The 54,296-nt window shown below is 47.8% G+C and overlaps 1 protein-coding gene across 2 annotated transcripts; it reads right to left on the bottom strand.

Annotated features, from left to right (window-relative positions):
- Positions 1 to 3,226: 3,226 nt before the first annotated feature.
- On the bottom strand, positions 3,227 to 53,677 carry ELOVL2 (ELOVL fatty acid elongase 2). Of its 2 annotated transcripts, XM_061146218.1 has the most exons (8): positions 53,627 to 53,677; positions 26,534 to 26,597; positions 17,323 to 17,510; positions 13,239 to 13,316; positions 10,620 to 10,791; positions 8,024 to 8,148; positions 7,436 to 7,570; positions 3,227 to 5,664 (listed from the first exon to the last, which is right to left on the bottom strand). In XM_061146218.1, the coding sequence occupies exons 1-8, from the start codon at positions 53,627 to 53,629 to the stop codon at positions 5,545 to 5,547; spliced, it is 885 nt and encodes a 294-aa protein (XP_061002201.1). In that variant the 5' UTR covers positions 53,630 to 53,677; the 3' UTR covers positions 3,227 to 5,544. The 2 variants fall into 2 exon arrangements, with proteins under 2 accessions (XP_061002201.1, XP_061002202.1); XM_061146219.1 differs by lacking the exon at positions 53,627 to 53,677 and having other exon boundaries at positions 10,620 to 10,787; positions 26,534 to 26,583.
- Positions 53,678 to 54,296: the final 619 nt, after the last annotated feature.

Here is a 54,296-nt window from a genome sequence, read left to right as displayed (position 1 = left end):
TGGTTTCTGCTATACATCAGCATGAATCAGCCATAGATATATACATATGTCCCCTCCCTCTTCAACCTCCCATCTTCCACCCAGAACCTGAGCTCTTTGAGCAGAAACCCTGTTTGATCTCTTCACTATTTTATTCCAAAGCCCTGGTACGATGCCAGCCACATGGAGGGCACTGGAGAGGTGCCTCCTCATGGTGGAAGGATGGTGAGTCCTGGTAGAATCCTAGGTGTTTAACCTCTGGGATTTGCTGGGACAAAGTTCCCTCCCTGTCTCTTTGGAACATTTCTCACCCATCAAAACTAAGCCCAAATACTGTCTCCTTTGGAAAAGTTTTCTTGGTAAGCTGTTTTCCATATTTCTGTTATTTTATATTTAAATGTTCCTCCATCTGCTTTCCAGGACTGTGAACTTGTACGGGCAAATATTTCATCTGGGTCACTTCTGTATCACCAGTATAACATACGGCACTGGGAAGGTAGATTTGATGAATTTTGCAATTGAGTGTGACTATTTCCAGAGTTTATCAAGGCTCATAGGATTAAACTGGACTTAAGAAATAAAGGCTAGCTCTGTACACGGACCATCTTTGGGACAGTGCCTAAATCTTTCAGAGAAATTTGCAACTTGTGATATTTATCATTAGGGTCACAGTCAACAGGAAAGTGAAGTTTATCTCCCTTGAAATGTGTGAACTCAGTCTAGGCAAAACTGTGCGCAAGAATTTTTCCTTTTGTTCTTCAGGGCTCAGGTGTCACAAATTCACATGCCTTCAGGGGTCAGCTGGGTTAACAAGCCGAGTGCAAAAGGATAAGTGGTGCTAACAGGTCACACGAGAGCGCAGCCCCCTTCTCAGGGTCAGACTGGTCTGTGCAGACGCCAAGGCACGTGCCCGGGCCCGAGGGCGGCTGTGTCTGCCGCATCCTGGCTGGGCTGTCAGATGGGCTCGTAATGGGGCTTCCCAGGTGGCTCAGGAGTAAAGAAGCTGCCTGCCAATGCAGGAGACGTGGGTTCGATCCCCTGCAGGAGGGAATGTCAACCCACTGCGGTGCTCTTGCCTGGAGAATCCGATGGACAGAGGAGCCTGGCAGGCTGCCATCCATGGGGTTACATGGACGTGACTTAGCAACTGAGGACACACACACACAGGGTTGTAATGGGCTCCCAGTGGGCTGCTTCTAAGAGCCAAACTGACTGCATTTACGAAGTGCTCATTGAGGGTATGACTTTCACATTTACTCCTGGTGTCATCCCAGTGTTCCCTCAGCGCTGCCTCTCAAGCCAGAAAAATGACCTGCAAATCGATAGCTTTTGCTCCCCTCCCCGCTTGACTAAAAGTTATGTGTTACCAAAGGTCAAGGGATATTTTAGGTGAGTGTAGTTTAGGTGTTGTAAGAGTGATGATTATTTTTTTAACCTGCCCTGGAGTAGAACCTTTATTTTTAGAATTCTTCTTTAATGTGGATATAATTTGATTTTGAAGAAAGCGTAAGTGGTAATGATACACTGAATAACAAAAACACATTGAATTTTTCTTTATACTGAGAAACTTGAAACTTATTTAGGTGAACATTTGTCATGTACAAGCAGCTTTTAATTTGCAACAAGTTATTAGGCTTTCATGAACTGGTTGCACCCACTGTTTAAGATAAGGAAAGCCCAGGAGGTGATGGGGAGGTCTGTGGCCCCTGCTCGGGGAGGTGAGGTGAAGTTTCCTCTCTCCACAGCCACCTCCCTCTCTCCCAATCTCCTGCTCTTCAGTACATTCTGCCCCATCCTTGTTGCTGTCCAGGAATAAGCCACTTCCTACGCAGACTTGGAGCTCTCTCTTGTACCATTCTGTGTTCTGCTGTCAACATCACATTAAACCTCTACTTCCTACATCGACACTATGCCAGCCTGTGATCTGCCCCACGACCTTGAGTCTGTCTCAGGCTTCACCCTGGTTGTCCCGGCTCACAGACCCGCTCCTGAGCTGCTGCAGCGGCCTCCTGTCTGCCTGAGTCTGCAGAGCGCGCCCAGGGCTGCAGAGCGTGGCCGCACGTTGCTTGTGCCCAGTCCAGCCTCTCCAGCCAGTCCTGCGCTCTCCCCTGGGTCACTCTGCGTAGCTGTTTTTGTTCTCACCTTTCTGTCCTCTGCTTGCTGTGCGGTACGCTAAGTCGCTCCAGTTGTGTCCGACTCTTTGTGATCCATGACTGGAGCCCGCCGGGTTCCTCTGTCCATGCAATTTTCCAGGCAAGAATACTGGAGTGGGTTGCCATGTTCTTTTCCAGGGGATCTTCCTGACCCAGGGGTTGAACCTGTATCTCTTACGTCTTCTGCATTGGCAGGTAGACTCTTTACCACTACCGCCGCCATATCCTCTCTGCTAGTCTGCTCTTAACTTTTCCTTATGAATGACCATTTTCTGAAAGAGTTTAACTCAGTATATGAATACTGCATAAAGGTGACATTGTTATATAAAAGCCCACTGCTTACTGAAATGAATTACACCTCCAAAATTAACTGCTAAAATTTCACTTTGTTGTTAAAAAAAAAAAAAATTCCTGAGTAACAGGTCATTTGGAATAGCATGCAGAACACATTTTAACTTCTTTGAACCAAATAAAAGGAATCATGACTTACTTTAGTGTAAAAATCAACAAGTTTATTATACAACAATCATACAGATGCTTTTTATCTACAAAGGAAAAATGGCTTCTCCTGCCTCCCTGGCCACCTCAGTCATGATACTATGTTCTCAAAATATAAGTGTTTTCCAAGGAAAATCAAAAAAGTGCTATCCTTATTTTCCAAATAAGGAAGTCCCCAGAAACATAAAATAATATGGAAATACTGGAAAGAACTAGACTGGTTTCTTACACAAGAAGTGAAGTTCTGTCCATCATAGTAACCTTTTGCCTTAAAAATACTTCTCCAATGTCAGGGGGGACTTTCCCCTCAATATGTCTAAATAGTTTGGTATGTAATTTTGATGGGTTGAGATTTCTGTATTTAATTCCAGTAAGTGAACATTCTTTTGTTTGAAAAATTGGAATAAACATATGCTCACCGTATTCATATAACTGTTTTCATTCCTGTGAGTGAGGAGAAATTTATTTGGGGGAAAAACATTTCCCTTTTTTTTCTAACATATCATACAGATCTTTTTTTTTTTTTTTTTTTAACAGCTTTGCTTTAGGAAAATCACATTAAAAGTAAGCATTTTGTTTAAAGTTGTAACACTTAATAACAGGTGAAGATAGTTACCTGATTCAGTTTTTGTGACTAAGACTACATAACTGTATTTTTTTTTTTTAACCAGCCCTTGAATGGTTTAAGGCTATAAAGTGTTTCATGAAGCTTCCCTAGGATTACAGATCAAGTGGAAATAAGCATCCTGAAGCCTCTATCCAAATCGAGCCGGAGAGTGGAAGCTAACGGAGCTTCCCCTCTGATCAGCAGTTTCCAGCCGTCTGGGCGGTCTGCTCGGCTGAAGGACGCCTCTGTCCTTGCCTTGCGGGGATGGAGCCCAGCGGAGCGTCCGGAACCGCAGCTGCAAGGCTGAGTGCGGAGCCGGGCCTGATGACAGGGGAAGCTGGACCCGTGACCTCTGCCTTCTGAGCCTCATTTTCACCTGCGGTGAGTGCCTTTTGATAACATTTTAGCTCCCGTCCGAGACCTAAAACTGCACCAGTGTCTAGCTCCTCCGAGGGGCTTCCTCCCCAGTCCGCCGTGGACTTTGTTACGGGAGCAGGAAGAGTCATACTCAAGGCAAGCCCTTGTTTTAAAGTGAGTTTCTGGGAGGGCACGGTACTTACAGCCGTGCATGATGTGATGGAAGGAGGGGGGTGAGCACCCGCGAACAAGTCAGCTTTAGGAGACTAGAGAGACCCAAGAGAAAGCGGGCATCAGACGGAAGATGTCTGTTCCAGAGAAATGGGTCCGCTGGCAGAGGAGGGGCTGGACATCACGATGCCCTCGCTGTGAAGGCTGGTGAGGTCAGCCTTTCAGGGCGGCGGAACCCCGAGGGGCATTTACAGGGAACAGACGTTGGCAGTGTCAGGATGCTCAGCGTCAGTGTACACGTCAGTACCGAAGTCAGGGTGTTTTTGTTTTCCCATTAAAAAAATTTTTTTCAAACGGACGCTCAGAAAACAGAAATGGTCCCCAAAGGACAACGTCCTTTTGTGCTGTAATGTGTTGGGGAATTTAAGCCTCTGATGTCAAAGTTACGACCTAAAAACTTCTTAAAGTAAGGTAGGAAAGCAGATAGAGTGTCAGAGTGGGCAAATCTCGTTTTTACAGGGTATGAATTACTTTATAGGGTGTAAATCTGTCTCAGATCTTCAGAAATGCCCTGTTTCCATTCTTGGGACAGTTTAATGGTAGATGACCGCCCTGCCCTTGGGGAGAAAGGAGTGGTCCCTCCCGTCTTCCCCTGTCTGCGTCCTTCTCTGCGGGCTTGGGTGACCCCAGGAGGCCGAGGGTGTGCTGGGTTTGCCAATCGGCGCTTTTTATTGCGGGCAGGGCTGGAACCTTTCCATAGCCCTCTCTCTCTTCCTGTTTTCAAAAACCTAACCTGTAAAGACAAACAGCAGCTATTTGGGGATAATACTCGAAGGTAGGTTCACAAGAAATGGTTGACAGGGTCAGTATCTATTTTGCCCTCGATGCTCTTATTAATTCTAACTTACAGATAGTCCAGTGACAGATCACCCTAACGGCCCAGTGATACAGACTTGTTCAGAGAGCAGACAGGCAGCCAAATTCAGATCCTACTTTTAAAACTGAGCACTGTCTGTTACCCTAACCCAGGGTACCTTAACATAGGATGCTGATGTGAATACATGAATAACTAAGGAAACCCAGTTAAAACAGAAGAACTAGGCCTATCCAGAGCCCCTGCACTATGAGGGTTTGGGAGAAGATTTTTCTTCAAAATAAAGAAAAAGGAACAAAAAACTATCACCATGTCACTAATTTGAGAATTAGAAGTGATTGTGGGAATTTGAGATTCTGGGGACAGACTTGAGAGAGAAAAGTGGCTGCTGGGTTTTCCATCTATGTGACCGCTTTAATATTTTCTGGGGTCGATCCCTAAAGGAACAAATGGACTGACTGTGTACTGACAATTATTGCTGAATATAGATGAGAGCATACCCTGTGTTTAGAAGATAATAACATTTTGTTTTAAACATTTTAATCTGAACAAAACTAACTTGTTTGCAGACTTGCTGTGAGAAGCAGTGGTCCCTGTGTCCTGGCTCTGCAGGTGCGTAAGGCGTGGTGGGGGCCGCGTCCGGGCTGGGGGCTAGGTCGGCAGGAGAGCCGAGAAGGAGCACCAGGTCTGAGCCCTGCAGAGCTCTCGCCTCACTGCTGATGAAAGCATTCAGTTAACAGATCGACCCAACAGCAATATATTAATACGTTTCGGGTACAAATGATTTATAAACTCAAAAGAAATTAGTTTATGCTAAAACATATATAACTTTCAATTCAGTCTTTGCTTTAAAACAAGCGGATCTGTTAGGCTATTATATATGCTTTGTCTTTGAGACGCGACACTTATTGTGCCTTCTTGCTTATCACTCCGTTTGCCGCACTGAAGTAGGCTTTGGAAAAACCATTCTTGACTTCTTTCCCTGCCTCTTCCATGGCTTTCTTCATTGGCTTTTTCCGGTATGTCTGTTGGGATGTGTACATGTTGAAGAGAAAAAGAGAAAGGGATTCTTTAATAGAACCTTGTCTGTAATGAGACTTAGGGTCTAAAACAATGCATGATTTCATTGGTGCTGAACTTTCTAGTAAGAATGCTTATTTGTTAAATGCCGGTTATTAAGCTTCTGATTAAAAACAAGACAAATGCATGAATTCCAATGAAAAGCTGTCTCACTTTACCCACATCAGGTTAGTATTGATATATTATTTTATGGGATTAACATTCAAATTCTGCATTAATTGCTTACATGGAGGGAATGATTTTTTTTTTGAAGTCTTTTTAAAAAATCAAGGTATAAGTGAAATTCAGTGCATTAGTTCAGGTATATAACATGATTTAATGGTTGTAAATGATAGTGCTTGTTAAATGGTCACACTGTGTAGCTTATCATCCCACATATAGGATTTACCATATTTACCATCCCACAAGAATTTTTTTCTTGTGATGAGAACTTTTAAGATCTAGTCTCTTAGCAACTTTCAAGTATGCACTATGACTTACTTAAGGATATAAATTTAAAAAAAAATACAGTTCAAGTGAAAAAGTGCTGTTATTTCAAAAGTACTGGTACCTGAGATTTTGGCTTGATTTGTGTCTTGGCACAGCCTTCCTATTCAGACAAAATATATGATCTCACTTTTTTTTAAAAAAGCGATCGTATCAACTTAGGGTCAGGATTGACCTTGACTGCAGCTTTGAGCACCGTTGCTCCCCATGCTGGACTATGGATTCCTTCAAGTTTCAACACCAAGAGCATTCCCCGAGTCTGCCAGCAACATTCATCATTTTTTTTTTAGGAGAGGGGTGGCTTTGTTTGATTCTATCAATGGTTGCTTCTTTAGAAATTCTGAAAGGAAACTTTTATCTCACAGAAGACAAAGCCTCGCCAGTCCAATTCCAAAACACAAGAGCTGAAAAGCTATCAGAAGTTCTGTTCCCACAGCTGTATTCTGTATAATACCACCATGCATTTGCTCAGAGTCAACCCAAACTAAAGTCAGTAAGCACTTGTTTGTAGGAGAAAATACAGTCAATACAATTTCAGAAGGACTGTTTTGAATAAACTGTATATTCTCGTTTTTCTTATGACACTTTCTATTTCCGCAGCCCACAGAGGAGAGCAGTTTAACATCGACCACCACCTGAGGCCTGTGCTGTTAACCGCTGCCACCAGTTCTGAACAGAGTTGCTCTGAAATTGCATTTTGAAAATCCCTTCCACTTAAATTGTTAAAAAGAAAATGACACTTAGGGAAAAGTCAATGTGACCTTCTCATCCTGATTGACCTCAAAAGAATGTTTTCAAATAAACAGTAAGTCTACAACCTTGCAGTAGCTAATGGAAACAGGTTTTCACTGTTAGGTTTACTTAGTCCATGTTTTCCTCCATTCATAGAGATTTCCTGGATCTGTGTTACTACACACAGTGTTTAACTTTCAGAGGTCAGACTTTGGCAGCCTGGTGCAAATACAGGATTCAAATGCATAGTATTTTTGATAAAGCTTCACAGGCACGCAGTGAAAAACGTTTGGCAGAATGCCCGCCAGACCAGTAGCAGGGTCGTTTCCCTGTGGAGGAGGCTGCAGGGCGGTGAGTCGGGAATGCAGGTCGCACCTCCGTTATCGGAACTGATCAACAAGCCTGCACTCCCGTAACGTTTAACTGGTGAGATTAAAACCGTGACGCAGAGGCGCTCAGTCTCATGTTTTGCTGTTGACTGTTCGCGTTTAAACATACCTGAATGTAGAAGTTTAAGAAGAGGATGACCAGCGTCATCATGTAAGAAGACTGGAAGATGAGGCAGCCGAAGGGGAAGCCGCAGGGCCTGACCACGGCGCTCATGGTGTGGGTGATGGTGAGCAGGAACTGCACCTGTGGGCGGCAAGGGCGGACCGCTCTGCGCTCGGGCAGCTGCCCGCCGGCTCCCGGGGCACACAGGCCCCAGAGCGCCCGAGGGGCCCGCTCTCCTCTCGGGGAATTTTGTCGGAAGTTAGGAAGTGTGTAAAACTGGCCATCATTAATTTTCCCTGGGAGACATCTCAGATCAGGCCATTTAGCTAGGAACGCTTCAGCAGACAATAACTTCAAAAGTATCCGTCTACAGTTCACAGCAAGGAGGGAGCTAGCTGCGTGGTCCGTATGCGTCCATATAGGACGCATTCCGTACACGAAGGACACTTTAACAGGGCTTCACTCTTACAAGCCCGTTTTAGAGAGAGACCGGCAGCCTCATCCCCCACAGCGAAGCCTCCGGCCTCCAGGGCTGGGGCCGAGCCTGGGGCCGAGCCCGCGGCCGCGGCGCGGAGCCGGCCGGGGCGCACGTACCAGCTGGGCCTGCGTCAGGTACTTCTTCCACCAGAGGTGCTTGTGCATGGACGGGAAGACGGACAGCCCGTAGTAGGAGTACATGAGGACGTGGATGAAGCTGTTCAGGGTCGGGCCAAAGAAACCTAGGAGAGCACAGGGGGCGTTACCGCTCTCCTCGTCAAGTCCTGCTCCTCCTGCACGTCATAACTGAGGACAAACAACACGCGCTAACAGAGCTCACCCCGACTCCTGGGCCATTACTGCAGGATTCAGCCAGACACCTGGAGGGAGGGACTCACCGGGGACCGGCTGGGACTCTGAAAACCAAACAGGTTACTCCCCTTTTTGCCAGGGCTATGCTGTCTCTGTCATGACTACCATCTAACCAGGAGGCAGAATTTGAGAGAGGATATGTGTTTGCTTTCGCTAAACCTTCCAGCCATTTGGATTGTAGACAGACTGTATGATTGTAGCCTCCGTACATGGCTGAACAGGGTGCTTAAGAGTCAGGGAAAATGTACTGCCCTTCATAGTTAGGTCAATGGAATCTCCCTGGAAGGGACCTAGAACCAGGAGATGCTGCAGAAGGTGAATTGGGGAAGGTCCTGCAGAATGAGAAGAGGCTGAGGCGGGCTGGGGACCTTCCCAGTGGCCGGGAAGCCCCCTGGACTTCTGGGACAAGGAGTGTCTAACACTTTTGCGTATCTGCTGTGCTGAGCTGTGCTGGGGCACCCCGCCACCCCTGTCCCCTGCCATCCCCTCCATGACAGTGCTGTCATCCTGAGTCATGTTTTAGGAAACCAAGGAGCAAGGGTAAGTTCTGTGTTGGGTCAACTAAGGGTCAAAGGATTGAGCTGCAAGAGGTGAGGAACTGCACAAGCTGAGGAGCTGGCAGCAGGGTGTGGGAACAACGCCAGGGTATGTGAAGCAGGGTACGTGAAGGGCTCCGGACGGGGCGCAACACAAGGTAAGCGCTACGGGTCGGTCTGGGATCCAGGCGGCTGGTCTGTGAGCTGCCAACCCCGGGGAGAGGACACGGGCTGTGCAGCTGGAGGACCACCTAAATAGCCCTGTCCTCTTGCATATATTCCTTTGTAAATTTTGTTTCTCATCTGGAAAACTGATATAAGTAATTACCGCTTAAGGTTGTGATGGGGTTAAATACGATGATACTATATAAACTAAAAGGCACTGTGCATATGTGGGTTAATTAACTTAAATTCTCCTGCCTGGTTTCCCAGTCCTGGACTAGCAATCTGGATAGGTCAATGCAAATCAGTGAATATGACAAGAGGAACACCACCAGGAATCTAGCAAGTCCTTATACACTGGCTGGAATAACTTGTCAGGGCACTGGATTTGTATGAAAGCACAAATATAGTTTCAGAGTACCAGGCAGCACAATATTAGTGACTTTTTTTTTTTTTTTTACCAACCTGAGTTTTCATTTCCATCAATTAATTTAAAAAAGCAGTTGCTGCTTATAATTTTCATAGTATTCTAGATTGAACAGAAACCCATCACACACACAGAATTCCTGTGAATGAAATACAATGTCTTTACACAGTGGTTATTTAAGATCGACTTTTAGATGCTTTAGTGATTTATAAATGAAACTTGATAATCACAAAAAGTACTTAGCCTGGACAAGTGTCCTTTGGTATTGATTTTAGTCTACATATTTATTACATTATCAGTCTACTATATTCTTAATAACTAAACTCAAACCAGAGTATGTCAGTCTAGGAGAGGTGGAAAAGGGTCTCTTCTCTCCACTGCACCTCCAGCAAGTTTACTTCACACTGGAGTTTAAATTTACATCTTCTTAATCAATGTACTGCAGATACCCCTGGGTTTTTTTTTTTTTTTTTTAATACCATCTCTACAAGTTCCTATATCCTAGGACAAAATCATTCTGACCTGAGTTTTACCTGATTTTTCATGGAATACTTTTGAATTCTTGGGTATAAAACAATAAATATCCAATAGAAAAGTACTGTTCTCTCTTGAGTGCTGTGTTTCTCAAACTGCAGGTCAGAACTGACACATCAACTGTGAAAGTCAGTGCAGTGAGAGTTATTAGCTTTTTGAAAAAGTGAGGTCAGTTTTTTTTTTTGTGAATCACACATACACAAAACCAGTGAATCACACAGCGCCAGGCTAAATACTGTTTCACGAAATTTGTTTTATTCAATATGAGTGCCCTGGGTTGTGATATAATGTAATACTTATTGATGTCTCAGTAAAAAAAAAAAAAAAAAAATTGAAAGCCACTGCTCTGGTGGGTCAGAGGGACGTGATTTTAATTTTTCAGAATGGATAAGCAAGCCCCCGAAATTGACATGACTCAATCTGCACCACAGCCAAGTGGTCGTGACTGGAAGGTGCTGTGTTTCTACCGCCCCAGGGCGTGGGGTAACCTGCTCCAGTGGGGGCACGTGCTTCTGCCGTCAGACGTGTGGTGCGTGGAAGAGAAAACACTTTTAAAATTTATCCTAATGCTCAGATTTTGCCAGGATCAAAGATGAGAAACGAAACGGCCACCAGCAAACGTGTGCTCCCCCGTGTGACGGGCAGGAGACCCGTTACACAGAACCGGCAAACGCATACTTACTTTGCCCACAAGGTATCCAGTTCAGGACGCACCACCAGATGTTAAACATGGAGGCGTGATGGTAGACGTGAAGAAAGGTGATCTGGCTGGTTTTTTTCCGCAACACAAAGAAAATTGTGTCCAGGAACTCTATTAATTTGGAGAAGTAGTACCACCACAACACCCTGGCTACCTGTGTGAGAGGCCAAACAGGACGGAGACAGGGTGAGCCGTGACGCCGCCCGGGGCCGCCTGCCCCTGCGGGCGCCGGGCCATGCTTCACCCGCCCAGCCGCCCGGCTCTCAGACCCGCGAGAACCACCTCACCCGGCCTGTCTGCTGCCGGCTGTTCCTTATTCCCAGCAATCCAGCCCCATCTAGGGAAAGGAATTATTGTATCTTTCCAAAATATTGGGGGGGAGGGGACCAAAAAGTCTGTTCCCCTTCTCTGCTCCACTGTTTTCTTTCCTTTTATTTCTTAAACTTGATCAGTTGTATAGAATTCCTAATAGTATGATTTGGGTGGCTTATTTTTCCTAGGGTTGTTTAAACTTATTTCTCTATCCTCCACATTTTCGGTAAAGAGCAGTGACAGAGGCTTAGTTCGGATTCAGGGTTAGGGTTGGGGGAAGATCACAGTTGGCCCTTGAACAGTGGGGCAGCGATGGTCATGGCACTGACCCCTGCACAGTCCAGAGTCTGTGTATGACTTACAGCCAGCCCCCTCTAGCGTGGTTCCTCCGTGTCGGCTTACAGCACTTTAGTACTGAAGAGAGCCTGTGTATTAAGTGGCCCCGTGTGATTCAAACCCACGTGGTTTAGTGGTCAACTGTACTCCAGGCGTGGGTCTGTGTACTTCCTATGGAATCACATCAAGAGGTACCCAACTTCTGGTCGTCCCACTGACACTAAAATCAACAGAGTTCAGGTGTTAACAGCCTGATCTCATCATCGTGACGCTTCCACTCAACTTTCACACGGTAGTTCCATCATTTACAGATGCCTGCTGTCTGGACCCATTACCCTTCACTAGAAGCTGCAAAATGGTGCTTTTCAAATTCTCTTTATACTTATGTGCATGTTTTTGTCTTTATAGAAATAGCTCTTCCTCTTTAGCCATTTGGAAACTTACATAGCAGGGGAGATGTTGTTAGTCACTCAGTTGTGTCCAACTCTATGACCCCATAGACCATAGCCCTCCAGGCTCCTCTGTCCATGGGATTTCCCAAGCAAGAATACTGGAGTGGGTTGCCATGCCCTTCTCCAGGGGATCTTCCTGACCCAGGGGATCGGGTCTCCTACATTGCAGGCAGGTTCTTTATTGTCTGAGCCACCAGGGAAGCTCTTCCTCTTTAGCTATTTGGAAACTTACATATGAATGGCAGGGTAGATGTTTGATTTTTTTTTTTTTTCCTAGAATTACTTGGTGTCCTAGTAACCTTCAAAAGGTAACAAAGAGGTTTTTTTTTTTAGTGTCATTTTAAACTCTTTTAGTTTTTATAAATTTAATGTGTCAGTATTCCTTCTGATACTCACACTGTCCCACTTCAGCCGTGGGGGTCCCTTTAAGCTGGCCCTTACATCTTCTTGTCGTGACCCCAGCTTCCTGTCACATGATGTCCTGGATTCTTCTCATATATGTATTCCCCCCCACTGAACAGGAATCGGTCAACTCCCTAAGAACACTAGACCCTCCTGGTGGACTCTATTTAGAGAGCATGATCTGGGTGTCACAGCTGGTTTCTCAGAGACTAACTAGACCTCACCTGTGAACAGAGCTAAAAAGCACGTTTTAGAAAGAATAATGTTCACTTTTATATTTCCGATTTAAATCTGTGATTACTGAGTCTTGGTTTCTCTTTTCTATGTTTCGAATATTAGTTGTAATTATATTAACATTATTATGTACTTTATCTTAAACATACCTGTAACAGTCCCACAAAAAGCAATACCAATATTTTTATTAATAAGAGCAGCGCTCCCCCCTTCCAAATTACTGACGGCTATTGAGGTCATCTTGCTCAGGGTGTGCAGTCAAAACACTGTTTAAAGGCACATGAAATAATTCCTTGGGTGGTTATGTCAGCAACTTAATATATGGGTAATTATTTTTTATTTCCAAGATGTGGAGTGAGAGGCTGCCTTGCATTCATTTTTAATTTGCTTTATAATTATGTGAAAATACCTACTGTTTCTGAAAATAAGACAAGGGACATTCAGAGAAGTCCAATTTCCACCTCTATCTATTCTGCCCTGGTCCCCCCACCAAAAGGAAACCATCGTGTTTGCTTATGGTTTTAAAAAGAAACAATGGCAGAATAAACTAAAAGCTAAGATACTCATATTCCTATCATTTACCGCACATGAGGTCCTGTACTGTAAGCACAGTCTGTGGGTTGCTGTTTTCACTGAGCTCCATCCTGGAGATGTTTCTGTATCAGGACAGAGGTCATCCTCATTCCACTTTGCAAAGGGATCCACTGCATGGATGTGCCACAGTTCATTCCGTCTGACCCCCAAGTGAGCACTTCTACCAGGAGGGAGACCCCTTCTTATCTAAGCGCAGCCTCCATCCTCATCTCTGGGAGGAGAAAGCTTTCTCTCTTTTTCAGTGAGAAATGGTTACAAATAGCTGACTCACCCGGATGTCGGCCTCCCCTGCACTGGTCAGATCCTGACACTGTAGGTTGTAGCCTCCTTCCCAACTGGACAGAATAAGCTGCCAAAGAAACAAAGGAGAGGAAATAATCAGTGCAAGAATTTGGATGAAAACTCAACTTCCTATTCATGTTTCTGTTTGGCATCTATTCAAGGTTTGAGTTCTTCCCCAGTTTGAGCTTTACTCGATCCTGTTCCCAAATACACATTATCCAAGGACCTAATTTCTTGCTGCTGAACTGTTATCAGTGGTTAAAATCCTTGGTTAACATAGGATTTACTTCTAACCTTCACAGCCACTAAAAACAGAATTAAGCTATCATATGAGTAACAAAATATTTTTTGTAAGCAATTATCTAATCATATGCTCTACAAATATAGAATTAAATGTAAACAAATGTGAAGAAACTACACTAAAATTTTAGTACTTTATTGGCTTACATATAAATATTTGTCATTTGATCATCCCAATCTTATGAATTACGTATTTATTACCATTTTCCATGAGAAAACCGGGGCTCAGAAACATTCTTAAATCATTTTCTTCATTGTATTTATGCTATGTAGTAATCAGTCATTTGTGTGATTATAACTGATATACATCTGTTTTCCCCATTATGCTCAAAAAAGAAAGCTTCATAAAGTCTGTACCTCCTCCTTTGCTCACTTTTGCATCTACAATTGCTTGTCCAATGCCTGGCACAGAGAAAGTCCTCAATGACTATTTGCTTGTGATCACACGACTATAAAGTAGAATGACGACTGGATTCAGGTCTGCTAATTCCTTGTCTAGTGTTCCTTCGACAGCTGAAGGAAATGAACTTTCTTTGTGGGAAATTCTATAAAAGTTTTCTGCCTTCTTTCCCACTGTTACTAAGAAACTTAAAGTTCAAGACTATAAGGTCTTTGGCTTTGATTAATGTACGATATTATATGTGAAAGCCTGTGATTTTCTGTAGCTTATCAAAAAGGTGTAAACGTACCTACTGTCAAGACAGACAAGGCAGGGAGGGAGGGATGTTAATGAACTGAACACCAAGAAAGAAAGAGAAACTCGAACACTGAGAATGTTTCATGAGTCTTCCATATCCTCATCTGCTGCTCTTCTAACAAAATCACCCCAGTTAACATCGTGATAAGTAAAGATTATCAGGATAAATGAATCCAGGGAAAGTGAGAGAGACCAAACCTTCCTGGTGGGTCTATTACAGATCAAGTCACCCCCAGGTCCCCAGAGCTATCCATGCTGGTTCTCAAATGGGAACCAGTGGGAGGCCCCAGGGAATCCAGGAATATCTAGAAGTGTATGTAAATTTTTTCTGCCTTTTTCAAAATAAAGTTACTTAACTTTGTTCAGAAAGATTAATTAAAAACCTCCACGGTCAGGCTGTGGTTCTGCAGCTCGGGGCTCCACCACCTACCGTGCTTACGTAACAGCAACGCCACAGCAGGAAAGAACAGGCCATGCTCTGCCTGGTCAGCTGTACCCGGGCTGTCCCCTCCCCACCACGCCTCTGCAGACTGCAGAACCAGACAGACTGCATGGCAGAGCAAGCAGCCAGGCTGGGGAGGCTCAGAGCGCCTCACCCCAGACCCCTCCTAATGCCCTGGGCGCGCTGGTTTGCAGGAAGCACCCAACCTGCGTGTTGAAGAGGAAACCAGGCTTTCCAACAGGGCTGTCAGCCTTGAGGAGGTGTGGGCCACCTCGCTCCAGAATATGACTAGAATCCACGCCACGTCCCCACTGCCCAAGTCCACGCCACTGGGGTCTGTGACTGTAGCAGCATCAAGTCTCCCAAGCAGACCCTCTGCCTCCATGCTAGTCCCAACTTGCTGAGTCCATTTTCCAGGTAGAAGATCCCATCACTCCTCCACTGACATCCTCCGATGGCTCCTCCTAAGAACAGTCAAGTTCCTGACGGGGCCCTCAGTGACCTGTCCCCGCCCACCTCGTCTCGCATCACCGGTCCTCTGTCCAGGCTGCTGGGTACACTGCTGCTTCTCGTGGTCCTCGAACACCACCCTGAGCCTGCTGCAGCCTCGAGGCCTCCCCAGATCTTTACCCGCCTGGCCTGCTCGCATCACTGGGCGCAGCTCGGCCATCCCCTCCTCAGAGAGGCCTCCCCAACCCCGCCTGGCCCAGTGCTCCCTCTTGCACTTGGGCCAAGGCTGAGCTCCAGAGCCTGGGACTCGGCCAAACACCGTGCAGGGCCTGCAGGGTGTGTCTGCTGGAATAACATTAGTGGTTTCAGGGCAGCTTCCTGGTCTACGCACACATCTGGCCTGGGTGTAACAGTTTAGCAAGGTTAAGGTAAGCTACCCCTTGACTAGTCTACAAACACAGCCTGTAGTGTAAGGGGGGAGACCTTAAGCCCCGAAAGAGGTTACGGTCAGGAGACTAGGAGGCATTCAGCCACCAGCAGTGATTCTGAACTGAGAGATGGAAGAGTCTGAGAAGAGAAACAGGAGGTGAGTGGGAGCTGAAGCTCACCGTGGAGAATGAGCTCTGTGCGGGGTCTCTCCCTAAAAGAGGCAAACCCCGTACACGCACGTGCCGGCCCCAGCACTGACCTGTCGCTCTCGTTCCTGCCGGGGCCCTGCTGTGGGCTTGTCCTGACCCACAGGACTGACCGTCTCCTGCACTCCCGCGTCTCCGAGAACGGAAACCACCTCTGACCGTGGCTGTGGCCCCTGGGCCGCACGGAGCGGGTGCTCGCTGAGTGCCGGCCCAACAGAACTGACGTCCTGACGCTCACGAGGCAGTGAGGCAGGCCGGACGCCGCGTCTCCGTCTTAAGCTAAGCTGCTGAGTGAGTCCCCCAGGGCCGCGGGTCTCGCACCTCCGACCGAGCAACAGGGCCGCGGGTCTCCTGCCTCCGCCGCCTCCAGCGGGGCTCGCACCTCCGACCGAGCGAGCCCGCCAGGCGGGCCCTGCAGACACACTGCCGCGGAGACCCGCCCCAGGAAAAGTGCTTCTCCCTGCTGCACAGGGACGAATAAGCCCGTAAATGACTCTCTCGCAAGCTCATCCAGTGAACTCAAATTGACCCAGGAGGGAAACTAAAAGTTCCCGTTTTAGACTCAGGTGGCGTGATTTTAGAGCTGTCAGTATGGCCTTCCTGATCCCAAGTTCTGCCACCTGCACTCTGATGCCTCCTATCCCATAATTAGCATTTCAGAACAGGCATTTTAGATGATGGTTATTAACCATTATTAGGATGCTGCATATTAGACCAATTAAACACAGATTAAAAACTCTATGGGTGAGAGAGCCTATGTTTTAGACAAGAATTTATTTTCATTCACAATCCAAGGACCCCAGGAAGGCAGCTATGTGTGTACCACTATTAGCCATTTACAATATATATGAATGAGTTTATCCTAATTTTTCTCCAAAAAGATTCTGTTATGTTTTAGTTCTCTCTCTCTCGAGGTTTATTTAACACTTTAAGATGTTTCTCTTGTATTACAGTAAATAAACTTAGGTTGTATAGGCAGGGCCATCATTACTTGTTCTTTTTCTTGTGAAATTACTCAGGCTTGGCAGATTATAAAGGAATAGGGAAGATATGATGCAATGCGGGCAACTATAGCCAAGCTGGGATGTCACCCCAGGCCTCCGGGAGTTGGTACTCAGGACACACAGTGGCCCAGAGATGCCAGGAGCATCCTTTAAGGGATCTTATGTTTGCATTTCAGTCAAACTAACTGTATTTGATGTTTAATTTTAAAAAATACTGTTACTCAATAGCTGTCCATCCTCAGGCAAACCAGTTTAACTTTTCTAAGCCTCAGTATCATAATCTATGAAAGGAGAAAACAATAATACATGATCTTTAAGCCCACTGAGATCTAAATTGTGACTTTAAATTACAACTAAAGACTGAGGACTAAAGAAATAGGTCTAAATTATAATAAGAAAAATTCAAGTTAGAAATAAAGACTTCCACCCATTTGGGAGGAATAATATTAGATGCTGGAACAGCTTCTTGAGATGTTAAAGATCAGTATTGATAGAAACCATGGAAAGTTCTGGAATGCAGACGTAACTGCTTTGTGGACACTTACCTCTGCCAGCATGTACGCGGAGAGAAGTGTGATTCCAAGATTGTACAAGGTGAGGATGCCCCTGAGGGAAAGAGCAGGTCTGTTCCTCATGCATCTGTTGCCCAGCCATATCAACAGCAGGTATAAGACCGTGAGAGAAAAGGTAGGGAGGTAGGAGTCCAGCATGAACCACCCTCTGACTCGAGGATCTGAAAAGAAACACACAGTGAGATCCCCCAGAGCGCCCTGCGTGCTCAGTGAGGAGACGCCGCGGCGTGAGCTGTGTGTCACAGGTACATGGGGACCGCGGGCCGCCGCGTGAGCTGTGTCACACAGGTACACGGGAACCGCAGGGCGTGTCTCGTGAGCTGTGTGCCACACAGGTACACGGGAACCGCGGGCCACCTCGTGAGCGGTGTGTGTCACACAGGTACACGGGAACTGCGGGCCGCGTCTCGTGAGCTGTGTGTCACACAGGTACACGGGAACCGCGGGCCGCGTCTTCGTGAGCTGTGTGTGCCACACAGGTACACGGGAACCGTGGGCCGCGGCGTGAGCTGTGTGTGTCCCACAGGTACACGGGAACCGCGGGCCGCGGCGTGAGCTGTGTCACACAGGTACACGGGAACCGCAGGGCGTGTCTCGTGAGCTGTGTGCCACACAGGTACACGGGAACCGGCCACCTCGTGAGCGGTGTGTGTCACACAGGTACACGGGGAACCGCGGGCTGCGTCTCGTGAGCTGTGTGTGTCACACAGGTACACGGGGAACCGTGGGCCGTGTCTCGTGAGCTGTGTGTCACACTGGTACACAGGGAACCGCGGGCCGCGTCTCGTGAGCTGTGTGTGTCACACAGGTACACGGGGAACCGCGGGCCATGTCTCATGAGCTGTGTGTCACACAGGTACGTGGGAACCGCGGGCCGCACCTCTTGAGCTGTGTGTCACACAGGTACACAGGAACCGCAGGCCGCGGAGTGAGCTGTGTGTGTCACACAGGTACATGGGGAACCGTGGGCCGCGCCTCTTGAGCTGTGTGTCACACAGGTACACAGGAACCATGGGCCGTGCCTCGTGAGCTGTGTGTCACACAGGTACACGGGGAACCGTGGGGCGTGTCTCGTGAGCTGTGTCACACAGGTACACGGGGAACCGCGGGCCGCATCTCGTGAGCTGTGTGTCACACAGGTACACAGGGAACCGTGGGCCGCGTCTCATGAGCTGTGTGTGTCACACAGGTACACGGGGAACCGCGGGCCGCGGCGTGAGCAAGCTGGATTCCGGTTCCGTTCGGAAGAAGCAACCAGTGGGGCTGAAGTAGTTAAGGAAGGTTCCACGGAGCGAACAGGGCTTAGGCCGAACACTAGTGTCAGTGACAAGTGAGAGAGGTGGGAAGCAACAATTCTCAGGTGTCTAACCGGCAGCGTCTGTGTGTACTCTCAGTAAGTAGCCAGCATGTATATGCTGCCAGCCCATTCACACGGCTCAGAGAGCGCCAGCCCCTGCAGGGGGCCACTGGGCAGTCAGCAGCTGAGTCAGGACGTGAATCCACACCCAGCCCCTGGGTCCCCGCACCTTGCTGCTGCCTCCGCGGAGCAGCTCTGGGAGGCGGGACAGAGCACATGTCCATGCTGCGCCCCAGCTCCTAATACCCGCACTCCCTGGAATCAGCTTAGGATCACTGTGTGGAAACCAGCGGTGGTTAGAGTCCAGCTGGTCCAAACGGGGCGGCGGGGTTATAGGAGGGTGTGGGCAAGAGCCTGGGACGAGCCTTGGAGCTGAGGCTTCAGAATGGAGAACAGGAAACAAACCAAGGACCCAAATCTGATCGTGGACCAAGAGGACTCACAGCCAGGAGGCGAGTGTCCCTCACTCTGGAGAGTGAACATGTCAAAACTGAAAGAAGCTTTTCACGAAGATGGCACCGAAGGCAAAGAAGGAAGCCCCTGCCCCTCCTAAAGCCAAAGCCAAAGCAAAGGCTTTGAGGCCAAGAAACATGTGCTGAAAGGCGTCCACAGCCACAAACAAAGACTCGGACGTCACCCACCTTCCAGCGGCCCGGAACACTGGGGCTCAGGAGGCAGCTCAAACATCCTCGAAGAGCGCCCCCAAGAGAAACAAACTGGACCGCTGTGCCAAGATCAAGCTCCCCCTCCCCACCGAGTCAGCGGTGAAGAGGACAGACGACCACACCACACTGGTGTTCACTGTGGATGTCAAGGCCAGCAAGCACCCAATCCAATAGGCTGTGAAGAAGCTCCATGACACTGACGTGGCTAAGGTCAATACCCTGATCAGGCCTGATGGAGAGAAGAAGGCATACGTTCGACGGGCTCCTGACTATGATGCTTGGATATTGCCAAAATTGGGATCATCTAAACTTGAGAGTTGGACCATAAAGAAAGCTGAGTGCCAAAGAATTGACTCTTTTGAACTGTGGTGTTGCAGAAGACTCTTGAGAGTCCCTTGGACTGCAAGGAGATCCAACCAGTCAATTCTAAAGGCAATCAGTCCTGAATATTCATTGGAAGGACTCATGCTAAAGCTGAAGCTCCAAAACTTTGGCCACCTGATGCAAACAACTGACTCATTTGAAAAGACCCTGATGCTGGGAAAGATTGCAGGCAGGAGCAGGGGATGACAGAGGATGAGATGGTTGGATGCTATCACTGACTCAATGGACATGAATTTGAGCAAGCTCCGGGAGTTGGTAAAGGACAGGGAAGCCTGGCATGCTGCAGTCCATGGGGTCACAAAGAGTCAAGACACAGTTGAGCGACTGAACTGCACTGAAACTGAGTCCAGCTGGCTAATTCCAAATATAAAAGTTTTCACTATTAAAAAAAAAAAAAACAACCTAAAGAAAACACACACAATAGAACTATAAAACAGTCAGTAATTAGAAAATAACTGGAGGCACAGAGTGATTTTTGTTCTCTGTTCTGCTCCTTTCTGTTGTTGTCTAGAGAGAGAAAATGGTTCGGCCCAGAGTTATGAGACCTGCATGCCGACTCTGATCTCTGTAAACAGACCTGTCGGAGCTGGATTCTCCCTTTCCGGGACCCCTCTGGCCCCCAGAGCCCCAGTTCCCCTTCTGCTCCCCGCCACCCCACCCACCCCGGGCTCTCCACACCCCGTGCTGCAGAGCAGTTTCTGTGAGCCAAGTGCCGTCTCGAGCGCTGTCTCATCACTGATGCTGTGAGCTTCTCCCATTTGTGACAGAGCTGAAAGGTAAGGGGAGCATTCATGCAACTGACACATGACCTTTCACACAAGGGGCTCATAACCATCTGTCCTGAGGTCTGCACACCGTGCCACTTTCTAATGTCCACCTCCACATCTAAAGCCTGCGTGTCCTTCAAGGCCCACGTCAAGGGCCACTGCTCTTCCATAACTACAGCTCCTCAGTGTAACAAAATAGCAATCACTTTACAGTTTGCGTGTTATCGTGGCGATAGTGTTTGTGCTAGTCTCTCAGGCGTGTCCAGCTCTTCGCGACCCCATGGGCTGTAGCTTGCCAGGATCCTTTGTTCATGGGATTTCCCAGGCAAGAATACTAGAGTGTTCCCTTCTCCAGGGCGTCTTCTTGACCCAGGATCGAACTCAGGTCTCCTGCATTGCAGGCAGATTCTTTACCATCTGAGCCACCAGGGAAGCCCATATGTACTTTTATTACTATTATTATAATGAACATTTGCTGAGCACTGATTCTGTGCCACACACAGTCCTAAAGCCTTTTATGTGTGTTAACTTAAAATTCTCAAAACAATCTAATGATAAAGGTGATCTTCTTTTGAACAGCGGTATAGAGGTGTCACTGATATATATAGAAAACCCTGCACACTTTTCCTGTGTGCAATCTGATGAGTGTGGACATACGCAAACCCCTGTGCTGCCAACACCAGTCAGGGTGATGGATAAATCCATCCTATAGGTGGAATTATCTCTGGTTTACAATAGAGAAAAACTGAGCAAAAACAGTTAAATAACTTGCACTAAACTCTACTCTGCTTTTGCTTATGGTATTATGGGTTAATCAGTGTCCCCCAGAAAGGTGTGTTCAGGTCCAAACTCCTGGTCTCTATAGATGCGGTCTTACTGAGAAATAGGGTCTTTGCAGACATAAACTGGCTAACAAGAGGCTGTACTGGATGAGGTGGGCCCTGCTCAGGGACCTGTGTCCTGATAAGAAGGGGAGGCACAGGAGAAGAAGGCCACGTGGAGACGGAGGCAGAGACAGGGGCGATGGAGCGATGGAGCTCCCGGGCGGGGGTGGCAACCGGAAAGCCCTGAGCGGGAGGCATGGACAGAGCGCTCCTGGAAGCGCAGGGCAGGCAAGGCTCTGCTGACACCGTGTTTCCAGAACAGGGAGAGAATAAACTGCTGTTGTCTTAAGCCACACAGCCTGTGGGATTTTTGCTACAACAGCCCTGGAAACTAACACACGTGGTTGACTTCCGCGCTTTCTGTCTCATCGAGGCTCTGGTTTCACGGTCTGGCCACGAGGTGAGACTACCTTGTATTTCTACTCAGTCTCACTCATACCTTATAGCTGCTCAGTGTGGAGGTGAAGGAAACAGTCATTAAACGCATGCCAGCCGACAGGTCAGGTCAAGCACGCGATACAGTGCTCGGGGCTGTCACCGTCTGTGTCACAGTCCTGTCCACACTGGCCACGGTTGTCAGGGTGGGGCACAGCTGCTCTAACCAAAAGACGGGAGCGAGCACTTAGAGCTCCATCGTCTTCGGGACCTGAGACATGAACTCTGCGGCGGGGTCAGGTGTCTGCCCAGAAGAATCTCTGGATGCTGCCAATATGGCACGGGTACAGTCGGAAAAGGCCTGGGGACGCCTGTCAGCTCCCCAGGGGACCTGCCGCACGGCTTCGGCCCCGCCACCCCTCCAGGGAGAGGAGGCCTGCCGGCCGGGAGGCTCAGCCTCCTGCCACTGCAGACGTCGCCGATCAGCAGTCAGCTGTCAGCCTCACAGTCTCCTTGCGGCAAAGGAGATTTCCATAAAAGTGACCCAAACTGAGCAAACAACTGCAATCCTGTCCTGTACAACTTGCTCCCCGTCTGCGTAACTGCAGGTGACAGTGACCTTCCTGATGCCAAAGCTCAGACACTGCCTGCTGACTCTCTGGTGGAGACGTCAGGTGCCGGCCGGCCACCCAGGAGCCCCGCGTGCCCGCTGGAGGGTCATGCCCCTGACACTGCCTGCTGCAGCAGTACTGCAGACGGCACGTCCTGCAAAGCGGGCTACAACCAACCGGTGTCCCACCCTGCCCGCCCCACGGCATCATCACAAGGAGAAAATGGAGAACAAAACGAAGACCAAAGACAATGTGAATACACAGATGTATATATTTTAAAGCTCTCTACAATCAGAGTATCATCTCACTAACACTACAGAAGTAGTCACTCGCTCAGGATAATTTCCACAGCCTGTGTCTCTGCATGATTCTATTCAGAGATTCTGAGAAACTGGAAAACCTCATTTCCCTCTCCTCCCACCCCCTGATGCTGAGGAGACAACTTGTAGATTCTCTAGCTTTGTGAACCAGCAAGGCTCAAGGGAAACAAAGCATGCTCTTGAGACTTTCCTCATTTATTTGCAAAACATAGCGTCTAATAGGTTCCTAGGACCGTTAAGACACCCTGGAGATACCAGTCATGGGTCCTGTCCTCATGGAAGAAAGAGCTATTAATCAAGTGCATGAAGGAAATAAACAGAAGCTGAAACAGACCATAATGAGAGGTTTAAGGTTCGCTGCTTTCAAGGGCAGGTCTCCGCCGTCCTGGTGAGGGAGAGGCTATATGAGGAGGGGACGGTGAAGCCGACACCCGATGGTGTGAGAAGGAGCTGACCGCGCTGGGGAGCTGCAGCCTAGGGACGCATTTTACGCTCAGAGGAAGGAAAAGATGTCTAGAGCCTGGGGAGAGTGGCCGGCCGGTACAGGGCTACGTGACCCACAAGGAGCTGGGTTTTATCCTGAGGATGCAGGGAAGACCTGATGAGGTTTAAGCCAGAGGGCTGCACAATATGGCTTAGGCTTTTGCAGTCTTATTGCAGCTGCCACTGAGCAGACGATGAGGACGGGAGGAAGGTCAGCCGCCTCAGGAGGCCCCGCGTGGTCTGAGTGGGCGGTGACGGAGAAACCACCGGGACCGCAGGATGGCCGGGAGCTGGGGAGCCCGAACCCTGGCTCCGGGCAGGGAAAGCACGGCGTGTCTAGAGGGAGTTGATCGGACAGGAAGGGGCACAGACACCGCGTGAGAGGTGGGAGGCGGGTGGTGGAAGGGAGGAGGAGAAGCAGGCTCGGAGGGAAAGGACTGCCACCAGGGCAGCCGCAGAGGGACCGGAGGCAGGTGGCACCGCGCTGTGTTCCCGCCCCCAGCAGAGGCTGGAGGGCGAGAGGCGGGGGCCTGTGGGGCGGGGGCGGGGCCCGGGGGAGGGGGCAGGTCTCTGAGGGGAGGTGGGGGCCCCGGGGGGAGGGGGGCAGGTCTCTGAGGGGAGGTGGGGGCCCCGGGGGAGGGGCGGCAGGTCTCTGAGGGGAGGTGGGGGCGGGGCCCGGGGGAGGGGGCAGGTCTCTGAGGGGAGGTGGGGGCCCCGGGGGAGGGGCGGCAGGTCTCTGAGGGGAGGTGGGGGCGGGGCCCGGGGGAGGGGGCAGGTCTCTGAGGGGAGGTGGGGGCCCCGGGGGGAGGGATCAGGTCTCTGAGGGGAGGTGGGGGCCCCGGGGGAGGGGCGGCAGGTCTCTCAGGGGAGGTGGGGCCCCGGGGGAGGGGGGCAGGTCTCTGAGGGGAGGTGGGGGCCCCGGGGGGAGGGGGGCAGGTCTCTGAGGGGAGGTGGGGGCCCCGGGGGAGGGGGGCAGGTCTCTGAGGGGAGGTGGGGGCCCCGGGGGAGCGGGGCAGGTCTCTGAGGGGAGTGGGGCCCCGGGGGGAGGGATCAGGTCTCTGAGGGGAGGTGGGGGCCCCGGGGGAGGGGCGGCAGGTCTCTCAGGGGAGGTGGGGCCCCGGGGGAGGGGGGCAGGTCTCTGAGGGGAGGTGGGGGCCCCGGGGGGAGGGGGGCAGGTCTCTGAGGGGAGGTGGGGGCCCCGGGGGAGGGGGGCAGGTCTCTGAGGGGAGGTGGGGGCCCCGGGGGAGGGGGGCAGGTCTCTGAGGGGAGGTGGGGGCCCCGGGGGAGCGGGGCAGGTCTCTGAGGGGAGGTGGGGGCCCCGGGGGAGGGGGGCAGGTCTCTCAGGGGAGGTGGGGGCCCCGGGGGAGGGGCGGCAGGTCTCTCAGGGGAGGTGGGGCCCCGGGGGAGGGGGGCAGGTCTCTGAGGGGAGGTGGGGGCCCCGGGGGAGGGGGGCAGGTCTCTGAGGGGAGGTGGGGGCCCCGGGGGAGGGGGGGCAGGTCTCTGAGGGGAGGTGGGGGCCCCGGGGGAGGGGGGCAGGTCTCTCAGGGGAGGTGGGGGCCCCGGGGGAGGGGCGGCAGGTCTCTGAGGGGAGGTGGGGCCCCGGGGGAGGGGCGGCAGGTCTCTCAGGGGAGGTGGGGCCCCGGGGGAGGGGGGCAGGTCTCTCAGGGGAGGTGGGGGCCCCGGGGGAGGGGGGCAGGTCTCTGAGGGGAGGTGGGGGCCCCGGGGGAGGGGGGCAGGTCTCTGAGGGGAGGTGGGGGCCCCGGGGGAGGGGCGGCAGGTCTCTCAGGGGAGGTGGGGCCCCGGGGGAGGGGGGCAGGTCTCTGAGGGGAGGTGGGGGCCCCGGGTGGAGGGGGGCAGGTCTCTCAGGGGAGGTGGGGGCCCCGGGGGAGGGGGGCAGGTCTCTCAGGGGAGGTGGGGGCCCCGGGGGAGGGGCGGCAGGTCTCTCAGGGGAGGTGGGGCCCCGGGGGAGGGGGTCAGCGCTCTGAGGGGAGGTAGGGGCCCCGGGGGGAGGGGGGCAGGTCTCTCAGGGGAGGTGGGGGCCCCGGGGGAGGGGCGGCAGGTCTCTCAGGGGAGGTGGGGCCCCGGGGGAGGGGCGGCAGGTCTCTCAGGGGAGGTGGGCAGGTCTCTCAGGGGAGGTGGGGTTCCCGGGGGAGGGGGGCAGGTCTCTGAGGGGAGGTGGGGTTCCCGGGGGAGGGGGGCAGGTCTCTGAGGGGAGGTGGGGGCCCCGGGGGAGGGGGGCAGGTCTCTGAGGGGAGGTGGGGGCGGGGCCCGGGGGAGGGGGGCAGGTCTCTGAGGGGACGTGGGGGCCCCGGGGGGAGGGGCGGCAGATCTCTCAGGGGAGGTGGGCAGGTCTCTCAGGGGAGGTGGGGTTCCCGGGGGAGGGGGGCAGGTCTCTGAGGGGAGGTGGGGTTCCCGGGGGAGGGGGGCAGGTCTCTGAGGGGAGGTGGGGGCCCCGGGGGAGGGGGGCAGGTCTCTGAGGGGAGGTGGGGGCCCCGCGGGAGGGGGGCAGGTCTCTGAGGGGAGGTGGGGGCCCCGGGGGAGGGGCAGGTCTCTCAGGGGAGGTGGGGGTAGGGGCCCCGGGGGAGGGGGGCAGGTCTCTAAGGGGAGGTGGGGGCCCTGGGGGAGGGGGGCAGGTCTCTCAGGGGAGGTGGGGCCCCGGGGGAGGGGGGCAGGTCTCTGAGGGGAGGTGGGGATGGGGGCCCCGGGGGAGGGGGGCAGGTCTCTGAGGGGAGGTGGGGGCCCCGGGGGGAGGGGCGGCAGGTCTCTCAGGGGAGGTGGGCAGGTCTCTGAGGGGAGGTGGGGGCGGGGCCCGCGGGAGGGGGGCAGGTCTCTGAGGGGAGGTGGGGGCCCCGGGGGAGGGGGGCAGGTCTCTGAGGGGAGGTGGGGGCCCCGGGGGAGGGGCGGCAGGTCTCTCAGGGGAGGTGGGGCCCCGGGGGAGGGGCGGCAGGTCTCTCAGGGGAGGTGGGGCCCCGGGGGAGGGGCGGCAGGTCTCTCAGGGGAGGTGGGGCCCCGGGGGAGGGGCGGCAGGTCTCTCAGGGGAGGTGGGGCCCCGGGGGAGGGGCGGCAGGTCTCTCAGGGGAGGTGGGGCCCCGGGGGAGGGGCGGCAGGTCTCTCAGGGGAGGTGGGGCCCCGGGGGAGGGGCGGCAGGTCTCTCAGGGGAGGTGGGCGCCCCGGGGGAGGGGGGCAGGTCTCTGAGGGGAGGTGGGGGCCCCGGGGGAGGGGCAGCAGGTCTCTCAGGGGGAGGCGCCGGACTGTTCACAGGACACTGGGAAGGGCGCCATCCTCTTCTCTAACTAGATGGTGTTCCTTCCATATTGAGTTCTCAAGTTCTCACTCACCCCGAGGTCCAAACATATTGTCCAAAAAAGCATTGACTTCATCATCAAAGGCCTTTAGATGCTCCTGAAAAGACAAAGGAAAAATGATTTAAGCAGAGCTTCTGGAATCTCTCAAAATGTACCACTGCCAACAACGCACGGTTGACAGAATCTCCAAGGGTCCTGGCCTTGGGGACTTTTGACTGCAGAGATTTACGGGAGGTGGACCAGGGATGCGGCCTCACCAACACCAGCCTGTAAGGACTGGGAAGGAAACCATTTCTCTTTCCATTTCTTAGGTAAGAGGAGTCCTGGAGGAAAATTTGGAACCTTCAAACATTAAGGGTGACTGACCGTCCCATCTCCCTTGAAGATGCTTAGAGAGGTAGAAGCTTCTTCACTAACAACTCCTACCGTTGCAGTTCCCGGGCTGTGTGCAAACAACATGGAAGTCTACACCCGCAGGACACACACAATATCTGTGTGCAAGCCACAGGGACAGTCTACACCCGAAGGACAAACATAACGTCTGTATGCAAGCCCAAGGAGAGTCTACACCCGCAGGACGCACATAATGTCTGTGTGCAAGCCACAGGGAGAGTCTACACCTGCAGGACACAGGTAATGTCTGTGTGCAAGCCAGAGAGTCTACACCTGCAGGACACAGGTAATGTCTGTGTCAAGCCACAGGGAAAGTCTACACCTGTAGGATATATGAAATGTCTGTGGGCAAGCCACAGGGAGAGTCTACACCCGCAGGACACAACATAGTATTAAAGAAAAATTCAGCTGAACTGTATTTCACAAAGCTAAATGTAAAACCACAAAGATAACTTGTTTTTCAAGGAAGGAAATTAGGTACTATGGTTTCTTTCCCCATTGTCTTTATGTTTTTTCAAAACATTTTCAGTAAATCATCCATTACACTATTACAGCTGGAGAAGGAAATGGCAACGCACTCCAGTACTCTTGCCTGGAAATTTCCATGGACAGAGAAGCCTGGTAGGCTACAATCGGTGGGGTCAAAAAGAGTTGGACACGACTGAGCGACTTTACTTACTTACTTACTATTACAGTAGATAGTCCCACTGGGGTACCCCAAATTAATTACCGCCACTTTAGTGGGTTCAGGGTGGGCCTGGAGAGTTTCTGCTAAGCATCTGATGGTTGATAAACTGGCTGCTGGCTCCTCTTCACACTGAGTGCCATCATGCCGCTCAGAATACTTGCTCAGGTGTTCCCTTCCCCTTCTGCTAAGGTCTGGGCACCTCCTTCAGGAAAGGTAGGAAGAGATGAACACTGCACAGTATTCCTAGGAAAGGGAACTCTGGCAAGGATTTCAGGCGAGTGGACTGGTCTCTGAAAACAAGTGAGTTTCCTGGATGGTTGTCAGGAAGTTCACACAGAACATTCTCCATAATCAACAGCTAGCGTGCTGTCAAACGCATTTTATTCTCAAAGAAAATGTAAGTGTCAAAGAGAAGAACGGAGTTACTGGCTGGCATCAGAAAAGAAGATGTGCCTGTTGGTGATCAGCACTGACTGCATCTGTCCCCCATTCATGACATTGATTTAGAGGGAACTTCAAGGAAACGGAGGTCTCTGGGAACCTCAGGCAGCTTGGGGAGGAGGATGAGGATGAAAGACGAGCATTTATTAGCACCCACGACTTGCTGACCGGTGAATTAGGATGTTTATTATTTCACCATATCTCTATGGAAAGTATATAGACTAAACTGGGCTTCCCAATCTATAGATTCAATGCAATCCCTATTAAGCTACCAACAGTATTTTTCACAGAACTAGAACAAATAATTTCTCAATTTGTATGGAAATACAAAAAACCTCAAATAGCCAAAGCAATCTTGAGAAAGAAGAATGGAACTGGAGGAATCAACCTGCCGGACTTCAGACTATACTACAAAGCCACAGTCATCAAGACAGTATGGTACTGGCACAAAGACAGAAATATAGATCAATGGAACAGAATAGAAAGCCCAGAGATAAATCCACGAACCTATGGACACCTTATCTTCGACAAAGGAGGCAAGGATATACAATGGAAAAAAGACAACCTCTTTAACAAGTGGTGCTGGGAAAACTGGTCAACCACTTGTAAAAGAATGAAACTAGAACACTTTCTAACACCATACACAAAAATAAACTCAAAATGGATTAAAGATCTAAATGTAAGACCAGAAACTATAAAACTCCTAGAAGAGAACATAGGCAAAACACTCTCTGACATAAATCACAGCAGGATCCTCTATGACCCACCTCCCAGAATATTGGAAATAAAAGCAAAAATAAATAAATGGGACCTAATGAAACCTAAAAGCTTTTGCACAACAAAGGAAACTATAAGCAAGGTGAAAAGACAGCCCTCAGATTGGGAGAAAATAATAGCGAATGAAGCAACAGACAAAGGATTAATCTCAAAAATATACAAGCAACTCCTGCAGCTCAATTCCAGAAAAATAAATGACCCAATCAAAAAATGGGCCAAAGAACTAAACAGACATTTCTCCAAAGAAGACATACAGATGGCTAACAAACACATGAAAAGATGCTCAACATCACTCATTATTAGAGAAATGCAAATCAAAACCACAATGAGGTACCATTATACGCCAGTCAGGATGGCTGCTATCTAAAAGGCTACAAGCAATAAATGCTGGAGAGGGTGTGGAGAAAAGGGAACCCTCTTACACTGTTGGTGGGAATGCAAACTAGTACAGCCACTATGGAGAACAGTGTGGAGATTTCTTAAAAAACTGGAAATAGAACTGCCATATGACCCAGCAATAACACTTCTGGGCATACACACTGAGGAAACCAGATCTGAAAGAGACACGTGCACCCAAATGTTCATCGCAGCACTGTTTATAATAGCCAGGACATGGAAGCAACCTAGATGCCCATCAGCAGATGAATGGATAAGGAAGCTGTGGTACATATACACCATGGAATATTACTCAGCCATTAAAAAGAATTCATTTGAATCAGTTCTAATGAGATGGATGAAACTGGAGCCCATTATACAGAGTGAAGTAAGCCAGAAAGATAAAGACCATTACAGCATACTAACACATATATATGGAATTTAGAAAGATGGTAATGAAAACCCTATATGCAAAACAGAAAAAGAGACACAGATGTACAGAACAGACTTTTGGACTCTGTGGGAGAAGGCGAGGGTGGGATGTTTCAAGAGAACAGCATCAAAACATGTATATTATCTATAGTGAAACAGATCACCAGCCCAGGTTGGATGCATGAGACAAGTGCTCGGGCCTGGTGCACTGGGAAGACCCAGAGGGATTGGGTAGAGAGAGAGGTGGGAGGGGGGATCAGGATGGGGAATACGTGTAAATCCATGGCTGATTCATATCAATGTATGACAAGACCCACTGTGGTATTGTAAAGTGATTAGCCTCCAACTAATAAAAATAAATGAAAAAAAATAAAAATAAAAAAATAAAATGAACTGGGCTTCCCTGGTGGCTCAGTAGGAGAGAGTCCGTCTGCTAATGCAGGAGACGTGGGTTTGATCCCTGGTCCGGAAAGATCCCACATGCTGCGGAGCAACTAAGCCCGTGAGCCACAGCTACTGAGCCCGTGCCCTGAGCCTCGAGCCCCGTGCTCTGCAATGGGAAGACGCCTCAATGAGAAGCCCGTGCGCCACAACTACAGAGTAGCCCCCTCTTGCACCAATGAGAGACAAGCCCGCGCAGCAATGAAGACCCAGCGCAGCCAAAAGTATATAAATAGATAAATTAGGGGGGAAAAAAAAAACCTATCTGAACTAAACCAACTTTGGAAGATTTTAAATAGTGCTTTTATCTTTGGTTTCCATGAGGGACATCCTGGGAGACCTCCAGGTTGGAGAAAGGTCAGTTACCCCAACATCTCGAAGTGAAACGGTTTTATTTGTGCTGCTGTCCGAATAGGGCAGACCTGTCTGGAGGCCTCTCATTCCCAAGCAAAGAACATTAACCTCGCTGATGTACCCACCCTCACGACAAACACAAAATCTTCCCCATTGCCACATCCACCCACAGTGTTTAAACTGTCCCCGTCTGTTTGCTAGCGTTCAAAATCCATCTTCCAACATCAGCAGACCTAACACAATGCCAACAGTCACAAGGCTTGTATTCTATTATCTTTCAGAAATTCAGTCACAGTGGAGGAAAACAGAAACAAAAGAAAAGTTAAGAGGAGAAGATAGGAACAGAAAACAGAATAAAAGATAAATATGAATGAATCCTTTCAGTCATTAACTTCCTGATTTATTAACCAATTTTCTGGACATTACCGTGTATCAGCAGCATGTTAGATGCTGACATATGAAGTCAAATGAGGCATGGCCCTTATCGTCATATAGGATAACAGACAAGTAATCGGTAATTAGGGGTCAGTTTCTTAAGTAGGACAGGAAGGGTTAACAGCAATGTGTTCTAAGAACCATGAGAAAGGAAATACTATCCAGCCATGAAAAAAAAGTCCTTGAGTATATTGTTCATAATTAAATGACTAAAAAAGGAAAGAAGGTTGTTTCCCAAGGGGGGGGAAAAAAAAAAACGTCCTGGGTTTTCCTGGTGGCAAAGAAGGTGGTAAAGAATCCACCTGCCAAGACAGGAGATACGGGTTTGATCTCTGGTCCGGGAAGATCCCACATGCTGCAAAGCAACTAATAAACCCATGGGCCCCAACTACTGAGCCCATGCTCTGGAGCCCGGGAGCCACAACTACTGCAGCCCAGGCGCCCTAGAGCCCACGCTCTGCAACGAGAGAGGCCACCACGGGGAGAAGCCCACACATGCCAACTAGAGAGTCGCCCCCGCTCGCCACGACTAGAGGAAAGCCTGCACAGCCAAATAAATAGACAGTTTTTAAAAAATAAACATACTTAAAAAAAAAAAAAGAAAAATCCCGCCATTTGTGACAACATGCGTGGACGTTGAGGGCATGATGCTGGGTGAACAAATAAGTCAGACAGAGAAAAAAACAAATACCACATGATCTCACTTATGTGTGGAATTTGAAAGAAAACCAAAAAACCAGACTGAGATACAGGGAACAGATCGGTGGTTGCCAGAGGTGGGGGCTGGGAGGTGGGAAGGGGGTCAAAAGGTCAAAAGGGGGTCAAATAACTTTCAGTTATTAAAAAAAACGTAAGTCCCAGCGATGCAAAGCACAGCCTGGTGACTACAGTTAACAATACTGTATTGACACCGCCGTGTGTAAAAGAGACGGCTCGTGGGGAGCCGCCTTACAGCACAGGACGCCCAGCTCAGGGCTCTGTGATGACCTGGATGAGCGGCTGGGGGGAGTGGGAGGGAGGGGAGATGTGTGTACTTATGGCTGGTGGCTGGGCTGCCCCGGTGGCTCAGACGGTAAAGAATCCCCCTGCACTGCAGGAGACACGGGTTCGAGCCCTGGGTCGGGAAGATCCCTGGAGAAGGAAATGGCAAAACCCACTCCAGTAGCCTTGCTGGAGAATCTCGTGGACAGAGGAGCCTGGTGGGCTACAGTCCATTGGGTCGCAGAGAGTCAGACATGACTGAGCCACTGTGGCTGATTCACACGGTTGTAAAACACAAACTAACACAGCACTGTGAAGCAATTACACTCCAATTTAAAAAATAATGACAATACTGTAGTGAATGTTTGCAAGTTGCTAAGAGAGTTGACCTTAAAAATTATCGTCACAAGAAAAAAATGGCAACTGTTCATGTTAACTAGACCTCCTGGGTGTTCATTTTGCAACATGTACGAATACCAAATCATTATACTGTCCACCTGAAACAAAAGAAAAAACACGAAATTCCATTTAAATCTCTTAGAAAGACAGCCTTCCAGGAAGAGCTGCCGCTTTGCTGTGATTTGAAGGATTCCAGGACATCGTCTAGACGAAGAGGAAGGAGCAGCAAGCACCCCGAGACACAACTCACCTGGGAGATGCTTGTGGCCAGGGCCCTTGGCGACCTTTCTGACAGACGGAAGGAAAGCCAGCCCGGGAAGGTCAGAAACCTGGAAACAATTACCTCTTTGGTTCTGGGTTCTTTAAAACAATTATTGAGGATGCAGTCTAAACAGACAAGGATGAAATGGCATCAAAGCACAAATCCGAGTTCCCACCAGGTCAGGAAAAGGTAAGCCAAAGTACAGAGTCGGGGCAGCGTCAGTCACCCAGGACGAACTCTGAGCAAAGGATGAGAGTGGAGCCTGGGTACCGAGTTCGCAGCTGCACTCCAGGTCCTATGCATGGAAACGCAGGCGGATGAATGGATAAATACACTGTGATATAGCCTACAATGAAATACTACTCTGCAACATTAAGGAATGAACTATTGATGCAAACACATGTGGATGAATCTCAAAATTATGATGTTGCGTTAAAGAAGCTAGACCAAAAAAAAAAAAACAACACAGCTTCCATTTACACGAAATTCCAGAAAATAAAAAAATTATCTGTGTGACACAAAATCAGTGGTTGCCCAGGGTGGCAGGAGAGAGGAGCAGAATAGTCTTCAAAAATGAGAGGGAAACAGGAACATTTTCATATATATATGTGAGAGAATTTGTAGCAGCAGAACTATACTCCAAGGTGTGCTAAGGGTGTTGTTCTTTAGGAAAAACAAATCTAGTGAGAAATGTTCCATATGGAAATTAGCATTTACAGAAAAGAATAAAGAGCATCCGAAATGTCTCTACCTGATCACAGAGCCTCAACCCAGAGCCAGCTGACCTCCGCCCACCTGACCACGTGACCTGCCACGCCTCCACCCCCGGAGCAGTGCTGGGGGTCACCCAGATGATGTCCTGCACCCACCCTTGTCCTACTGCCAGGAGGGACACCACCTGGAGGTAGGGACCCTTCAGAGACCACCCATCGATATTACATCATCCTTCATTTTCACTCTACCTGAAGTACTGTATCACTCTTTAAGACGGTATAAAAGGAAGTTTGGGCACATCATCATAGATTTTTTTTTTAAAGCTTTCACTGAACACAACTAAAAATGTTCCATGCTCTAATGATCATGCTCTTGAAATGTGCTTTGATTGTAATCAAGGCTTCCCAGGTGGCGGTAGTGGTAAAGGACCTGCCTGTCAATGCAGGAGACGTAAGAGACGCACGTTGGATCCCTGGGTTGGGAAGGTCCCCTACAGGAGGGCACGGCAACCCACGGGCAAACCCCAGTATTCCTCCCTGGAGAATCTCCATGGACAGAGGAGCCGGGCAGGCATGGGGTCGCGAAGAGTCAGACACGACAGAGGTGACTGAGCAAAACACCAAGTATTTCACTGCATATTCTACTCTATGAAACTCAAACTCGCTGTATACTGTGAGCTTGTAACTGTACACTGGTTATGTGACCATACATCTCACAGGCAGTTTAGTAATTACCTGTCTCCACAAACCCATTAGACAGCATCTGCACCATGGAAACAGAAATAAAATCACTTTTCCTTATATTTGTTGTATCTGAATACAATATTCTGAAAGCGGCCTACTGAGGGAAGAATGCAGAGAAACTGGTGGTCCCTTTTGATCAGGATACTGTATTTCTAGGAAAGTATCAGAAGACTGCATTCACACTCAACTCCAGTTAGTCACTGTCAACAAACATTTCCAGGTATGGCTCATGTTGTGTGTGTGCATGCTCAGTCGTGTCCAATTCTTTGCGACTCCATGGACTGTAGCCCGCCAGGCTCCTCTGTCCATGGGATTTTAAAGGCAAGAGTACTAGAACAGGTTGCCATTATGTTTCATGTTGCTGCTGCTAAGCCACTTCAGTCGTGTCTGACTCTGTGCGACCCCATGGACAGCAGCCCACCAGGCTCCCCCGTCCCTGGGATTCTCCAGGCAAGAATGCTGGAGTGGGGTGCCATTTCCTTCTCCAATGCATGAAAGTGAAAAGTGAAAGTGAAGTTGCTCAGTCGTGTCAGACTCTCAGTGACCCCATGGACTGCAGCCTACCAGGCTCCTCCATCCATGGGGTTTTCCAGGAAAGAGTACTGGAGTGGGGTGCCATTGCCTTCTCCATATGTTGCATGTTAACTGGTATCAAATTCAAGCTTTACCCATTCTATACTTACGCAACTGATTTTTTTTTTTACTTGAATGTAATTTAGACCTTTATCCCTTTTGAATTTATCTTCATTTTCAGCCCCACCTTGTACTCTGAAGATTATCCAAACTCCAAATATTTATTTTCCCTTTGGGCTTAGTCACTTTTAAAATGCTGGCACCTTTATTCAAATTACTAATTGAAACAAGTGGCATAGTCTGCGTGTTAAGGACTGAATGCTTGTTTCTCTCATATTTGTATGTTGAAGCCTCTCCCCCAATGACAGGGCCTTTCGGAGATAATTAGATTTTGATGACCTGATGAGGGTGGGTCTTCATGATCGGATTAATGCCCTAATTATATTAGGTTCCCCTGCCAGTCATTTTGCAAGTTATGGCCTTCTCTCCAAGAACAAGGAAAGAAAACTGACATTATTTCTTTTATAATATTCTGGTCTCATTAAAAGATATTGTTAAATAACTTGCCTTAATTTCAAGTGTATAAAATGAAATCTGCTATACAGAAAAAGAGTCAATCTCACAGTTAGAAAATACAGCCATTCAGGGATTCAATACTGGGTATGTGAGGAGCCAGGAAAGATGCTAAGGCTGCGATGCAAGATATTTGCAATGATTACTACAACTCCTATTTCCCCAGGAAGTTATGAGTGAAAACCAAACTCCTTGGAGATTTAGCCCAAGGCCAGATAGTTGTATTCAGGACACCTTGGAACGGTACCAGCTTCTGTGTTTGGGGACATGGGGAAGAATGAGGCTCTTTCACAATTAACAGCAGTGATGAAAGGAGATTCTGTTTGTATGTGCTCTGGTTATCAAGTGCTGACCAGAGGGGAGGCAGGTTGGCTGTTCTGCAAGTACAAGTGCTATCCTTCCCAAAGTGAGAACAAAGCAAAGCTTTTAATGGTTTCTTGTAAAAGACATGAGCCAGACTTTATTTCTAATTTTTAAGTGATAATCACACCTTTGTCTTCTACCTATTTATCCATCTATATTCTATTTCTATATGGTCTAAAAATATCTACAGGGACTTCCCTGGCAGTCCAGTGGTTAGGACTTTGCCTTCCAACACAGGATCCCTGGTCAGGGGGCTAAGATCCCACATGCCTCAGGCCCCAAAAAAATCAAAACTTAAAACAGAAACAACATTGTAGCAAATTTAATAAAGACTTTAAAAATGGGTCCACATAAAAAAGAAAAAAAAACAAACCTTAAAAACAATACCCACAGCATTTCAGTAAATTCATGGTAACATCAAAAGATGTGTACTGCTCATCCTAAGAGACAATCTATGAGTCACATGGATACACTATATTATATTCTCCTTTTTCCAAGCTATAAAAACCAACCAATAGTGGGAGTTACTGAGCAATCCAGAATCCCTCCCTGCAGAATGAAATCCTTATCACATCCTCTTTGTTTCAAATATTAGTGATAGTGACAGTTGCTTCACACTGCCCTGTGTAAAGCCTTTTCTAAAAGGTAAAGGAAAAATCATACCTTTTCCTTAACATTTTAATCCAGATGTCAAATCAAACTGAGCACCATTAGCAGGCTCTAAGAGGAAAAGAAGTCATGCAAAGGCAAAATGCAGTCTGAGCTGTATGTGAAGAAAAAAAAAAGGCTTTTTTTGATGGTCACCTGATATTTATGATGGCATCAGAATTTCACACACTGATTTTAGGTACCTCATGTTATTCTGAGCACCTTCTGGGATGTCACCCTAATTAATCAATCAACATTCAATCATCAGGCCAACACTGTCTCCCAAAACACTGGGCTGAGGATAAAAACAAGACAACTCTACGGGGGGTGTGGAGAGAAGAGAGCAGTGAGAAGTACTGTCTATTTGACGGATGAGATAAGGCAGAAGATAAAATGATTACAACCATACATCATGCGTGGCTAAGCCAACTGTCTCTGCCAAGATACTATGTCAAAATAAAGAAAATTACATAAATGTAAGTCTCTGACCCCGTATTTTTTAAAACAGCATTGCATCACAAATCTCTCCTAGTTCTTCCCGAGCTATTGTTTTGAATCCTGTTAGATGAGCACTTTTATGAAATATTGCCATCCTTAATCTTTTCTATTTTAGCCTCATGGCATGGGGTATCTTAGTTCCCAGAACACCTCAGTCCCCTGCAGTGGAAACGTCTTAACCACTGGATCACCAGAGAAGGCTCACTATCCTTAATCTTATTGACAAGTCATTTCTATTCAGTGGAGAATAGAAGGTATTTTGCAGTGTGTTTTCTCAATTTTCTTTAAAGTGCTGAACAACAGATGCTTCAAGCCCTCCTCTGCGGTCCCCACCCTCTATCTCTGCTTCCAACTAAGGCAGCCGTCTCCTTCTTTGCCTATATAAGAATTTTGAAGCTACTACTGGAGATCAACATAAAGCATAGTGATTTACTTTATTAGATAACTAAATAAAAATATTTTTAGCTTCATATATGGTGCCAGTGTCTGAAGTATGTTGGCCCAACGGGTAATTTGGAAATGAACTGGGCAGACAGGAACGAACAGTGAAACTGAATCTACAGCCTTTCAGATGAACACTGAGTAGTTTCTTTGGCAAGCTGGGTAACTTCACTCATTTTCATTCAGTAATTTTTTAGTTTAACTTCATGCAAGCAAGGTCTTTTGAATGCTTATCTGCCATGTAATTTTTAATAGAGTAGAAGAAATATTTTAAAGTGAATACATGCCTGAAGAAGTGAAAGTTGCTTAGTCGTGTCTGACTCTTTGTGACCCCATGGACTGTACAGTCCATGGAATCCTCCAGGCCAGAATACTGGAGTGGGTAACCGTTCCCTTCTCCAGGGGATCTTCTCAACCCAGCTAAAGCAGCTATAAAAGGCACACAGTGTTTTCCCTCCCAGTCTTTAAAAGAGAAAAGATAAATTCAGTAATGCTAAGGGGTACCACCTCTGGGCAGTAGAAGTGGGGGTGAGCAACATTCCAGAGTTCTATTTAGGAAGGTATTGGATGCAGCCCGGTTTTCAGGAAGATTGTGTGAGCACGTGCACTTCACTAGTGACCTCACTTGATTCTAGTTGTTTCTGGTTATTTCTCAAGTTGTGGCCCAACTTAGTCTCTAGAGACTTAGAGACAGAAAAAGTTCCCTGGTCTGACTGTGTGAAAATGGGTGTTGGGTTTAGATAAATGCGCAAAGTCAAAGGAGGAGATGTTAGGGGTTTTTTTTTTGCCTTTTTAAAAAAAAAAAAAAAAGAAAGTCTGATCAACTAATTTGCGTGGCTTTTAAACAGCCCCAGGGCTGAAAATGGAAAGACCACTGCAGCCAGCAGCAGGCAAAAAGGTCAGAAGACGCCGGCTGGGCTGCGAGCTTCAGCTGCGCAGCACGTGGTGGGAAATCCTTAGCAATCCTTCTCGGCTGTAACACGAGGGACCAGCCAACTCTTCCACTTTAATCCTGGACTCGGGTTAGGTGTTATATTACAGATCTCTGGGACAGCCACCAAGCAGCTGATTCTTAAATAGCAAGTCTCCTTGGCTTCTTCACCAGACAAGCTAGAAATTGTGGGGAAATGGAAGCAGTTTATTTTCTCCACGTCCAGTGTCTCACTAAAATAGAGCTCTTAAGTCCACCAGGACATGCAGCATGAGGTAGCTGCTGCTAACAATCAAAGGGAAAACCTTACAACACACACATGCTTTCCCGGGTTCTCTCTTCCCTCTGAGTGAGGAGGAGTTCGATTTTCACTTAACTGTTTATAAGCCTAAATGTTAGTCACTCAGTCGTGCCCGACTCTCTGTGACCCAATGGACTGTGGCCCACCAGGTTCCTCTGTCTATGGGATTTTCCAGGCAAGGATACTGGAGTGGTTTTTCATTTCCTTCTTCAGGGGATCTTCCCAACCCAGGGATCGAACCTGGGTCTCCTGTACTGCAGGCAGATTCTTCACCGACTGAGCTACCAGGGACTTATTCTAGCTTGCTATTCCTTCAATCTCAAGAATTTCCTAATAGAGTCACTTAAATATGTTCACAGACAAAGCTATGTAACTCCATGACAGCAATGGTTATTTTAGCTTAGGATAAAATCTTTTAGAATAAAACATATTCATGTCAGTCTCATAAGGGTAACTTGCATGCACTTGCAGAGTGTCAGAATGTAGGACTAACTAGATGTTGAGTGAAGTCGCTCAGTTGTGTCCGACTCTTTGCAACCCCATGGACGATAGCCTACCAGGCTCCGCAGTCCATGGGATTTTCCAGGCAAGAATACTGGAGTGGGCTGCCATTTCCTTCTCCAGGGGATCTTCCCAACCCAGGGATCGACCCGGGTCTCCTGCATTGCAGACAGACGCTTTACCATCTGAGCCACCACGTTACACACATATTAATTAAAGCTCCCAGGAGAAGCTTTCCTAGTTCAGTGGAATCTCTTAAAGGAGATGCCCACACATTGATGACTGCTTCCCTATAAAGTCAGCAATCATTTTAATGTGGCAGAAAGCACTGGAACACGAGTTAAGGGACCCAGTTCTTGCCCGGACACTGGCACCAACAAGTACCCTGGCTGTGAACCTCATTTACATAATATGGGGGAAAAAATCAAGGCATCTAATTCAACTTTGCAGCCAAAGTCGGAAATGCTTGATTTCCACAGTAATTCTGATAGAAACTTACCCAGCCTACTGAAAAACCTCTAGAGACACACTTCTCACTGCTTGGCAAGGTAGCACAGTCTATTTTTAGAATGTTTCTCATTTTTAGGAAACCATTCCTTATTTTGGGTTAAAAATCTTTCTCCATCCAACAGTTACCCACCAGTCCTAGTTCTCTCCTCTAAACTCACACACGACCAGGCCCATTTTCCTCTCACCCGAGAGCCCTGAACATACTTGACATTTCACACCAAGCCGTCACTTCTTCCAAAAGCCTCAGTAAACTCCCCTACCCCTGCTCTCCCTCCTCACTTAGTTGTCTGGCCTTCCCTGCTCCCCTTCTTCCCTCCTCCCACAAGCATTAATTCATAAACTATTAAGACACCCGTCCACACATGTGACAGGCATTCTCGACCCTCGCTTTCTCAGCCTTCTCTTCTGGATTTATTCCAGTTAGTCTGTCAATATCTTTGTAAAATACAGGGCCTTCAGAAGTGAACATTTTCAGAATGTGGTAGAACTATTACCTCTAACTGTGAATACAAGTAACCAATTTCCATTGATATAACCAATTCCTTTTGCCCGTGCCTAAAAACTTCCCCCAATACTATCCCTCCAAATGGGCCGAATTTGGACTTTTGTTGGGGAGAATCTACCGACATGGATTTCTCTTCTCTTCCATCAGCCAAATGATGACTATAGAGCTTCTTTATGCTTAGTCTCTTTGGGGCTTTGGTTTTGCTTTAGATTTGGATGTAGCACTTTAACTCTGTAATAGAATGAAAGAGCTTCTTGCCCTAGAATGCTACACACCTCCCTTGCGGTGGCTGCTCTGATAAGCTCCTGCTTGATTTAACTTTACATTTATCTGACTCTTCAGTTTGGCCACTTTTTATAGATTTTACTCTTGGCAAGAAGCTGGTGGCAACAAACGCTGATCTGTGCTAGAATGGCTTCAGCCCAGAGTAACTATTTCCATCAGCAGAGAACTGTCTACAAGTTGTAAAAATGGGTGTAGGTTCTCTTTTCCTCTTTTCTTTTCACTTATTGACTGGTTCATAGAGAAAGCATTACATTCTCCTTCATTCGTTACCTACAGCTCTCAGGAAGCAAGCTTTTTTTTTAAAAAAAAATGTTTTTGAATTTTAAAACAATCAAGGAACTCCTAATTTCAGAATTACCTCCAATGTCACTGATTTCTTCATTATAGAAACTAGATGATAATGGTCTTCCCAGGTGGCCTAGTGGTAAAGAATCTGCCTGCCAACATAAGAGACATGGGTTTGATCCCTGGGTTGGGAAGATCCCCTGGAGGAGGATACAGCAACCCACTCCAGTATTCTTGCCTGGGAAATCCCATGAACAGAGGAGCCTGGTGGGCTACAGTCCATAGGGCCGCAGAGAGTCAGACATGACTGAGCACACACACAGATAATAATAACTTGCAATAATAAATGAAAATAGGATGTATTTATCAGGAATCTGCTGTTGTATTTATTGGGCCTATTAGATACTATTATCTCACTTAATTCTTGCAGCTACTCTATAAAATAGGTCTTTTCACCTCTTTCAACAGAGCAGGAAAGTGAAGCTTTGAGAAGTAAAGCAACTTGTCTAACTTCCATGAGCTGATAAGTGACGAGCCACTACCCTCCGCCCAGAGGAATGCCGTGCCTTCTTGCCACCCACTCTGCTGGTGATTATGTTTAGCCAATCCTGGGTCTGGTGTGCACGGGGGTTATGCTAAAGGAGACAGCAGGGCGCTCAGGGTGGTTCCTTTGGAAAGAATGGGAGTTTTATAAGGGTTCAGTCTTGGTTCTGACCCTAAGTAGCTGTATAACCTTGGGCAAAATGATTATCTGGGAGTAACATCTCTGCTGTCTATAAAATAAGTACCCTAACTTATGTGAAGCTTAGAGGATGTCATATCTGTGAAAGCACCTACGATGGGCCTGCGCACGAAGCAGACGCTTGACAGGTGTTCATTCATTCCCTGCATTTCCAGGCCCCCACTGAGCAGCACGTTGTCATGTCTGTGTCTCCTCTTCCGTCATCACCCTTGGATCATCTACAGGGAGTGACGTCATAGGAGAAATGTCCCTTCTTGAATTTAGGTTTATCTCAACAGTGATGTCTTTTTTAAAAAAAAATTTTTTTTAGATGGTATCTTTTTCAAAAAATTAGAAGAGGAAGTGCAGTAGCGTAAAAAGGAGAGTAACGAAATTCCAGTTTGAGTTATAACACGGGAAGAGGACCCAAGGGATCTTCAACATGAACATTCACAGGGACAGCGCTGCCTAAGTTAGCAGTCAGAGACAGTGGACAGCTGCTGTGTGCAGGCGTTCAGAGCCCGCGCCCACGGCCTCCTGCAAGGACACACCCGTCTCTCCCCAGCCTGCCTCGGTTTCCCTGTCTGCTAAAAGGAGGTGTTGGTACCAACTCCCAGGCCTGCCCCGAGGATGGGTCAACACAGGAAAGGTTCCCCTAAGAGTTCCTGGAGCTCTGGCTTACTAAGTGTGATCAGCTGCTATTGTTGGTGTTTGGCTATTGTCTCTCTATGGCGCTTGGGAAAACACCCTTCTTCCTCTGATGAATGTTGAGAACAACAAACACGCCCGTCTACAGCCTATCCTTTAGTTCTCTAAAACTGCATGGTGACCGAGTCTGACCCTGTAAGGTCTTTCTTTCAGAGTTGGTTCCACCAGCCAGAAAGGATGGACTAGGGTCTGAGAAAACAGAAGACCATCCTGTCTTGCGGCTCATCTGTCCTACCTGCGCTATTCATATCAGATCTCTAATGCAGATCCCACGTCCATTTTCAACTTAGGAAAAAAACATAAAGGCACAAAAACGTAAAAAGAGCAAAATAAGTATCACATGTTAAAACTATCACATTTGTTTCAAATCTTTTAAAATTAATTCAATATTTACCGAATACACCTGGCAGGTGCTGGGAACAGAGAAATAAAACATAATTGATAAAGTCGTCCTTCCCTTTGTATGCCTCCCTGACCCTGTGTCCCTTGTTCCTTCCTCAGATATAACCACTCCAATAGTCTTGATAAGGCCTTCTTGTCCATTTTATATATATATATATATATATATATATACACACACAGATATTCAAACAAAAATAGCATTGCTTTTGTACATTTTAAGGGTGCATATAAATTATACTTGATTTTTGCAGCTTGATCTATTCCAGTTCACTCACTGTAACTGCTGTTACATATGAATATTCTATAACCTTATGCATTATAGGTTTTTTAGGCTTTATAGGTTATTTCCAGTTTGGGGGCTATTACAAATAATGATGCTTTATACAAGTCTCCTTGTGTTCATAAGTGAGACTTTCTCTGGGAATTGCTATGCTGTTTATTAAAATCTCTAATTTTGGTAAAAACTACCATAGTGCTCTAAGAAAAGTTATAGGATTTGCTACTGTCAGCATTTTTAAGTTTTCATCAAGTTCATGGGTGTTGCTTGGCTTTAATTTGCATTTCCTTATTACTGCTGCGGTTGTGCATGTCTTTCCATGTTTATTGACTTGTGGTTTCCTCTGCAGTGAGCTGCCGTTAATAATGGCTGCCTCATCTGTGTTTCTAACAGGTTGCTTATCCGTTGTTTGCATTTATGTGTGCATGCTCAGTCATGTCCGATTATTTGCAATCCCATGGACTGTAGCTCACCACGATCCTCTGTCCATGAGATTTTGCAGGAAAGAATACTGGAGTGGGTTGCCCTTTCCTCCTCTAGGGGATCTTCCCGACCCAGGGATTGAATCCGTATCTCCTGTGTCTTCTGCATTGGTAGGTGGATTCTTTACCACTGAGCCATCTGGGAAGCCTTTCATCTACTGATTATATAAAAGTCATCTATATAACCATCTATACTCTTACACAGATGGCAAATACCTTCTCCTGGTCTGTTGCTTGTTTTTTAAATCTCTGCCTAATAGTGTCTTCTGCCATGTCAAAATTTAACATCTTGATGTGATCAAACCTGTCACTTTTTATGGTTTGTGAGTTTTCAGTCTTGCTGAAATTACCATGGGTAGCAGCAAAGTCAATTACTATAATGAAACAAGTGATGGTGGAAGAATGAGATGCAGGTATAGAGTGGGCTTGAATCCTCAAACCACCATGTACTCGTCATAGGACTCTGAATAAAACAACCGGAGTCTGTTTCCTCTTGCTGGACACATCTGTCCATTTATCCAGCAAGTATTCTTTGGGTGTCTGTTGCACACTGGCACCGTCCTAGTGTGGAAATTGCAGTGGTAAGCAAGATGTATAAAGTTCGTGCCCTTACAGACCTTATACTGCAGTGGGGAAGGCAGATGATGAGCTAAGCAATTAACCTACAACCGAGATGCTGTGAACATGTTCTGTGAATTGAAAAGCATACAAACATGTGGTATTATGATTATCACTATGAACGACATTGTGGAAAGTTCTTTGAAGGTTGCTCACACACTGAAGGTATAATTATCCTTAAAAAAAAAGAGAGAGAATGAATCTTACAAGGCAAAATAATTCTACTAGGTAGGAAAGGGTTTTATGCTCCAGGGCATCACGGACTTTGACTAGCAACCCGGAGACTTCCCTCCGCATGGTTCAAAGTCCTCCTCCAGCCTTGCCTGGACCAGTCCTCTAAGCAACAACTTCATGCCAGGCAGATGGGTCTATCCCCTGCCCACGACACATCCAACGAGTCTTCGACTTTTCCCATCTGATCTTAGCCTCTTCTAACACTGTCCTCTCCTAGATCATGAAAAGTAATAAGCCCCATATTGTCCACCTATTTAGTTTGGTTTTACACATACACTAAAATTTCTAATCAATTTCCACTACTAAACTGATAGGGAAAAAATAGGGAAAGCAGCAGTAAATATATAAAATCATGTATATCATATATATATGATATATTCTTTCCTCATGATTTGCAATACAACATACAAATCTGAGAATCAGCTATATTTAGGGTTTTAGTATGTGAAGTAATGACAATCTGGTGGCAAAGGCAGAGTGTGGAAGGTTTGTTTTCTTGTACATTTGTAAGGGTTAAGGCATTAGATTAAGCACAATTAAGAGGCTCAAGACAGGCAATTTGATGTGGGCAGTTGGGCAAATAGCTGAAGTTTAATCTGATTATGTCACCCTCTTAGAAGGTTCTAAAGTGGTACTTCAAATCCATTAAACAATTTTCAGAATACATCCAGTTATGTGACTGCATCTGCAGGTGAGAATCATTCAGTGAGAAAAACTGCTCTGAAATGAGAACACAGTTTAGCTTTTCATTTTTCACTATTTAACAGAACTCACGCAGCCTAAAGAAAAGGACAGAGAATAAAGTCTTTATCACTTTTTCATTCTCTCTAGAAAAAGTCCTGAATGCTAACACTAAAATCTCAGAAATATGAAAAACTTTTTAATGTAAATATATCAATCAAGTTAGATTTTAAAAAGATCTCTATCCCAGGCACAGAGAAAATGAAGGTTTGTAAATATGAATATGATGAAGGTTCTGTGGCAACAGCCACCAGTTTTGAGTACTTAATCTCGGCTAGCTTATATATTATCTTACTTGATCTAATAGTCACCTTATGTTACTATATATATTTTATAGATGAGACAAATGGAGTAAAGAATTGAACCTAGGAGTGTGTGGTGAAAGAGTTGTTTTCAAAAGTTGACAACATGAAAATAAGAAAACTAACACACTGAACTAGCCCCCTCATAACCTCCTTATCCAGGCTCTTCCAGCCCCAGCTGTTATGGAAACCAGCTTAATCTTCCCAAACAATGCTTTCATCATTTGACTCTCCATTCCAAAACCTGGTTTACAAAATCTAGAAGACACTTCCCAGCCTCAGATTCAAGACTCTTCAAAATCTGGCTCCATTCATCCCGTAATCCCCTTGGTCTCTAACCTTCCAACTCAACTCTTTTTTTGAGCACCTATTCTGTGCTAGGCTCGGCAAAGATGTGTCCTTGTCCACAAGCTGCTCGTAGCATATAGCTTTTACTCAAATGTACTTGTTACTGCTTTCTGCTTCCTTACCAAGTTATATCCCTAGATGGAATGTTCAATTCTACCTTCCTCCTTTTTCCTACCTACTAAAATCCAACCTACTCAAGATCCGGCATTGACCCCAACTCATGGTCATACACTAACCAGCTTTGCTAGAAAGTGTCCCTCGTTCCTTGAGAACTCCATCTAGAACACTAGCTTCCACATTCGTGTACATGGGATTCCGAGCGAACAGATTCCACAGCCCATCATTCAGATTCTGAGTCCGCATGTGTGGCTTCACCAAGTCTGGGGATGTACATTTAAAATTCCTGCTCCTTCCACCCACGCTAGCTCTCCGATGACGGGTTTGATGTTTCTCCTTCTCACTGGATTGCCTCCTCTTCTGAGCATGCTGGTGTCACAGACTCAATCTTGACCTCAGCTTTATCAACCCTGATGGTTTCCGGCTCTTCAGTTACCAGCCGCCTCCTGGTCCTGACCACATTCTTGGCCTGATATTGATGCAAACATGCCTTGCACTGCAGGGTTTAGACTTTTTTTTAAAAATAACACAACTAATCACCTTATCATGTAAGTCTTATTGGATAAAATGTTACACAGACATAAAGCACATTTACTGGCCTGAGTGACTAGACATCTCAGCTGCTGACTTGTTCATACGCTCCTGCTGGAGGACACGAGTCCCCTGCTGCACGACTGACTTCCTGAAGCAGGAACTGTCTTTCCCATGGAAACTGACAGTGCACACTAACTGTCACACTGCCTGTTACTGACCATGTGCCAGATGAATGAAGCGGCGGGCACACCTGCCCAAAGGTTCACTGAGGCAGGTACTGCCACGTCTCCTTGGTATCCATTTTAAAGAACACGGTACTCAACGTAGAGAACATTTCTCTTTCCATCAAAAGAAAAATTAATGCAATTCCAAAAATTAATGCAATTCTATCAATTCCGAAGTGTGCACCAAGGACTTACGACTATGACAGACACCTGTTCTATCTTACACAAAGCAAGCACCACTAAGATCAGTGTTCTTTTCAGAAATCTGTTACAACAGGGATAAATCCACTTACTTTTAAACTGTAAAGAGAAAAAAGATTTATGGTACAGTCATGACGTCCCTGGAGGCTCAGATGGTAAAGCGTCTGCCTACAATGCGGGAGACCCGAGTTCGATCCCTGGGTGGGGAAGATCCTCTGGAGAAGGAAATGGCAACCCACTCCAGTACTCATGCCTGGAAAATCCCATGGATGGAGGAGCCTGGTAGGCTACAGTCCATGGGGTCGCAAAGAGTCAGACACGATGGAGTGACTTCACACACACACACACAAAGCTAATTTACAAAAAACCACAGAAACATTTTAGTAGGAGAGGCAGGATCTTTAAGGGGTCAAGGTAATCACCACACCGCTGTTGAATGAACAGGGTAGTGAAGGCAACGTGCTTTGAGTTTGAAACAGATTTTAGGCAGTAAATCCCAAGATGATTTGTGACACATGCCATTTCTTTTTAGCAATCGAATAGCTTATAAGAGGCCAAAGGACAGGAATGCTTTCCTTGAATATACAAAGAACTAACAACTCTCCATCCCATGGAGAAAAGGGATGTGAAATAGCCTCCAGGTACAATTCTGAAAGCAGAGTGTTTTGCGGACAACCCAAGACACCCACTCTCGGGCATAACTTCACATTATATATATATATATACATATATATATATAACATGACATTAAAACAGTCATGAAATCTGCATTTCCAAAAATCAAGGAAGCTGCTGGCCCCAAGAGAGGGCGTCTTCCCTGTAGGAAAGCCTTTGAGAAGGTCGAAGCTCAGCGGCCCTCCTTCCCATGGTGCCTGCAGAGCCCTGCACGGACCCCCAGAGGCAGAGAGGAGAGTCGCTCTCAGGCTGAGCCCTCGGGAAAACTCCAAGTGGCCTCACTGATTTTTGTCTTATGCACACCTTCTGATTTCTTCTTGAAAGGCGCGAGTTAATTTTTAATCTAACTCTTCAGCATAATGGTCAACAAACTTTTTGAACCTGGTCAAAAAATAAAAATAAAAATTACGGTCTCCCCAAGTTGCCATAGCATCTATTATTAAACTCAAAGATTCTAGTAACCAAATTCTACTAAGCCTTATAGAAAAATCAGTACTTTACATTTTTTAAGTATTGGCAATAAACCCAAATGGTGAACTCTCATTATGAACCAAAACTTCCAGTGCGGAGCTGCTGTTGGTCTGAGTGATGTCTCAATACTGCAATCATTCTACGCAAAAACAGACTTTACTTCCTTTGTAAACTAATTACCTACTATTCAGGTGTCATACTAGTTAGTAGATTATGCACATATGTCGCTATGATCACCTCCATTTAAGATGACTTTCCCTTATATGCTCCATTTCCATACAAATGAAACAGACTTTTAGGTTTTATATATATTCATTACTTTTCAATGTATGTGTGTATGTGTGTCTCTATCCATCTACCTACCTATTCTTATAATTTATGAGAAAGAAATTACATGGGGAAGTCATTCTGATGTTTCCCTTCTCATCTATAGTAACGAGAAACAGCTCTTCTTTCATCATATTTGTATCAGAAGAGTACATTTGCACTGGTTCTAGGATAAGGCTATAAGGATTAGCAAAAGAAGTGACATTTTTGGAGTCAGAAGGCTTGTGCCTGGTTTTGTTACCTGTAGTATGCGATCCTGAGTAAATCATTTATCTTGTTTGAAACTCAATTTTCTCACCTGTAAATTGGTAGAGTCTACAGGTCTTGTCTCTCTCAAAAGTCTTTTGTGAGGCTTCAAAACAGATAATGTGTGTAAAAATGCATTAAAAAACCTTACTGATTAATAACTATAAAGTATTACCATACTTGTAGTGCATTGAAGTGATAACGCAAAGCCAAAAAAAGGCAACATATGTAAAGTAAAAGTAATTATTTAGTAAATTTATGAATAATAGCTTTGTTTATATTACTATTAAACTATTCATTTTTAAAGAACTAAATGCTATAATTATAGATTTCATTATGTAAAAACAATATAACCTGGCCTGGTCTACAAATTATGAAATGCAAACAGAATTACGGAAATGCATACACATTTTGATTTCAATAAGAACTTATGAAATTACAGGTATCCCTATTTAGAAATAACGACCTAACCTTCCACAAATATAACGATTATGAAGTATAATACAAATGTGGGAAAACAAACACATGATCGTTTACTAATGAGTCACTCGGACTGTGCCTTGGTGAAGCATCTATATGACCCAAACACGCCGAAACGGAATGGTGGTGATTTTAAACGCATTGAGAGACGGTCCTTTGAAGGAAGTTACTGTGGATACGTCTGCAAAGCAAAAGTTCATTTCCCAATTCGTCCTCTGCAGGGGGGAAATGGGACGTAAGGAGACAGGCGCACTGCTCGGAGAGCCAGCGGAACCCGCCCGCACTTGGTCGACAGTTGCTCAGCATTCACCGACCGTCAGGGGTTAGGCTCGGAGCCTGAGCTACATCACTGAGAACGCAGACTCCTGCCCTTGCAAAGCTCGCCTTCTCGTAGGAAGGACGAGAAAGCACAGAAAGAAGGATCAGAAGGTTCCCAGGGCTATGTAAATGAGTAAATTATAAAGTTACAGTGTTACGGGGAAAAAAACAGAGAGCCGTAAGGAGAGCAGGCTCCGGTTTAAAGTAGTGATGTTAGGGTGAGCCCAACTAAGAAGGTGTTAGGGGGACAACAACACAGCTCGCAGGGAAACACCCAGCCAGAGAGAAAGGCCAGTGCGAAGGCCCCATTTGCTTCTAACAAAATCATCTTGTGAAAATGAGAGGAACCCATTTTGCTGATGAGTAAACAGTGCCCCAGAGTAACCTGGTCAAGGGCACAGAGCTGGTCCACGACAGACCCGGGACGAGAGGCCAGGGCTCCTGGCTCCCGATGCAGGCCTTCCTTGAGGTGCGCTCACTCACCAGGCGGAGGGAAGGGCCCTGCCCGCCCCGAGCACTGAGAAACGCACGGTGTCCTCACTGATGCGCCGGTTGCCGCTACCATTATTAATCGGGTCCATCGACAGTTCTTAGAAAGGAGATAAAGCTGAAAAATAATTTCCTTTTCGCTTCCTGTGGTTGATATTTCTCCTCCCTCTACCTGTGCGGCTTTTCTTGGGTGGTCCATTTCAGTATCATATTATCAGTTAAAGTAAGTATATTCCTTTGGATATTTGATAAAGGAAAGATGTTCAACACGGAAAGAAGCGATCAAATAGAAAGCATTTGTGACTCATGATGAAAAACAGCCAGTGAAGGAATGGGGAATGTGTGGAGGCTGGTGGTTTGGAGACAGAGGCAGGATGGAGGAAGGGAAGCAGGGGGCTGGGGAGGTGGGAGGGAGAGAAAACACTAGGACGAGAGCCCCCAGCAATGAGCTACATGAAAATGATGATGAAAGAACAAACTTCAAGTTAAAAAACAATCAGACGACGAGAGAGGAAACCTGGAGAAGAAGCAATAGTGGAAAAGGGGCTGGAGAGAGTGAAAGATATTTTCAAGTTAAAATATGAGATTCGACGATAAACAACACAGAGGAGAGAGAGAGAGTAAGAATCAGATTTCTGACACCGTAGATGCCGGAGCTGGTGGAATTACTAACAGCAAGAGGGACCAGAGGCGCCTCTGAAAGGCGAGTAGCTCTCTTTCGGTAACGCTGGGTTTAAGGTGGCAGGGAGGTTCTCACGAGTGGAAAGGGCCCAGCAGATAAGAGGTACACTTGGAAGGTGTGGATCATCCCAGAGCCATTCTGTCTAATACAGTAACCTCGATCTCAAACCACGTGTGGCTGTTGAGAAACTGTGATGAGGCTGAACCGAACAAGTTCCAAGCATAAAACACACACCAGATTTTAAAGATTTCATATGGAAAAAAAAAAAAAGAAAAAAAGGACCCAATGTTTCCTACACTTACTACATGTTGAAATACTATTTTTGTGAATTAGGTTAAAAATATGTTAAAAATTAATTTCACCTGTCTCTACTTTTTAAAGTGACTACTAGAAAATTTTAAATCACACATGTGGCCTGCATATTTTTCCTGGAAGGCATGGATACAGAGCAATACTAGGAATGTTTTAGGACCACATAAGGGGAAGAGAATTCTGAGAAGAATCACAGACATCATTTAGAAGGGTCTCAACTGCAAACACATTCGAGAAAGAAAAAAACATGTCATTGTAACAGTTAACATTTACTGAACACTCGCAGCACTAAATGAGTCACATCAAGTGCATTAGCTTATTTGGTCCTCAAACCACCTTATGAAATAACATTAGCATCTTTTTTCACAGAAGAAAAAGCTGAGGCCAAGAACAGTTAATCTGCCCAAGGTCACAGTTAAATGCTGTGCTGGAATTCAAACCCAAAGTTGAGTCCTCGCCTCTGGTTCCAAATTGCTACATCAACCCCAGAACAATTGACATTCTGCTACTAAATTGTTAAATTTTAAATGGCTGTATTTAAACTAGCAATTTATTATAATGGTTCATTGTTAAGAGTTGGTGAAATACCAGCAATGCGCTAATTCCAAGGTTAAGAAAAAATACAAGTGAGTAAATTTGTAACTTCAGAATCATGGGAAATTACTGATGTTGACACACTTTGGCTAAGGAGCCTAAAGAAGAGCTTCCAGTGTGACTTCCTGCCTCCAGGCAAGGGCTACTCCTAACACCCAAACCTGATGAGTTAGGGGGTACGCAGCCGGCTGTCCAAGGGAGGTGATTCTGGACGCAACTCTGAGCAGAAGGGCCCTGCCTCCTGAAGATGACTAGATAGACAAGGTGATCCATGTAAAGGTTTAACACTCTGTTTCAGACTATGGACACACCTGAAACTCCCAAACTGTGATTAACATGTTTTGAAGGGATCAATTATAACTCAACTTAAAAAAAAAAAACAAACACACACGTCTTGAAGGGAGCTAAAATTGCAGGCTTTTGTTGGAGAACCAAAAAGTAAGCTTACCCAACTGGATACGTTAAAAATGGATTTGCTACTCTTTGGAAGAAAAGAAAAAAAAAAATGGCTTGATATTTTGACTGGAGTCACACATAGCAAAATCTCCTACAAATATCAACTTGCATAAAAATGAGATGTCTTACATTTGGTTTGGTTGGTTGCTTGTTTTTAATTACAAAGAAAATTTTCTTTCCTTTTTATCTCTAATTTTTTACTACCTATCTGGATAAGACAGTAGTCAGAACCAGAAACTTATACAATGATGGCTAAAATCACATCATTTACGGAAACTTTACCAGGTAGACTTTATAAAGCAGTTTGGCTCAGATTATAAAAGCATACTTTCCCAGGCTTTAAACAAAGGATTACCATAAATTTATACTCTGGAAGTGGAAAAAAGGGAACTTAAAAGAAAAATGGGTTTTGGAGTAAGATGAATTAGCAGAGACACCTTGAGAGACTGTTCATGTTGGACTTGGATCCAGAGGGGTGTCTCTGAACCGAACCACTACCTTATAGACCCTGAACTTTCACACACTCTGCATCATTTTTTTCCCCCAAGTGGGAAGACTTGGATTTGGACATCTACAAGAGAAATAATTCTCCTCTGAAGACCCAAAGTTTCTGAAAAATGCTTGTCTTCAGGCAGTATCAGCTTGTGCTTTATTCTGGCTTTTTTAGGTTCCCATGACTCTTCCATTCAGTTAAGGAGACTTTCTTGCACTTTTCCCTTACTCGTTGTAATTCATAATAATTTGGAGCAAAGGTTCAGGCTCCGAAGGACACAGCCAGTTAGCCCCCAAGACGCTTTGTCCACCCAGGTGCCAAGCTGCCAAAAGGATGGCCAACTCTACTCATCAAGGGCCACCACACCGAGTCCCTCGTCCAAGAGCATGTCTCCTCTCAACACCACCTGTGATTCTCATCATTACAACTGTTAATTGGATAGATAATCCTATAGTCCCGCTACTGCTTCTCATTTCTACATTAGCATCGGTATGCTCCTTTACTGGGCTAATTTTTTCAGTTTACGGAGCACTGGCGATTCGCCAGGCATCGGTGCAGGTACCAGGAATAGAGCAGAGAACAAAATGACAAAATAAATAATAAATAAACTGCCCTACTGAAACGGACAGTCTGGTGGGGAACATATTCAATAAAGTCCAGAAACTAAATAGAGAGTGTGTTAAACAACAGAGATGCTCAAGGCGGAAAAAAAATGAAGCCGACTAGGCTCATACGAACTGCGGTGAGTGGGGTGGGAAAGACTGGATTTTTAGGAAGAGTGGCCAAAAAAGAAGGCTCCTCCGTCCACAGGCAGATTGCGTGTGCCCGAAAGGGGAGAAGGGGGACAAAAATCCAGGACTGACTGGTGTCAGCTGGAGCGGGGTGGGGGGGGGGGGGGGGCGCAGGAGATGCGCGTTCTTTTAACGAGCCCTGAAGTGGGGAGAGGGGGACCATCTGGGAGGGAGGAGAAAAGCAAAGATAGAACAGGGGCCACCGAGGGTATACGCGACTTCACATTTTGCCCGGGACTCTGAGCTCCGCACACACTTTCCTTTTTTTTGGAGTCACGGAATCAGGCTCTGCCGCCGACACTCTCGGGCGATGCCTGGGTCAGGGACACGCGGGGACACACGCACACACAACACACACGCCCCTTTCTCTCCGGGAACAGAGCCTAAGATCCAGCAGAAAGCCTCGTAAACTGGGAGATGAGCCGGAGCCTGCGGAGACAGCGGTTGCGGGGGGGAAAGAACGGAGCAGAGAGGCCCGCTCAGCCCGGTCCACAACGGGACACCCCGCCCCGACCCCGCCGTGCAAACCCGGGGAGGACGCGCGCAGACACACCCCCGGCGCTTGCAGGCGCCGTGCAGGCGGGAATTCAACCGTTAGCGCCCCGGAGCCGGCGTGGGTCCCGCGGCGGGGCCGATCCCGCGCCGAGCAGGGCGCCGTCCCCCGGGCCGGACTGGGCCGGGAGCGGGGAGCGGCCGCCGCGGGACGAGGGGGGCGGCGCGGCGGGCACGTGCATGCAATAGGGGGCTGGACGCGGCGGCGGGCGCCCGGAGGGGCCGGGCGGGACCGCGGAGCCGGCGACCCGGCGGGCCCGGGCGCGGCCCGCGCGCCCCTCGACCCCAAACGTCCGCCGCCCCCTCCCCAGGCCCGCGCGGCCCGGCCCGCCGACAGCGACGGGTTCCAGCGGCCGAATCCGCAGCCCCCCGCGCCGCCGCCGCCGCCGGCCGCTCGGCCCCCTTCCCGTCCCGCGCGTCGGTGGCGGAGAGCAGGAAGGGGCGGCGGCGGCGGAGGCTGGCGGCGCGCAGCGCCCACTCACCATGGCTGGCGGCTCGGCGACCCCGGCGGCCGGCGGTGCGCTGTCCAGGGTAGCCGGCGTCTCTCTGCCCGCGCTCCCGCCGCGCGCGCCCGCCGCCCCGCCCCCGCCCCCGCCCGCCGCGCGCGCCCGCCACCCCGCCCCCTCGGGCTCGCGCGCGCGCCCCCGGCCGCAGGGCCGTTTCGGGCGCCCGCCGCGCCCCGCCCCCGCCCCTCGCCTGGGCTTCGCAGAATGCCGCGCGCCGGGGTCGGCGGGGGAGGGGCCCGCGGGCCTGGCGCCGGCGCCCCCCACCCGCCACCGGCGCCCCCTGCCGGTCGGGCGGCGATGTGCAGGCCCGGCTCCCCCCAACAAACACACACATACACGCCGGCGCCCCCTGCCGGCCGGGCGGCGAGGTGCAGGCCCCGCGGGCGCCCGCTGTGTTCGGCCGCTCAACGTTCGCGGAGGCTCGGCCAGGACCCCAGGCATCGCCTGCCCCCTGTACTCGGGTCTCCCCTCAGCCGCCCGGAGACTGCGAGCGCCGCCCATCTGGGGGAAGAGGGGGCTGCAGGGGGCCAGGACGTCGTCCTTCTCTGACTCGGCTCTGGGGCTTTCAAACACAGGTTAAAGGCCGATAAAGGCTCCCACTCGGGATGCAGGATCACCCTGCATTTTGCAGGATGCAGCGGTCAGA

The sequence above is a fragment of the Dama dama genome, chromosome 7 (genome assembly GCF_033118175.1).
Source record: "Dama dama isolate Ldn47 chromosome 7, ASM3311817v1, whole genome shotgun sequence".
NCBI lineage: Eukaryota > Metazoa > Chordata > Mammalia > Artiodactyla > Cervidae > Dama > Dama dama.
Note: the sequence above shows the minus strand (reverse complement) of the source record. Positions and strands in the feature narration are given on the sequence as shown.

Coding starts and splice junctions, on each gene's coding strand:
- ELOVL2 (XM_061146218.1), bottom strand. Junction 13,317..17,322: donor CCGCGTACATGCTGGCAGAG/GTAAGTGTCCAC, acceptor TTTCTTTGGCAG/CTTATTCTGTCCAGTTGGGA. Junction 10,792..13,238: donor CAGGGGAGGCCGACATCCGG/GTGAGTCAGCTA, acceptor CCTCTCACACAG/GTAGCCAGGGTGTTGTGGTG.